Source organism: Hirundo rustica, chromosome 5 (assembly GCF_015227805.2).
Source record: "Hirundo rustica isolate bHirRus1 chromosome 5, bHirRus1.pri.v3, whole genome shotgun sequence".
Lineage (NCBI taxonomy): Eukaryota > Metazoa > Chordata > Aves > Passeriformes > Hirundinidae > Hirundo > Hirundo rustica.
In genome coordinates this window covers 59,857,441-59,929,529 of record NC_053454.1, presented here as the reverse complement: position 1 = coordinate 59,929,529, position 72,089 = coordinate 59,857,441, and the positions used below count along the sequence as shown (strand labels likewise).

At 42.4% G+C, this 72,089-nt stretch overlaps 1 long non-coding RNA gene across 2 annotated transcripts; it reads left to right on the top strand.

Moving 5' to 3' along the window:
* The first annotated feature begins 32,820 nt into the window (after positions 1-32,820).
* LOC120753057 (uncharacterized) lies at positions 32,821-54,913 on the top strand. 2 transcript variants are annotated; one of them, XR_009207866.1, is made up of 3 exons: positions 32,821-33,116; positions 54,540-54,657; positions 54,782-54,913. It is a non-coding gene; the product is annotated as an uncharacterized LOC120753057 (long non-coding RNA). The 2 variants fall into 2 exon arrangements; XR_005700939.2 differs by lacking the exons at positions 54,540-54,657; positions 54,782-54,913 and adding exons at positions 41,270-41,735; positions 43,308-43,748.
* Positions 54,914-72,089: the final 17,176 nt, after the last annotated feature.

Genomic DNA, 72,089 nt, shown 5'->3' with positions numbered 1-72,089 from the left:
TTTAAGTGGCTGAAATATTGTTCAGTCCTGGCCTTGTGTGTCTGAACGCTTCGTGCTTCTGTGCCAGACATCGCACCAGCACGGGAGGGATGTGAGGGAACTTCCATGAAGCTGCCTCTGCTTTTCTTTACCTGTTTCTCAGGAATGCTGTAAAATGTTGGTCTTTTTGACTGAGGAGTGTACAATTGAGCATTTCTTGGTGTGTAAAGAAGTAATTAATTTAAACCCGTAACCACCATCTATAAAGCCACAACCTGATTTCACTGAACTGTTGAAGCCTTATCCTTTGGGAAAGCTATGATCCCACATGGCATAGCATTGGCTCTAGCAGTGAGGTTACTAGGAGTAGGATTCTAAGTGATGCAATTTGTAGTGAAATTTAGCCTGCAGTTCAATTGTGCACTTAGTGGCAAGAAAAGTCTAAGGCATGTAATGGAAGTCCTGTGAAAAATAGCAGTTTCATTTATCCCTCATGCCATGAAAGTGGTTTGGTGTGGTGTTTATAATTTTTTTTTTAAATGTAGCAGACACATAAAGAGCTAACTCTGTGCTTGTGATGTTATTAGTAATGCTTCTCAAGCAATGATTTATAGTTGCCGCAGAGATTTTTCTGACTCAGACGTGATTGAAGTGGATTTTTTTGAGAAATGGTTTATGCTGTGAAGATGGTTGAGACCTTAGGACCTGGATGTAAATGGACTCTTTCAACTATTTATGCCATCTGAAGCTTCAGTCTCTCAATACCTGGTTGTTATGGTGAGGAGAGATTGGGTGAGAAAGAAGGGTGTGAGGTGCTGGGCTTCTCTGTGGAATGGTCCCCCAGGCTCTTTGGGAAGAGAACAGTGCACTGGAAGCATCTCTGCATTGCCACCAAAGCAAGCTCCTTCCCTCTGAGCTCTGCTTAAGCCCCTGCATTCTTTTGTGGAAAACAGGGATTTGACTGAGAAAGGTGGGAAGGACTCTTCCGGAGGAAGAGCTGCAGATGGCTCAGCTCTTTGAGGAGTTCCCTCTTTCCATGTACCTCAATTTTGAGTAGCCCAGCTGGAGACTTCTCCAAAGGAGATGGCTCTGGCTACTTTCTGGACTTCAGATTTCTGCAGGGCTCTTCATCGTGGGCTCCTATAAAAGAGGGGCACTGGAAGTGACTCCCTTCTTTATCTCTACAAAGGTATTTAGGCCACCCTTCCCCCAAGGCTGAGCAGAAGGCTCAGAGGAGACAGGGGTGTAGGAATCATTAAAGTGAAATGTGAGTCATGTTCATTAAAGGCAAGCTAGCAGAATGTCTAATATTAGTGGCTGTGTAATGATTAGAGCTTCCTGTAATAATGATGATGGCGATTCTACTATATGAATTGAACATTCATTCTAAGTTAATTCACATCCTTTTAACTAATAAGTTATTTAAGGGAACAAGAAAAAAAAAAAAAGGGACCCTTTTTAGCTGATAATTTGAATAGAAGAATGCTGAAATAGCAACTCTTCCTCTGTGCTGGGGAGAGTCAAACACTAAGCTTTATCTCAGTTTTGTAGTTTTATTTATTCGTAATTCATTGCTTCTCTGCTAAATACTAGGCCTCCCTCCCACTGGAGATTGTCTATGTCTTCGCTATGTTCCTAGTCAAAATGGTGATAAAGGACTTTATTTTGGTGTGAAATTATTTGAAGAAAACTTCATTTTTATTTTCGTTCTTCTGCGACGTGGCAGGGAGATGAATGATTTATGGTTTGCCTTTCAGAATCTCCATTTCTGAGCAAGAAATCATGGTCTATGAATATTTTTCATCAGGAAAAATTAAGAAAGGGAAAATCCCATTTATTTTTTATAGGACATAAAAAATCTGAATAACAAGATGAAAATGAGGCAAAAGGTTTAGTTTAAATATTGAAGGAAAACTGATGGTGGCAGCCATGGCTTTGCAGTGGTCTCTTGACAGGGAGGAAAAAACTCTGGTTAAAGCTCTTTAAAGGTAGCCTTGGTCATTCTGAGGAATTAATTTGGAATAATTTGTCACAACAATTCGTCACAACTCTTCAGGTTGTGCTCTTGTTGCTGGCAGCAGTCTGATCTGCAAAGCCCTCAAAGTTACCTTTTATTTGAGTCGTTGCAGGTGTCTGCTTCCTTGTAAACAGTTCTTAAGGAACATTTGGTTGTTTGAGATGTAAAATTGGTTTGCAGAATGCTTCTCTTTGGGTGCTGTAGCAGATTCTGGAGGAGAACAGCTGTGACTGGGGTCTGGCTGCTGCTGGCTCTGCCTGGGGGAGGGAGCTGTCCAGCTGTGTTTTCTGTGTGAATCTTGCAGGGGTGATTCTTAATATTTCTTTAGCTTTCCATCAGATGAGAGCTTTTCTGCTTTCTGCTCTAGGGCTACAAGAAAATCCTTACTGGAGTTAAAGTTGCTCTGGAATACCAGTGCTGAATTCCAGCCCAGACCAGGCTTAGATAATAGTTTAATAAACACCAGGTTCTAACTACCTTAGTTAAACTAGGCTGAAATGCCAGCACCTTAACCTCTGATGCTGCAGATGAACATTCTCAATTCAGGGTACAACTAATTTGAAATTATCCCCAAAATATGGCCCTCTTCTCATCCATATCTCTGAGAAAAAAAAGTCAGTTGAAATTTCTCATAGGCATCACTGAATCATTTAGGTTGGAAAGATCTCTTAAGTCATTGAGTTCAACTTTTGATCACTACTTTGTCAACTAAACCGTGGTACTGAGTGCCACATCCAGACTTCTCTTGAGCACCTCCAGGGATGGTGACTCTACCACCTCCCTGGGCAGTCCATTCTGATGTTTAATAAGCCCTTTCTGGGAAGAATTTCCTCTTGATGTCCAGTCTGAACCTCCCCTGGTTCAGACAGAGGCCATATCCTACTAGTTTCCCGGTAGGACGAAGGGGTTGACCTGCACCTTGCTACCACCTCTTTTCATGGAGTGGTAGAGAGTGATAAGGTTCCCCCTCAGACTCCTTTTCTCCAGGTCAAACCTCCCCACCTCTCTCAGGTTCTCCTCATAGGACTTGCGCTCCAGAACCTTGATTAAAGGTAGTAAGCAAAAAAAAAAGTTTTCTTTGGGGCTTGAAAATGCACTGCTAGTCACTCGTGGGTTCATCTGGAGACAGAGGCCTTTGAAAGAGAAATATTTCTTTTCCTCTTAAAATAACTTTTTTTTTCCCAGCTGCTTCCCAAAACTGGGTTGTCCTCAGGCTGTCTTCTCTTTAGTTCTCCGTGCACAGCATCTAACACACAGAACTAGTTCTGGTAAGGTGCTAACTTGGGAAGTTCCTGAATGTCTCTGATAATCTCAGTGGTTTGTGTATGCTTGGAAATGGGTCTGGAAGACATCAAACATCACACCAAGGGTTCAGTACGGTTAACAATATTGACCTGAAATCTGCCAGACTTTTATGAACCTATTGGTGAGCGGTGGAGTCTAAATTCTGCTGGGTGAAATACAGAGGGCAAGGGGCCTGGCAGCTCACTGTGCAGTTTTATACTCATTGGTAGGCCAGACTGTTCTGATTTCAAGCCTTATTTCCTCCCTCAGAAGAGTTTGTGTGCTTTCATCGCCTTCACCGGTGGCACTTGCCAAACAGAGTTGTGTACCATGCTATAAATATTGAAGGATTCTGGCTGTTCTAACCCAAAACATGGAGGAAGTATCATATATAGCAAGGCCCACTTGTGCTTGCAGGTTGCAATGGAATTCAGCTGGATGTTAGGAAGTGAATCAATAGTCGGAATGATAATGGTCAAAAAGGATGTTCGCAGACAATAATTACTGATCTTCTGGCTTTATTTTTTTTTTTTTTTTTTTTTTTTTGACAGCAAATGTAATGTTCTGATGAAGTTATAATTTAATTAACTTCATCTTAACAGTATCCGAAAGCCTGTACTTTGTGGGGATCAGTCATGCCCAGTCATCTCTCAACGCTGATGTTTCCATTGCTCTTGTTTGCTGTAATCTTCCCGTGCTGACTGTGAAAACTGCATCTGGCTTTAATATGAAATTCATGGAGATCTCTGCTTTAGAGCAACTGTCAAAGCAGCTTCTTATACTTTAACCTGAACATTCATGTATCTGCATTTAGCTTTGTGGAGGACCACTGGGAAATAAAGGGTGTTCTCCTCCCTTTCCTCTCACTTTCCTCCTTCAACTGCCTTTCCCAGTACTCTCCTTTACTTTCTCCTCCCTTTCATAACCTCATCCAGATACCTATTAGCTCTCAGTTACAATAACACTGCTCTGGCTTCCACGAAAGTGCTTTTTAATGTAGGAGATGTACTTCAGCCATAACACCAGGGTCACTTTCTGAGTAACATTTTATGGGATTGATTAAACTTTAACACCATAACTGTTGACTTTATAGGCCAAGGAAGAGACACTGAGTGCTAAGCTTTGGATAATTTGTGCTTCACAATTTTTTAAAATCAGATAGAGATAGGGTTTAATGTGTTTGATGAAGCAAGCCTTTATTTTTCTACAGCGTGTCCTATTTTACAAGACCCACAACATTTAACATAAAGCCTTTAACACTAATGAAGTAAAGTTATAGTAAATAACCATATACGTGTAGAAAAAGTTATTTAACTCCATGGGAGCTATGAAAAGATTTAATTTGCTCTTTCCTTGGCTCCAAATGTGAACATCCCGTGTTTTTTGTTATCGCTAGCAGGAGGATGAATGGTTGCTCTTGGCCGAGAGCTGACGTTGCAGAAACACCAAGTTGTTCCTTCTCACTGCAGGTTCTCCCCTTGCAGTGACTTTGGTAGGACAGAAAACAATGGTGGTTTGCTAAATAAACAGAAAACCCTCAGGTCTCCTCGAATCTCTTCTTTCACCACATGAAGTGGTTGGTGCTGAGAAATTGCTGGACAGTGGTGCCTCTCGATGCGTCCCACGAAGGAGGAGGGAGGAGTACGAAGGAGTGGCTGATGGATAAAGTGACTGCAGGTACAGTTCCCAGGCTGGTTTTAGTCTCACGTGACTTTAGGCAGGCCGTCTGCAGTCCCCTGATCGCCTCCCCTGCTCAGGGGCTGACTTATCTGCCGGGGTTTCCCTGTTCTTCTCTGCCTGTGGGGAGCTCCTCTGGCGGGAGCTGACGCACTGCTCCTAATCACTGTCCATAATTAGTGGTATGTTTGCCCATCCAAAGGGAAGAACGGTTGTCCTTTCTCCTGGAGCCTGAAGAGCTAAATCTAATGCATGATTGACCTCAGATGGGAGCACACAGAGTTTCAGTTTCACTCTGGCTGAGCAACTTGGATGCAGATTCCCTGGAGGCCCTGGGGACATACCCAGGCTGGGTTTATGGGACTGTGCCTTCTCTGCACATTTTTACTCTGTCAGAGCAAACTAGCGCAGGGATGTCGGATAATGCTCTGTCATGAGCATGAACTTCCACTGGGGTTTCTGATCCTCAGATAATAAATGATAGTTAAGAGCACATCACAAATCCCTGAAAGTATTCAGCCTGTGTTGTGGTGAAACCCAGCGGTTTTCAAGGTGACAGAGACATCCCCAGCCAGAAAGGACGGCTTGGTGTGGCCAGGGAGTGCAGCCATGGCCCAGCATCAGCAGATTGCCTGATGAAGTCACAGTAAGATTGCTATTTTAGAAAATCAATAGCATGGTTAATTGTCTTGTCCTAACACTTCTTGGGAAGGGTAACTGTGCAGGGTAAAAAAGAGCCAAAATTTAAAAGCCTTGTGGCTTGCTATTTCAGTGGAAACATTTTTAAATTGAAACCCAGGTCGCACTTGTAATGCTAACTTCCGTAGAAGGGTTCACATACTTGAGCACCTCTTGAGACTCAAAGGAGTCATGTGGTGGGTTCTGTCTCTCCCCTGAATGCAGAAGACATTTGGCCTCCTAAGAAGCCAAAGAGCCCTAGAGCTGCTGGGAAAAGCTGGAGAGCTCAAGGTGGGTGGGTTATTGCCAAGGAAGGAAGGCCAGTGTCCCCACGAGCCCGTCGCAGGAGGCTCCTCTGTCTGGGTTGTTGCCAGCAGCACTGTCCAGCCTCTCTCTCAGTGCCCCTCTTTGGAGATGGGTGTGCTGGGAAGGGGCAGGGGTAGCACCGAGGTAGGGGCAGCTCTCTAGAGCTGCTTGTAGCTGCTAGTTGATCGAAAGCACAATTGCACCGTTGAGGAGGATTGGATATTACAAGCGATGCGCAAAAGGAAGAGGTGGCCTCTGGCTCAGGAGATCCCTGAGACATTGATTGCTGGAAACTGGGAATGATACCCAGGAGAACAAATGCTTCGCCTTGATCTTAGCAGGCTCCTGGGGAGTCTGCCACTTGTGGCTGGCAAAGATAGGTCCAGTACTAAATGGTCCTCCAGTGTGTTCTTAGTGCTAATAAAACCCAATTCTTACCTTAAAAATAAAATATGGCTTGCCGTAAACTTTCAGGGAGCCCCATAGCGCACAAAACAAAGATTGTTGCTTTTTTCCCTGTGGCTAGGTTGAATCTAGGAAAAGTTCAGATTGCTTGTGGAAACTGAGAGGGGCCTTGGTCAGACGTCTTTTCCTTCCCACACTGATGAGCCAACCTGTATTTTCTCCTTAAGTCAAAAGTATTTCTTATATGATTTCTCACTAGCTGTTACCTTCTCTCTCTCAATCCGTACAAGGTTTGTTACTTGCAATTCCCCTTCAGTATTTTCTTTGCTCTTGAGTCTCGTGTCCTTCAGCGTGTGCCACTTTAGCTGATCGCTGAAGTCTCAAGAGGGTCTGGCAGGCACTGTGGCTGTTTTCCGATCTTGCCAACTGCAATATTTCTTCCAGGCGAGGTCCCTCATAATTCAAGAGAGGTCAGTCAGGACCCAGGAGCAGAACCTGTCCTTTACAATGAATCAGCTGTGGGATTGAAAGAATTTATGCAAACCATCAAAATTATTTTGTTGTTTCCCGTACTGGGGAGTGCTCTGACAGCATCGCTGAGCTTTTTCTATTCTGCAGCAAACAGTAAAAAATGTAGGATCCATTACAGATCAGCCAGGCCTCCTTCATCCTAGATGTGGGGCCGTGAGTCAGTCCCTCTACTGCCCAGGAAACAAAAGAGTGGCGCTAAATGAAAGCGTGTAACAATTTATCACAAACCTGTTTGTTCTTCATTGGAGTCTCTCACCACCACTGAGCTGCTGACAGCCCTGCCTCGCACTAAGGGAATTTAAGTTTTCTTTCAGACCATCTTTAATTCTGTTCTCAGACACAAACAATAGACTGGGGGACTTTGTGCCTCTTACTGTGTGTTTGGCATTTTTTTAGAGGCTTTCAGAAAAGAGAGGGAGGTATTTTTCTTATAGCTAGCTGTACTTTCAAAATTAGGGAGTGTAAAAAAAAAAAAAAATCCAACTCCCTTCTGCGGTGTTTTATTGAAATCCAAGCTGTTCTTGACTTGGTAGGTTATATGTTGGCATCAATTAACTTCTTGAAGGATTTGAGATCTGACTCCTGGTCCAAGCCCAAATTTTTGTTTTGGGCACTCATGTTGTAATGAGGTGCATCAAAAGAGAGAGAAACATGAAACAGAGAGGATTTGAAACCCTCAGGGAGAGCTTGTCTCCACAGAAACACTATGGGACAAAAACCCAATCGAGTGGTTAAAGGTACAATGCTAAAACTGATCAGTAAAGTCAGTCTGTAAACAAAAAGGTAAAAAAGGTAAAACTTGCAATGTGTGTGCTTCGGTCTGCCTGGAACCAAATCTGCTCTGGTGGAGAAGCTCTTCCTTCAGTGCCGTGTTTCATCTAGTATTTTACTGCCTATATGCCTCTGTAAGTCTATCCTTAAAGGCTAAGATATAGTCTAATTCTCTTTCCAAAACACTTTTGATGTGCAGATTGTTAAATTAATATGTTTTAGAAATGGAGTCAGCACAATTTTGCTGAGAATTTGAATGTAGACATATTTAGATTTGGCTCTCAGAGATTTTGAAAGGTTTTCTGTACATAATATCCTGCTCTAAACACAGTTTCTTTTACCCTAAAAGAGCAAGTGGTAGTAACTCAGAAATGGGAATTGGACCCACTGCAGCTTGCCACTGCCTTTGGGCTGTGGAGCCTGTGTAGTCCAGGTCCGAAAGGGGCAGATGTGGTTGGTTCTTTGTTTCAGTCATTTCTTTACCAAGGAAAAACGTCTTTTATCCATGTAAGCGTCTAAATAGTCTAAAATCTGGGATGTGTTATCTTTGCTCAGGTGAAAGGCGCCTCAGTTCCTGAGCAGTCCTTGACTTGTCAGCGCTTCCAGAGCGAGGCGCCACCTGAACAATCCAATGTAGTGGCTCATGAGCGATACAGAGTGAAGTGTTAAACTCACACAGTAAGTTTTTGCACACTTCTCTCCCTTGAGCTCGCTGCCAAAGCAGACATTAATCAGCTTCACTCTAGGAGTTAGAGTAGAAACTTGCTTGTAAATTACGACCATTACATTTCCGGCTTAAATTTCCCCACTCCTTTAAGCTAATGTTTTAAAAGACTAACCCTACCACTCTGGCAGGTGCCACGTCTTGCCTCTATATCCATTTGGCACACTCTCTCTCTCTCTCTTTTTTTTTTTTTTTTTTTTTTTTTTTTTTTTTTTTTTTTTAAGTTGAAGAATTACATTATCTCTGTGAAATAACTTTCCTTCTTTAGTTGTTCCGTTTGATTCAAGGATTTTTGATTAAGCGTTCAGGGGTTATGAATAAATAAGAACCAGCAGCCCAGTAATTGGTATATCATTACTCCCTAGCAGCACATTTAATCCTCAGCTTCGCTGCACCACATAACCTTTTCCTTCAGTCCTCCTCCTCCTCAATATTGCTTACAAAAAAAAAAAAGAGAGAGGGAGGGGGGGGAGAAAAAGCCGTGTCACTGCAAGCTTCGCAAGTTACCATTAAAATGAATACTTTTTAATTTCTCTGGATGAGATGGAGCCCTGTGCTCTGGGACAATGCTGATGGATGACATTTTAATGCAGCTGAAATGTTATTTTTACTGAACCAGGGAAAACTATAAATTTTGCTTCATTGCCACTGATGGCTCTATGCATAAAACTATGGTGGCGCCCATTGCCCATGAATAATCACCTCAGCATGGCAGATGTTACTTCGCAGGGAAAGCAATTCTTATGCTGAAGAATTGTGGAAAGATTAATTGTCTACAGCTGTTTCATGGCCCACAGCAATCTTGATACATTTATGATAAGTTTAAGAGCTCACTAGAGGCAGCTCCTATTCCCTGTTGTGAGAGAGGGAGGAGGGGGAGCTGAACGGCTTTATTTTGACACCTGGATCCATAGAATCTGTCAGCTCCATTACAGCCTTCATAGAAAGCCGGCTGTTGGCAGGTTTGGGATGATTGTGAGCGGGCTAAGATGCAGGAATTATCTAGACATAGATAAAGAAAAGGAGACTGAGAAGAATTATTCAAATTTGTGCAAATGAATTACTTCCATTTTTCCTCCCTCTGCCAAGTGGAAATTGAACGTAACCCGCTCTGACCTTTCTCTATTAAGTGCTGCAAATTGCAGTAAATGCATAGTTCTGAGTGCCCTAATGAGACAAAGCTCTAGCAATGCCTCATTAATAAGGAAAGTTTGACCTTGCTGGTCAGCCCTTCATTCGATATTGAAAAGAAATAGGAAAAAAGAAGAGGTGACCTGCTGTAAATTTTGAACAATACCTTTGATTTAGTTTGTATATACTCCCAAGAAGACACTTCACAACCTTTTTTTTCCCTTCCATTTTTGCTATACACGTCAAGAAGAGGTATTTACTTACTAGGTTCCTCTGCAAATTCATGAGGACGGCGGTGATTTGTGAGTGGAATGCACACAGGTGATCTGATGAAGCTTTTTCAAATGTGTTTTTAGTGTCCTTGTATCCATGAAAGAATGTTGAAACCCTCTGTTCTGCACAGGTTTGCTTTCCTTTTTCCCTCAACCCCCATCCATTACCTCTGTATCTGAGTGCCGGTGTGTATTCTGCCATTACTTGATGAGAATATGGCCAGGAAATTGTATTCCACCCTTAAATACAGCAGCTGGAGGAGGAAGTGCCACTGAGAAGGTGGTGGGAGATGTTTGCTCCCCACCCTGACAGAGTAGCTCTCTGATTCTGGTCACTGTTCTGTGCCAGCTGAGACAAAATCCAAAGGGCCCAACACTTTATTCACTGATAAATGCCAAAAATCCAGTCTAAAGAGGTTTATTAGAAAAACCCAAATCTGTAAATGCATGGATATTAAGGAGAAAAAATATTGAACAAAGCTAAAAATTGGGAGAAAAATATGGAAGTCAATACATTGATTTATGGGAGGTGAATGGTTATAATCTGTGGTGCTCTATGGTCAGTCTCGCTTTTAGAAATCATAAGGGGGCAAATATTGCAAGCATTGACAAAATATATTTCCCTTTTCAATGACTTGTGCATGATACACCTCTGTTTTTTTCATGGTCTAACTTGATTTTTGTTTATGTTCTTTGTTTGTATTTGGATATACCTGTGTTGTTATATATTGGCATAATTTTAGTTATACAGGCATTCTTTTTATTTGTTATTAGTTGTTATAATAATCATAATATGTAGCATTTGTTTAAACATTATTTTTGTAATTAATGTATTTATCCATATTTATGTTTTGTACTTGTTTCTTATGTTCTTTATTTGTGTTCACTACTTCAAGCATTTAAAGGCATGCATTCAAGAAATTTAAATAAGGAGTGAGGCTCAATGCTTTCTCTGATTGCTAAAACTTGCTACAAAGGGTAAAGGAATAGGTAAAATGTTGGAGCCTGCTCAGATATGGTCAATGAACTGAAATAATGTCACTCAATTTGCTTGAGTAAGTTAAAGAGTAAGCTGACCAGCTCTGTTAGACATTTATAGTTCCTTCAGAAATTACATCCCTTGGGAATTGTGGATGGCAGGGGAAGTGCAGGAGCATGCCTTTAGTGGTACTGTAAAAAAAGAGAGGTGGGTGGAGGCTCTGTGGGGGCCACAGTGCCATTCTTAGATCAGGTATTGGAAATTAACAAAGCATTGGAAACTGGGATCAGTTTTGTGCGTGGAGCAGCCTCTTGGAGTGAAATATGCTGCCACACAGGAAAGAGGATGAGCATGTGCTTTGCACATACATCAGACGTTGAAATGCCAACTAAGGAATCCAGTCTTGTCCGCCCAGTTTTGAATTGACAGATTTAGGGTTTGAGGGACGTCAGGTCCTTGTTCATAGTCGAGTTTTCTACAGGAGAGCAGCAGCTGCTCCTGCCATATCCCTGTTTGGGACATGCTGCTGGCATCCAGGGCAGCTCCTGAGGCAGTGTTCATCTGGCAGTGAACAATGGGGATACTGGGGTGTGTTTTCCAGCTTGATAGGATAATTGTTATTCCTGCCCACAGGTGTTTCCCAGTTACACATTCCAGTACAGTTGTGACTGTAGTGGATGGTAATGCCGCAGGTTTCAAACCAGGAGCAGCATCCAGAAAATTCTGCGGTCTGTAGGATCATTATAAGAGGTCTTCAGACCTAGAATAACATCTATATAATCACAGATTCTTAAGCAATAGTGCTAGTGGTGGAGAAAATTTAGTGGGGGGTGACAGCAGTCACCAATCTAAAATGTCTGGGAACCTTTCTGGTGAAGACACCTCAGTGTCTGGTGAAGCCCCATAAAGGGATTTCTGTAAAGGAATCCAGACAGCTGCTGCATTCAGTAAGATTCTGTGCAATGAAAGCTATGAGAACATGGAATAAGGACATTTTTAATAGATGGAAGGGTCACTTTTTGGCACGGTTTATATTTCTAACTTTGCCATTGCTCTCAGATTTTACTGTCAAACCCAGAATAAAAGCTTAGTAGCAAAACACAGATCTCTGAGAGAAGAATCATAAACAACAAGCATTAAAAATATCAGCATGAGAGAACCCCTGTCATCAGCAGGTATAATGTAAAGAGTGTAAGTCCTACATAGACAGCAGCACTCATCCCCAGCTTGCTGAGAGTAATGTGTTTTTTGGTTTTTGTTTTTTCCTTTTATTAAGTTATACCTGTGAACAGGTAAGATTTTCTCAATACATTCATAATTCAAAATAATTCACTAAAATTCTGCATTTGTATCTTAAAATCAGTATTTTTTGGCACTGGGCTCTGACAGACCCAATTGTACCTAAGTCAAGACATGCAGGGTAACTTATTTGGATATGTGAGTCTCACACCTCTGATTGGATGGCTGTGAAGCCTTGAATCAAATCCCCACCATGAATATTTATACTTAAGAACTAAAGTGTTCATTTTACGTCAATATTTTCCAACGTGAAATTAAAATGTATTGTTTCTGCAAACATTCCTCCAGAAGGAGCTAGTCATTTGAACACAGTGAAAGCATCTCATAGAAGGTTGCCCACATAGCTGGAACAATTTTGAATAAAAATTCTTATGTGTTTACATATAGATTGTATAATACTCACTTTCCTCTCATAAAAGGTGCTATTTGGGCCTGATGAATAAGGTTAATAATCTGTTGTCAAATTCTCCATTCTTCAGGATCAGGTTTTTCAGCACAGCTCAGGAATTGCAGATACTTAGTAAAACATTAATTATCTAAGGTTTTTTCTAAAGTGCCCAGTGAAGAGTAGATACAAGTATTTTTTCTTACTTGGGCGAGAAAATACAATAGTATTTATTCAGACAAGCAGAAAATATACAGAAGCAGTTAAAATGGTCTTTTGTGGGAGCTGTCACTAAACTAAAATATGACACGATTTCAACTAGATTTTTTTTTTCTGATATAATTAACTTTGTCTTTTGACAACTCCTTCTGAGGCATATATTAATTAAATATGGGATAATGAATAGAGACAACTAGATCACTAGGGTATAAATCAATTGAGGGGTTCTGATGATACCATAAACCACAAGAATGGAGTATGTGCAGTTAATAATAACATCAAAAGACTGTGATTGATTTGGAACTTAGCGATCCTTCCACATTCATTATTATTTTATATAAAGCATAAAAACGAGTGGTGTTTTATGCAAAGACAAGACGATTTTTCTCCCCCGGGTTCTTTGATAATGGAGAAATTGTCATTGTTCACAGATAAAGAAAAAGGCTGTGCTTGTTACGTGGAGAGGGATGGCAGAAGATCCTCGTGGGGTCTCAGAGAAGCCTTGGAACTGAGAACAGTTTTACTGTAATTATTTATACACCTTCTGTGGAGAATGTGGGGCCAAGTTTTCTGGTGGTTTAAAATGCTTCTGTTACTTGCAAGCCACTGAATTTTTACTAATTGATAATTTTTTACTTTTTTTTTTTTCCCCCTACCTTCAGGCTGTGCCTATTTGCCAGATTCCATTTTATGGAGTCTAAGACCTTTTCCATGTGAGTGAGCTGAGATATTTTTTTTCCCAGAAAAATAAAAGCACATGTTTAAATGTTAATAATCTGTATATATTAATGGTAACAGTAAGGTCAAATAAGTAGATTTTCCCAGCAGCTGTGCCTCTTTTGCACAGCAAATCTGGATCTAAGTGTGGTCTTTGTGGTATGACAATAGCTTTTTTAGAAAACTGTGTGGTGATAAATACGTGTGTGTCTATGCAAACACGCATGCACGTATATATAGAAATTAATTTTCGTAAAATCATATTTGATGAGCACACCAAAAACCCTCCGGGTTGTGCCACGTGCACTCCTTACATATTCAGTGTTTTCCATTTTAAATTTACTGGGTGTGGGGAGATGAGGTGAGGGAACAAGGGATATTTTGGTTCCTAGTTCTGCATGTTCAATGAGAGAAGCCTTCAGGCAGAAAGATGAGCTTATGCTCCTTTTAGTTGCGCTGTGATGCTGTCAGAAGTGCAGATGGAAAGGGTTGTTAGCAGACAAAGAGGGCGTTGGTCAAAGTCTTGCTACTGTCCCTTGATAAACCTTTCAAATGTGGTCAGGGGTCTCTGGGCCATGAGACACTTTGTAAAACAAATAAATGAGGGGATGGCTCTGTAGCTGCGTACCAGGTGCAGTGGGGGAATGTGACTTTGGCTTTTTGATCAGACACAGCATTTAAGAATGAAGAGTCTGGTCTGACTTTGGCAGCTGACCCAGCTATCACTGCCAGCTATCAATAAATGCATTAACTTAGTCTCCCACCCCCCCTGCCCAGCTCTGTCCCCAGGATCCTGCAGAGCTTTCTGGCACCTCTAGCAGTCCTTCCTTGCTGGTAGCTTTTGACGCCATAGATGCTGACTGAAATGAAGGGCCCTGTGATCCTGGAGGGCAAGTGAGCCCTGAAAATTGTTGGCTATGCAGTTTGGTGCCTACTGCTCCTCCAGACTCCTTTTGGTACTTGAGAACGTGCCGTGTTTTACGTGCGTGAGGTTAGAGCCGGGGTTTTGGGAAGAGGCTTGGGACACTGGGAGGAGGGCTGGCACGGTGAGGGTATGAGACAGCAGATCCAATGCCTCGTGGAAAGCCAGGCTCGGAGGCCAAGGGACAGACACTGCCTGCTCCAGCACCACCCCATCCGCACAGGCTGCCTGAGGAGGTGAATCCCAACACACGTGATAAGCTCCGAGAAAGGTGTTTCCAAGGCTGGAAATGCCCAGGAAGTAAAAGAGTGTCAAATATGTAGCACTGTTTATCCAGCAACATAAAAGGAACATCAGAGACTCCATGGTTTGTCTCGGCTGCCTCGCACTCCAGCTACATTTTAAAACCTAGTTCATTTATATTTCCATTGCAATTATAATTGCCTGCACACACAGAACAACAAAATTGGCTGCTTCAGGACCTTATCATTCTGTGTAATCTGCTCTGAGTCCTAAAAGAAATCTGCAGATAATTTGGGCTCAAAACCTTTTTGTTACAGCTCAAGCTGGCTTCCAAACACTTGGGCAATGACAACCATGCCTGATTTTTGAAAGTCTCTGTCTGTTCATCTAAAATGTAAATTCGCTGCTAAAGGCACTGTGCATAAGTAAATCACATTTTAAACACCAAATCCATTTTATTTGCTGAGGCCTTGGGCACATTTTAATACTGCAATGCTAGCATTTTAAGTGCATTTTTGTGAGGCCTCTAGAGCGTTGTCACGGATAGGCACCGTATAAATAACATTTATTGTTATTATCATTGTATGTCGTATTCACTCTGTTTTGCTACCATTAATAAACCATTCAGGCAATGTTGTTGTAATGTATAATATTAGCAGCAGCCTCCTTTGGGAGACATATAACCGGGTACTTAATATTCTAGCTGTTTCCTGGGCCATCTCTCCGCAGGCACAGACGCTACACTGTGCTCAAAGTTCAGCATTAAAAAAACGGGCTGGCTGTGCAAAGATCGCAGCATCTTACAGCACGCCTCGCAGTAACTCACGCCCTGGCCCTCGCTGTCAAAATTCTGCAGCACTAGATAATAGTAAATTAGGGAAATGGCCTGTGATTTGGGGAATGCTTTGTTGCCCCTTTTAAATTTGTCATTGCTCAATAAAAAAACAACAGCCAAAAGATGCGTTCGCTGGGTTCCTGTGCCTTCGCATCAGCCTTGCCGGTAGAGCTGTTGCCCTGCAGCCCTCTTGTGGGGCTGCCTGGATTACAGAAAGCACTGGTGCTAAGGAAAAGTGGATTGTGAAGCCCAGGGTTGTTTCAGGGCTGTATAAATTTGCACTGAGGATCGGAGACTTATGAACATCCTCCTTTAGTAGCTTGCAAAGCAAAATTGCTGTAACCTTTTCTCCTAAGAAACAGCAGGCAAAACCCAACCGTGCTTAAAATTGCATTCTTAAAAAACACAAAAACAAACAATGTTTTTGTGAAACGATGATGATGTGAATATGGAAGAGAAAAATGTGCATATTGTGAGAGCACTGGTGGATGAGCAGGTGGCTTTTCCAGCCAGGGTGGAAAGATGGAGGGGGGAAACCCTCCCTGCTGCAAGGCCTTCTCACCACTTAGCCACCCAAATGCTTCATCAGCTCTCAAGGCAAAAGACACCAGCTGGCAGATGCCCCTGAAGGGCACTGCTGCCCAGGTGAGACTTGGGCTGGCACGGTGTGACTGGGATACACAAAGCAATCACACAGAGTCAAGAAGATTTTCACAGGGCAGAAGGTTCCTCCGAGAGAGCCAAGGCTGAAAGCCCAAGGCGGAGAGCCCCTCTGCCTGTTTATTTCTTACTTTTTATACATTTGTGGGTCTGGCTGAAGATTGGCTTTTGGAGTTTTCACCTCTCAGCCAACTGGCCAGACCAGCCGTCAGTTACAATTGTTTTCAGGTTAGAAATATGCAAACAAAGGACAGAGAATGATAAACAAAGGATTTGTTTATGTTACATGTGTGGGAAAAAGGTAGAAACTGCTCCTAATATTGTACAGTAGCTAAAAGGTCTGACTCCATTTTTATGAACAATCAAAAAGCTTTAAAAAACTCAGAAAAACCAGGGTGATATCTCACCCTTTTAACTTTACAAAAAAAGAAAAACAGAAAAAGAAAAATGTACAAATTTACAAAGGGAATATATACAAATTCAGTCACTGTCCGTGGAGGAACCATCAGAGTGATCACTTGAGGATTCATCCACTTGGTGGCTTTCAAGTTGATCACGGCTTCCACCTTGCCCGTCAGATGAATTCTGCCTCTGTGGTCGCAGGTCAGGACGGACACACTTTGAAGGTAGCCAGCGTGTCCCAGTGTCCGTGGACACACACGCATACCCTCGCCCCACAGCGATTAGGTCATAGGGTCCTTCCCATTGCTTGGTGACTAAATATCAGACCCGTACCTTTGCTCGAGGCTGTTGCTCACCATCCGAAGCCTGCAACGAGAGGTGATGGTTCAGAATGACAGGATTATTTGAGTTCTGCGGCACCGTGAGATGATTGATGGTGTACAAAGCCTTTGACAACCGACTGTGCGGGGTTTCCTGCAGCACGGACCTTGTCTTTTAGCGCTCCTTCCTCTCTTTGTGATTTACTCACCTTTCCTTTCTCTCCGTGGACTTTCCTGCAGCTTTTCCTGGGCGCCCCGAGACATGGCACGTGGCTGGACACATCAGCACTGGCCCAGGGGCTGTGACGTGTTGGCTGCTCCCTCCAGGCAGCCTCAGCACCAGCACACACCCAGGCCAGGGCACAAGCCCACGGCTCCATCACTTTTAAGCTCTAGACACACTTTTCTCTCCTTGTTGCCTGTCTCGCTTGTGCATTTTCCCCCTCTGGGAAATAAAGCCTTTCTGCCATCAGTCACCAGTAAGACACGGAGGGCTCGGAAGGATTTTTGGGTTGGAGGGTCCCTGTGCTGCACAGCCCCCCGCCTGCCAGCTTGCAGGAGGCTTCCATGGGGTCCCCTGCCTGTGTGGGCACTTCACAGGATGCAGCTCATACTCTGTGACTGAGACACCCTGAAGGTAAGGGTGCCCTGCCACCTCCTTTCCTGTGCCGGCAACAGAGTCCTGAGGTCTTTCCAGCAGGCTCGTGCTTTTTCTCCGTTCTCCTTCCTCGCACATTCCGCACGGAGCTTTAGGTGTAATTTGCACATTTATGCGTTGCCTGTAGAGTGGTCTCTCTGGGACTGATTGTTTCATCTCTGAAGATGTTAACTTTTCTGTCTAATGATGTGATCATCATCGTCTTAGTCTATATTTTACCATGTAAAAACCCTTCCAGCCCTGCACAGCAGAGGAGAAAAATTTCCTCGTCTTTTTTTTAATGGGAAACTGCATTTCAGGGTCGAGTGATGTCCTGGTTCAGGGCAAATTTTGGGAGGATACTTCTGGAGTAGTCCCTCTAGAAGCAAATTCAAATGTCTCTCAATTCTGTCGAATTCAATTCTCTCACCAGTGTGGGAGACATAAATCTCCTTTGAGAAATTTAGAAAAAGCTGTTTATTTAACAAGCAAAGTGCTCACAAACATGGAAAAATGAATAACATTAAACAATGGAGCCTCTCGCTGTTCTGAAGAGATGGCAAATTCAGAAAGCCGTTGTCGTGGGGTGTAGCTCGGCTCGCTCAGTCTCTCATCAGCCCCTCCTGCTCTGGAAAATGCAGTGTCCCGGGCCCTGGTGGGACACAGGTGTGAGCTCCCGGTGTTTTTCTGGGTTTTCAGTCCAGAGCAGGATTGGTAAGTTCCAAGAAAAAGAAAAGCCACAGTCCGGGGGACTTCTCTGCCTCAGCTAGCTAAATAAAAAACCGAACTAAAAGCAAAGGAGAGCTCTCTCCCCCTGTCCGTGCTGCAGACAACGCAGTCCAGGAGAGAGAACACAGGGGAGCAAGTGCAGGTTCTGAAAACAAACTGCCTGCTTCCTCTCCCCACTTTGCTCTCAGAACTAGTCTTGAAGGCACAAAACTTATTTCTGGGCTAAACAGATGAATGTAGATACAATTCAGCACCATAAAGACACCCTAGGACAGGTGATTAACAGGTTTTCAACCTGCACACAGGACTGGAGGGTGGGGGGGGGGCGTGTTAGAAAATGTCATCCCCGAGGTAATTTCTTAAAAGGACGATGTAGAGGAATCTGAGTAAAGAGGATGTAGAAGAACGGCCATCTGGGGCTGAACAGATGAAGCATGGAGAAATTATGTAAAATATGCGTCATCATTTTCTTATGTTCATTTCATTGCGTGATGGTTTTTAGCGGGCACCTGCCTCTCGACGACAGAATTGTCTCCTGAGCTTCCTAGCTACTGAGACATGTGGTGTCATCTCTATTGCAAAGGAAGGCAGGGAATGTTACAATATTGGAATAAGACCCTTGGCTTGAAAGGTTAAGGTGCCTGGAATATCACATGCAGTCACGGTGACACTCTCTCCCCCTGAACTAAACACGGGAAGAGAGATCCCACATCACTCTTTGGTGTCTGTACACTGGCTCTGGCATCCTTTCAGAGCCTCGCTGACCCAGGCTGTCACTTGTAGAAATCCCAGGGTACTGTGGAGGCCTCACATTGTTCTTTGTGCTTATTACTTTATTTCGTCCCTTTCTTTGTCAATTTTAGGACTGACATGTGGCTCTGGTGGTGATGTGCTGTGTCATAAATAGACACCCTGTGTGCAGACAGTCAGTAGCCTGGGAAATCAGGGAGTGAGATGTCGCCCTTCTGCTCCTGTCTGCTTTGCCCTTGGCTGTAAAGCTCGGAGAAAATACTCTGAGGCTTAGTAACTACAATTACTATATATTTCAATGAAATTTCAATGAATTTAAGAATATTGTATATCATCTGGCTTTTTTTTTTTTCTTTAGAAATCTTTTGAAGACTAGCTAGAATGGTATCATTCCATCAATATCTGTTTTAGAGCATTAAGCAAAATGTTTGCAAGGTGGATTTGGCTCCCTGGAAAAAATACAGTGCTCCAGACTGTGATGGGCCCCTTGCTGGAAATCCTTCAAGGAACACTGGAACTATTTTGGCCTTTTTGGAAGCTGTGAGCCTTTACAGCAGCATTCCCCATGGTCATGCATTCACCCAGGAGTGGGGAAAACTGGATGCAGGGCTGGGAGGCAGCTAGGGGAGGACAGAAGGTGTGGAGGAAAGAACAGTGTGAAAGCAGCTCATCAAAGTCCACTCTTGGCTGCTACCTGTTGATAGTGAAGAGAAGACAAATCACCAGTTTAGGTCTGTGACAGGTTTCCTGAGATGAGAAAAAAGGGGCACAGTAAATGCATGCAGCCTTCTCCCATCATCCCTTTAATAACCTGTAATATCGCAGCAGGATATTTTTGTCACACCGAATCTGATTGATGGTCTCGCCTATAAGACATTACAAGTGTAGAGTAAATTGACCGAACACCTAAACATACAAATTATTAAAAGGAGGGGGGAGCGGGCCTGGGCCTCCTGGGGAAAGCAGGCAGCCTTTAGTTAAGATGATCCCATTTCCAAGCGCAATTTATAGTCTATTGACTTGCAGCAGTGTCTTTTCAGATGCGAGGAAATTGTCATACATTGCAAATGAGAAGCTGTTTTGACATCAGGATCGCAGAGAGTGCCAGGAAGAAATGATATCAATGCCTGGTCTGTTAAGGTTAAACGAAGTTGCATTGTTGCCAGCAGATAGGCATTCATTTCCTTTTCTTCCCTGCCTGTCCCTGTGTACAATTACTGTGATTAGGATGAGTAACAATGTGCTTCTGACACCCATTGTATTGACAGCTCGCCTAGTTTTTTCCACTCAAGTGGCACTAGTCATTACTTAAACACTTGGGTATTTTGACAGGGAAGATCCAAGCCTGCCAGTCAAGTGTATCAATGACAAGGTGGCCTTAGCCCCTGGACACGTACTGCTGAATTAAAGCAGTCAAAGCCATCGCTGCTGGAATACGATGGAACTCTTCAGGAACGGGGCTCTGGCAAACCCAGAGAGACACTGGTGCACTTGGTGTGTTCTTCCTGCCTTCTCCACACGTTACTGCCGGGGATGTGCCTGTTTTTGCTCCATCTACGCTGTGATCTCTTGGAAGAAGAGCACGATTGCAAAGTAAATTATTGCAAAGGGGAAAGAAGAGAAAATTATTTGGGGTCTTTACATTTATGTTGGGGGACAGTTTTAATTTGGACTGTTCTGGAAAAGAGCATCAGTTAGCAGTGGTGGGGCAGCCTGAGAGTTAAGTAGGTTAATTTAATTGAGAAGGTGCCTTGACTGGTTGCCACGTACCCCTATGGTAGCTTTCTACCTACATACTAACTTCCTCTACTCTGTGCACCAAGATCTCTTCAAATTACATCTTACATATATATCAAAAGTAAATTTATTGATTTTTATTTTGTTTTTTTTCCCTGCTCTTAGGATAGTTTGAGTTCAATGTAGAGAAAAACATGTGAGGACTGAAAAAAAATAGCTTTACGTAGAAGGGTTCTAAATATTGAAAAATATATTTCTGCTGAAGGTTAAAGGATGAAGGGTGAAAAATAACCTGCGTAGAACACACCAAAAAACCTACCAGCTGTGAGTTTTTGCCAGGGCCTCATTCCAAGAGCTGGGGCCCATCCAGTTGCTTAAATATTATTGTGCTTTCAAAGACCATTAGGGCTCTGCAGATGTCCTTGTATAAGTGAATATCCGAGTGTGTGCACACATACACAGAGAATTCAACAGGTTATTCTCGGAGCTACTAAACTGGTACTCCGCAATGCTGCTGGATTTCCATAATCTGCTCCCTCCTGCCCCACCCCAGCCCACACCCTCCCCTGGTGCTGGATGGTAGTAATAAAGAAAATGGTTTGCAGATTTCTACTGGAATCAGAATGGAGTCTTAAGCTTTACTGGAAAATCAATTATGTAGTAGGCGAAGTACCCCATAATGTTCAGCAAAAAAATATGCTAACATCCAGGTCAGTACATTGGAAAACACATTTATCATGATTTCCATGAGAGCCTCAGCCTAGTGTGTCCCAAGAGCAACCTCTGCACTTTCTTGAACCAAACAGTCAAATGGAAAACTCTGCCTACTTAGCATTTTAGAAATTCACTTCTCTTCTGAGCTTTGAACTGGAAGCTTCATAAAATGGGCCTTTCTGTCTCCTCAAAGAGGTTTTAGTAAACACTTCCTGTAGAGAAGAAATTTTTTGTTGTCTGACTTTTCTTTGACTCAGCTCTAAAAAGGGGCTTTATACAGATCCCCAAACTTTTTTTACCAGTGATTTGCCTCATAAAACATTGACTATTAAATGTAATTAAATGCACAGAACATTAAATGTGTGTACTATCAAATTACTGCTTCTGGCAGTCAATAGGTTTCATTTAAATATTTGCTTCTGTGTTGTTTGGTATTCCTCATTCCTATAACAGATTATTATGGAAAAAATAATTATATATTGGCAGCGTTGGTCTGGGTGTTGTACAAATGCGAGGCTGGAGACAGTCAGGGACTGTCCTTTCACTGAGCTATTTACAGCCCAGAAAACGTGTGTACAGCTGAGCGAGTGCTTGTGTGGCGCCTGAAAGGAAAAAGCCAAAAATGGCTGCATGTCACTCATAAAAGGTGTTTGATGTAGCTGTCCCATATCCCAGGGTATATCCAATCCTCCCGGTGTGTATCCATTCCCAGCTTCTGTTTTTCTGCACAGGATGTGAACAAAACCTCTTTTTGTTAAGTATCTATACAGCCTCCAATAGAATATTTGAAATAAACTAGGGGGAGCATTTGGCACCCAAGTTTGCATGGCTTGTTCTCTCAATGTTATTGAAGTATTAATGTTGTCAGGCCTCGCTGGACTTAATTCATAGTGTCCTTCATCTACACAAAGCAGCAGCAGTAGTGGGACACAAGTTCACCAGCAGATTCCATCCCTGAAGAAGGTGGAGGTTTTCCCCTCTTCACTACCATGATTTTTGCCCCGATACAGTCCTGAACTGACCTCAAAAAGCTGTAGAAAAACGTGTCTGGAGGGACCATTGGAAGCAGTTCTGTGGATTCCTCTGCCCCAAGAAAGCCCTGTAATCCTTCTGTCATTCCATAAAGATTTTGGTTCAGTTAGAGTTTAAAGATGTCCCTTTCTGGAAGCTTCACGGCCTATCCAGGTGGTCCTTCTTCACGTTGGAGATCTTCATCATCCTTCCTGTTAGAAAGGATGATTAAATATAATTTGTCCTCTCCCCTGAGTTTATGGATCTTCCCTCTTTACTTACCCACTGGGAATGTGGAAAACAACTCTTCCTTCAATGCTTGCAGCAGAATTTCAGTGCATTTATAACTATTATGTCTCACAATTGATTTATCCTCCTAAGGCTCAAGAATCTTAACTTTTTTGCAGTTCGTGGTCTTCTCTCTCTCATCTCCCTGTGTCTGTAGTGAGACTTACTGATTCATCCATGTGAGATCCTTTTCCGCATTGATAAAATTTGTTTGGTAGCTTTTTTCTGTCCACTTTTAATCATCCTTAAGCCTACAGAGGATACAGTGTATCTCTTTCCACAGTCAGAAACACCAGTCTCACCCTTTCCATAAAGAACAGAGTTTACTACAGACTCATCAATGCAATATTTTTGGCTACTGAAATCTTGTGACTTTGTAGTTGTTGATGGGCAAAGACAGTGTTTGCATAGATGAAAGGAAAATGCCTCAGATAATTTATTATGAACTGTGATCTTGAGAATATTCTGCAGCTGGTGGGGAGAAATGATTTGGTGGAAGTCTACCCATCTTTGTTATTTTCAGGATTGAGAATGGACAAGTCACTGACAAGCCAGTGAAAGGGAACAGCAACATTCCTAAGAAGGCAATCTACTTAAATTCAAATTGTAGTGAATTTCAGTGTATGGAGGAAACATTTTTATTAAAACAGTGCTACTGCTGCTGATTCTCTTGGGCAGGTGACATGGCAAACAGATGTACCCAAAAGTGGGCCTAAGGCTTACCGTGGCTGGGGAAAACGGGGACAGAAAAGTCCATATCCCACTGCTTTTTGCTTTCAGTAAAAATATGATCTCTCTTCAAAATTTAAGTGTTGAATGAAACAGAAACCTCGGGGTGAGAAGCACAGAGAAGCACAAAGATGTCTTGCTGAACTTAAGCTATGGAGGTGATGCTTCTAGGACTTATCATGTAAATAATTTTGTTTTAATCTTGCAGCTTCTCATAGGAAGCTAAAACTTTTTTTGATGTTATGCTGTAGTGCACTGCCCTTCAAGTCTGTCCAGACAGGCTACCAAAATGTGATAATCCTCACATTGATTTGGCTGCTGACATTCTAAGTCCTGTCTAAAACTAGTAATGAGCTGTGTTAATTACTCTCTTTTACATGATTGTATAAAATGTAATTTTTTTTTTTTTTTCAGTTTATATATTAAGCTTAAATCTTTTCCAGCTGGTCTGAAGAGAGAATGGATAAATAGGTTTTTTTATAGTCAGGTTAAGTACCAGCTTTGTCTTTAGATTCTGCAACCACCACTGACTGATGGAGTTATTTCCTGTACAGCCAGTAAACAAAGCTGCACGGCAACACCCAAGGGACAGGAGCACTTTTCAGCATTCTTTACATGCCTAGGAAAAAACTTGACAGTAGCAGTCAACAGTCTTGGGGGAAATGCTAAGCATGGAGATCTTCATTACTTTTCAATTAAGCAGCAAGCTTATGGATTCAGGAACCCTTGAGAGAGAAGCTGAGCTCTGGATGTAACTCTCAGAGGTCACACTGAGAGAGTTTATTCCCCAAACCGTGTATTTTTTGGGAAAGGATCCCAAAGATGTGATTTATTGTCTGGAAGACAGAATATGGTGAGAAGTACCTTGGGAATTATTCATATCTCATGAGCTGCATTTGATAGGAACAGGAGATGCAGAAAACCCAACCCTCAGATTTGCTCATTGTCATCACCTCTCATTTGCTGTGAAAAAGCCATTATTTCGTTGAGCTTGTGGCCCCATTAACTCATGTTCTGCTCCTGTCTCCAGGTTTTTCAGAACCCAATATGATTTCATGGTTTTTAGAAATCTTTCATCTTGAGTTGGTTCAGGAGAATTATCTGCACATTTGGGAGTTATTTAATGTGACACCATTGTGGAAGGACAGTGAGAATAATGCCTCTGAACCCCAGTGTGGCCATTGCAAGGTGTAGATAATGGGGTTTTTTGGGAGGCCCATCCACAGTGATTGGCTTTTGAGGATATCCTTCAGGTATTGGTGCAACCACAGCAAGGGTAAAGTGTCATCTCCTGGAAAGCACTGGCAGAGATTCAGGCTGTCTAACCACTACTAAGCTGTTGCCAAGACTTGATCATCTCCTGGAGGCCAACCTGACTCCTTTCCTGTAAGGCATTATTGGAGCAGTTTGGGAAAGAGGACTGGGGTGATGGACTGGCTGCCTGTGCCTGCCCAGGGCAAAATGGAACTTGGAATATCTGCTGGGTGTCAAAACAGGATGATCTGCCACAGATATAGGTATGTATGGATGCACCACAGAGGGACAAACAGGGAAAAGAAAGTAGACAAAGCGCTTCCTGTTCGGTTGCCTGATAAATAATATCTCATAAAATGTCCTGTATGTAATGAAAGGAAGCTCACGTTGACTTCATTGACCGCACAAAACTGAATGCCTTAAAGGTTAAGGAACAACTATTAAAAATGTGAGGTGTCTTCAATTTATATTTCAGAACTTTATACCCATTATAAAACTGAAGATATTTTATAATTATGCCAACAACAATTAATTAACTTAACATCAAGAATCCCAGAATGATTGAATTAACAGTAAAATGGTGATAAGGTTCCAGTTCGTCTTAGAGTTTTAGCAAATAATTTATTATCCAGTAAAGGCTTAGACTTAGTAACATGCTTCAAGAGTCACTATTTTCCTGTCTTCCTTTCCATGAGTTTCAGCCCCAGTCTCAAAGACCAGGCTGAAATGCCATCTCCTCTGCTGTCCTCTGCTGATTTCAGCAAAGCTCTGCTGGAAATTTGGAGTCAGTTTGGCTGTAGCCAGCCTCAAAACTAAAGTCTGTGACTTTAGTTAGTTTCTGGGGAAAAGAAACCCATTTGTTTCTACATCACAACTTCATGCAGTGCAATGCATACTTGAAATGATCCTGGGCTGAACTACCTTGGACAAAAGCAGTTTTGCAACAATCCTTACGGAGCGTCTGCTTCCCACCAAGGGTGTTGGCAATGAATGCTTAGATCAAGTGATTGGAATGTGGAATAAATGTGATTGTGCAGCCCTTGCCTGAATGTAGCCAGGAAAGCCAGAAAGCCCACGCTGAATTTCCTTTTGGACTATTCTTATTTTCATTTTCTCAGCCCCATGACATCCATGGCAGTGTAAAACTGAAATGGTGGAAATGGGCTCACCAGCAGCGCGGTGGAAACCACCCTCACATTGTCACCTCCGAGGGAAAAGCGGTTTGATCCCTCCACCTCCTCGCCTGTTTCGTGCAGCTACAGTTCTTTGGGTGTAGAAGTGCTTTTGGGTTACTCCTGCCAGAAGCACAGGGGTGGAACAAGCAGATCCTTCACCGGAGGAGCTGATAAAGTCTGACTCTGTGTGGATCTGTCTTGCAGGAATGTGCTTCTGTGTGGAGTCTCTGAAAGGGGTCCAAGAGCACTTGAGTCTGTCCCTGATGGTGAGATTATGCTGCAGCTTTGATCTCTACTGGGGCACTGACAGAGGCTTTCTGCTTGCTCTCTCTCTCTCTCTTCCCTCTGGCCGCACATTTGGTCGATGGCTGTGGGAATCCTGAATCGTGGAGTGCTCTATCTGCCATTGGAGTGGTCAGACTGAGTTCTGGGTTCGAAAAGCTACTGGAGACGGGCATTAAGTCAGCATGATTGCAAGTTTGTTTCTTCAGAAAATAAGCTAATTAACCCTCACTAACAAAAATAGTATTTCTACACACACACAAAAAATTCTTGTGTATGATGAAAACATTAATACAGGAAAAAAACAGGCTGAAAATTACTTGTGGGGTAGTCACACTTAAAAAACAAAACAAAAAAACCAAACCAACCAAACAAAAACCCCCCAAAACAAAAAAAAAACCCTTTAAAAATATTAATAATATATTTAAAATTTAAGTGCAGAACCATAAAGTTACAATATCATCTTAATGTCTCCTTTGTAGCTCTGGGATTTGTGCACTGGCTTCAGATATGATTTATGTATCCATAAATAAGGGCTAAGCTACTCCTTTAACTCTGCAAAAGGTTTTGTATTTCATCATCAAGATCCTGCCATTTTAGTCCCAGACAAAGCTCTTATTCACTAAATCAAATGTGAAGTTTAAATGATTTGGAGTAGGGAATGTAGAGCTTATTGCTCTTCAAACCAAGTATATGCTGGCTGGATAGTCATTTAATTCCCAGTTTGTTTCTTGCATTGGCTTTTACAGCTTTTATAGCTATGCAGGATAAAGGAAAATCAGGGGTTACATTACTTTCTTAGGCAACTTTTCATAAAACTACTAAAGATGAAATCTGAAATTCTCACCACCACAAGATGTCTTTGGTACTTCCAAGTCAGTTTGATGAATTCCTTTTCCTAGGGTCAAACTCTGCTCTCTTCATTCATGTCGTTCCCATTTCCCTTCATTTTCTGTAGTCCTTCTCAAAATAAATATGCTGAACTTGAACTTCTGCCTGCACAGCCAACACAAATTTTCACAGACAATGAAAAACTTCTGTCAAGTTCACAGGACGTCTTCTGCTGACTAGTCTTGTTAACCAAGACTTAGTGCTCTTGTTTTCTCAGTTTTGGAGAAGCGGAATGATCCTCATTCTAAAACAGACCACAAGATAAAAATAAGTAGCAGAAGCACTGTGTTATTGTTGTCTTTCCTTTTAGTTTTTTCTTATTCCAGGTTTTTTGTAAGAGTTGCTTAGTTCTGTCTCCTGATTAATCTTCAGAACATTAGCACATTCCCAGTGATTCTTAAACAAATTAGGTTGTTGTTTCATGGCTATCTGGGCTGGCTCAGACAGGAAAATAAACATGAATAAAGTAGGCCTTCCACTGTTTCCTTTTGCAAGCAACCAAGTTCTTACAGGCCCTGAGAAACCAGGCTATATAGAAATAAATACATTACATAGTATATATTTAAGTACAACTTCTCCACACCTTGTTCACACATTTTCATCTATTTTTTATTATGTTTGTCCCTTCCAGAAGAGAAATATAGCCACAGAAATTGAACCAAATAGCTCAGACTGCAACATCTGAAGTTTAAATTACTTCATTGAGAAAAGCAGTGGCACAAAAAGACACACAAAAGATATGGGCTCTTTATTTGTTTACCAGTTTTTTCTCAGTTAAAGCAGTAAAAATTGAAATCTAGAAGCAGAAAGAGTAGCTTAGCTCTTTGCACTTGGAAACTTTATGTGCTGCAGTCTATTTACACCGAATTTAGACTGCCTGTTCCCCTTTGATAGCACTGCGAGTGGCTCTCTGATATTAAATCAAATGTACCACATTTAGTTCAAGGCCTTATTTCAGAAGAGACTGGGTGATTATTGAATGGTTATTCACTGACAGCAGGAGATATAGATAACTGGAGATGAATACATGTCTTGTTGAGGAAATAATCAATATTGCTAAGGAGAGATTTCTGAATGGACTGCACAGAAGCACATCCTAGAAAGCTGGTAAACTTCTAGCTTCCTCTGCTCAGGAACCAGTTGTAATTTTGGAATTGGCTTCAGACTGGAGTCCATAACAGCATCTTCTGCTGTTACCATCTAGGTGAAGCTCATCTAGGTGAAAAGAACAAACCACCAAAGAGTCTTGTCTGTTCCAGAATTAAGAGACAAAGGAAGAGAGACAGGATGTTACCGAACCAAGAAACCATATTTATGGTTACGATTCCTGAGCAAGAAGCATTTAAAACATCTTGGGGCCTAGGATGTGCCCCTTCATGGGGCTGCATCCTCAAAGTGTGACATGGCTGCTGGTGGATCCAGTAGCTTAGGTGTAGAGAAGGCAAAGTGTCAGGTCCATGTGCTCAACAGACGAGTGACATCTACCTTTCAGGCAGTACCAGTCAGCTGAGGTCATGCTGTGTATTTCAAAATAGTTGAAACGTGTTCTGATGTTCCAATCTCTCCATTTCCCAGGGGTCTGGAATTGTCAGCTTCCGAATGACTGGAAACAAGGGAGGTTGCAGTTCCATGGACACAGGTGTGCAGGCTGGAACCCCTCAGATAAGCGTGCAGCTTAGTACTCTGGGCAAGAGTTATCCTCATTCAGCTGCTTAAAACAAACTTAGGTGCCCAGTAAGAGCTGGATGGTGCAGCTGTTGGAACAAGCAATATGTGACACCGGTGATTATTTTAATTTCAGGAAAAGAATGACTGTGCTGCCCTCGAAAGTTTTGTTTTGCCTTTCAAAGGGGTGTGTGCTGTGGGAGGTGGGGAGAAAGGCTGCCTGTTGAAACCCAGAAGGAAGCGGCTGTTTTTCTCTAGGTGTTTGATCTGACTGACAGCCCTTGTCTGAACTTACTAGTGATTTGCCGTTTCATTAGCTGCTGGGTTTTCAATTTCTGCCTCTTGGAAGTTACACCGCTTTGAACAAGTCCCCACAGTAATTGAATTTGCCACAGAAATAGAACACTGGAAAATTTCATTTTCTTCCCCTGCCAAAGGCAAGAAGGAGGACTCATATTCCTGCTGGACTGCTTCTCTTGCTACCCCTCTGCCTCCTCCTGCCCCATTCCTCCTGCCCAGCACTGCAGTGCACTTGCTGGTGGCCCCCACCATCCATCCACAGAGCCACAAAAAAGATCTCCTTTTGAATCGGCTCCGAGTGCATCAGCCTGTCGCTTTGTAATTTTCTCCTAAATGCCTTCCACAAATAATGGTTTTCAAAATGAGCATTAACAGGCTTGATTACATGAAATTGTCCTTTTAATTTACACCAGGATTCTATTGATCACACAAGTGCAGATTAAAGTGTTCAATGAAGCCCATGATGAGGTATTAACCAGCTAAGGGTCCTCCAGGGGCCGCCAGGGACGGCCAGGAATATGCTAGAAGTGTACAGTTATTTCCCCATAATGAAGTGGCACTATGCGAAGGCATGAATCGCTGGCAGGAAGAATAGATCGGAGATGATGAGCTCTTCAAAGTCATTTCTCGCTCACTCATTCAGCCTCATGCCCAGATCCTCTTGCGATTCTTCTGCATTACTTGTCATGAAATGCCAGGATTTACTTAGCCAGCTGATGCAATTTTTATGACCTTATTGCTTTTTCACCATGGTAATAGTTTTGAATCAATTTATCAATCCAGCAGTGCCATCAGACATATTGCCCTGAAGATCAAGTCCGGGTCATTCCATCAATTCACTGCGGTTTACGAAGATAGAGAAAAAAGCCAGGCCGTGTGGGCTATCAACTTCAAATGGCTTAGTAAACATGCTGCTGCTGCTTTAACTGCTTCACTTCTGACTCCAGACCTTTCTGCTTATAAAATCAACCATCACGCTCTCCTCCTCGCCCTGCGTTTTAATTTTAGATGTATTAGCCATGCTGCAGACAATCTAGGGGAGAACCGGTGGAGGACTCTTTCAGGGTTTCAAGCCCGCCAAGAGAGCCTGGAAAAAAAACAAGGAGGTTTTTTAAATACGTCTTTCAATGTTGTATTTCCAGCTTCGTTCGTTTGCTTCTTTTTGTGCTTTATCAAGGAACGGCAGCACAGTGTTGTGTCAACAATGCAGAAACGAAGGAAGCACGAGCAAGCAGCAGGAAAACATAGGTTCAGGGGCAGCCAGCTGGACACTAAGCTTTACCATACTAAAATCTTGGTCACAGCATCCAGAAGTCTTTTCCATTTGGTGGAAGTTTGATAGGCAAATCCCCAATTCACACAGCAGAAATCGATGCGAGTTGTATTGGCAGGCAAAGAGGTAGGCTCTGGATGAAATTACACAGCAAGAATGCCTAAATCATGGCAGAGAAAATCTGGCAAAGAGCTAGCAGGGAACTATGTCAGGTTAGAGCCAAACCTGGTACTTCACCAAGATTTAGGATTAGGGAAATGTTTTTCCCAGTGTACACTTCCTCTAAGATTTTGTAAAACCAACGCTCAGTTTCACCCAGTCTGTTCTCTGAACCAATGCTGTCCTTCCCATTTTTTGGATGCATAATTATTTAACTTCATTTTATTTCTTATAGATCTACAGAGAATTGTTATAATTATTTTGGAGGAATTCTACATTTTGTCCCACGATGTGAGAAGTATTCTCTGTGTGCTAGGAAGCAACTATGCCCCTCCCTTTACCATAGTAAGCAGGTCCTGGGGTACAAATCCCATTTTCCAGTGTCCACAGGCACAGACTCATGAGGACAGTCACTGAAAGTCTTCCCCTGCCTCACTGCAGCTGTCTAAACTCTGCAAACACGTGCGCCCGGGCACAATCAAAGCCTTCATAGGGGAGTGGTGAAACCAGCCAGAAATCATTCACACAGCACCCACGCATGGTCTCCATATGTCCAGTGACACGTGGTGTGATCCCTACCTCGCTTTCGCAAATCTAAGCAGTGCCCTGCAGTAGGAATGGTATTTGTGGAAACAGGCTATTGCAGCTTGAGACACAGGAGTACATACAACAAATGAAATCAAACACGTGTGATCTGAGCTGCTTTGAAGCCTGAAAAATCCTTGGGGTCAGAGAACCTGGAGAATGTCTTGAAGTCCCATCTCCCTTCTCCCCATTTATACCTGTGCATCTGTTAGTAGCTGTGGCTCCTCCTACACGCCTTGCTCCATTAGAACAACACAGTTGCAATAATATTATTTACCAATAAACCATATAAACAATAAAATGATAAACAATATACACCAGTTGTCATCCAGGTCTATGAAAAGAACTAGACAGAACGCGTGAAGACACGGGCTTGGGACTGATGTGGATATGAGATAGTTAAGGCACAAATATGTAAATAAATAGGGTAAACACAGCTGAGCACTTCAGTGGCTGTGGTGGAATGATTTGAAATACAATGCAGCGGTGACAACTTTCTTTTGAATGGTTGCAGGAAAATCAGGGCCAAAAAGAAACTGGAGAGCGTGACTTCAGCTGGGTAAGGACTTTCAAACTCAGATGGCCAGTGTCAGGGCCAGCTACTGTATATCATTATCCTATTTATAATTTTTAGAATGATCTTGCTTTACAGCCATCGATTTTTGGTCTCTGTGTCAAACTTCCAGCATAAGGCTGCTGGGAGCCCTGCCTTAGCTGCATAAGCCTAACAGCTGTTCACATTAGTAAAGCAGGTTCAGATTTATACTTGAAAAAAAGTAGTGGCTCATAAAGAAAAATATGGAACAATGACAACCATGGGGAAAAGGTAATAATTTAAGTCATGAAAAATTAATCAGGGATAGATAAATTATTTTTTTAAGCAAAATGTGTTGCACTAAGGAAAAAAAAAAGGCTGTAGCTTTAATTAATTCTGCTTAACTTTAATAGAATAAGGTCAGGCACACCAAAAACTGTTGAATAAAGCAAAAACGTGTGAAAGATATATAATCTGATGTTATTCATAATGAAGAAGGGTTATCTTGTGGTCAATACAGCACCATTATTTTTAAGTTAGAGGTACGACTGCTGAAAATATACAGTGGCCATAACAACTTACCTGACTAGATTGTGAAAAAAGGTTCACATAAAAAGCGTTTTATGAAATGATACTCCCATTTCCATGACCAAAATTTATGGCTGTTTCTATCTTTTAAACAGCCCCATGTTTTATTCCACCCAAAATAGGGAACCTTCCTAGAATGAAAGGAGGCTGAACCAGATGACCCACTATAGTCCCTTCCAGCCTCACCCATTACATGATTCTGTGCATTTAAAGTTGTGGCAAAATGACAAGAACGTATATTTGGGGAAAATTTCCTGCTAAAACCCATGTGCCAGGGAACGGTTCTCAGACCAGCTGCTTTGTGGATCTGCAGAAGAAGCTTTTGGGCAACAACTGTAAACATATTTATAGTCAGAAGTAGCAAAACCAACCCACGTGTTTTCCTTGTGGCACTGTAGAGAACCTATGGAAACTGCAGCTCTCTGTAAAAGGAAAATGCTTTTAAAAGCATACAGAAACAAACACATAAGAAACAGGTGGGCTCAGAGGTGGTTCAAGTTCCAAATATCTGTCTTCATTGTTTCTTCCTGAGCCTGGGAATGCCTCTCTGTAGCATTGGGAGGGATTCATCTCTGCAAATTTTAGGCACCTGTGCATCTCCTGGCTGGCCAGGTGCCTTTCGGTGTCAATGAAGAGACTCTGCCAGACAGTGATTTGTCTCAGGTGTGTTAAGTGAGTCACTCAGTTCCCACAGCCAATCCCGTAGCAGAGACTCCATCAAAGGCCAGCTGAGCACAATTGGCTCATTTGTGTCCCAGCAGACCCCAGGACAAGTGGAACCTGAACTCCCTGAGCTAGCCCCACCACCCTGACTTCATGCTCTCTGCCTGCAGATTTTGGACTCTTCTTTAAGCTCAAAACGAGAGGTAAGGCTCTTTCCTGGTGTGTTCTGTACTGGACTGCTTCATTGGCGAAGACTTTTAAAGACCCCCCCAGTGGCTGAGCCAATTTGCCACCACCAGCCTACCCCACTCTTTCTGCGTGCTGTGGCCATCCCTGCCTCCCGGATTGCCTGGTCCCAGGACGTGTGTGCAGCCTTCCTCCAGCTCCTCGAACAGGTACTGCCGAATAGATGTCGCTAAGATAATTTGCTGCTGAGTTAATAAGAGCTCAAAATATTTAGAGTGCCACAGACAGTATCTGGTGTTGCTGAAATGCTGTTATTATTGTTTTGGCTTGACAAAGGAGACAAATGTAAATAACGTTCAAAAACTTCTGTTTGGGGAATAGTTACAGGAAGACTGTGCAAGCACGGGTTTAGTTCAAGTATCTCTGTTTGTTAATATGTAATTATAGTGAGCTTTTTCTGTCGTGAAGAGCAATGCTGGAACAATCGTGCTGTTGTGAAGTTGTTGTGGGTTCCCTACTGAAAGTGCCTATAGGTTTCCAGGTTGTGACACAGATGCCATTTATTTATCCCCAAAGCAGATTTTTTTGTTGTTGTTCAGCTAATATTTTTGAATGGTTTCTAAATGGTACTATCATGTCATTTGTGGAAGTATAGCCTTCCTGTTTAATTTCCAGAAGCTGTGTCCTTGCATGTGTTGCTTTGTCCAAGTTTGTGCTGCATGTGATAAGGCCTTCCTCACAGTCTATTACTGTGAGGTTATTTCTGTGCCACAACTTCCAAACAAAAGTACAGGCACCAGTATGTCTGTAGGGATAGGAAGAAGGGAATACAGCTGGTGTCCTGCATCTTCACTGGTCCTTAATCAAAGGGGCATCACCAGTGAAGTGGGGGAAAGAACAGGAAGTGTAAAAAAGTGAGAAAAATGGTATGTTGAGATAAAGACTGTTTGATAGGTAAAGCAAAAACTCTGTGTGAAAGCGAAGCAAAACAAGGAATGCATTCACCACACTCCATTGGCAGACAGCTGCTCAGCCATCTCCAAGAAAACAGGTTGCTATCACACCTAGTAGTTTCTTTGGAAGAAAAATGACATCACTGTGAATGTCCCTCCTGTCTTTCTTCCCCTGATTTGTGCGCTGAGCAACTTCTGATAAAAGGCTGTGTGCTAATGAACTGCACTCATCCTTAAGGTATTTTTTTCCTTTCGTGGATTGCTTGTCTATTTCCTAAAGTAAACATTTTCAGTGCTTTCTTATGATCTTACCTGCTTGATTTGGTCATAGAGATCCCGCCCTATAGACACTGACACAAGGAACAGAAAGCAAAACTATGTGTGTAACTGTGCTCTTCTTCTCAAAGCAATGGTAAAACAACTTGTCCCAATGGTAGAATTAATTTTCATGGGCTCTATGTAAAGTGAAGTCCTTAACTGATTCCATAGTAAATAGGTTGCCATTGGCTATGGGAGTAGGAGCTCTCTCAGTGATATTTAGTGTAATCCCCCCATTTAATTCATTCACTGAAGCCACAATTCAGTATTTCTGACGTCAGACTTAATTCCCATAGAGGCCATCGTGGCCTCAAAAGCATTGAACTGTGGCCTTGCTGAATGAATCAGGCAGAAGAAATAGGGATAATCATCAAGGAGGAAAGTGTATATTTATATGTGGATTGTTGTCATTGATAACAGCTGAAAGGAAAACGCAGAAGAAATACATAAGGGTTTTAATGAGGATTTTGAGTAGCAGTTCTCTAGCTACACTGCAGGAGTAATTACTCATCAGAGGTATAACTCGGGGATTATCCTAATGCAGTTTTGTGAAAGTGAACAAGACCTCTTTAAGCAAACACCCATCCCTTTAATCAGTGTTTCCCTTTGACAGCAGGTGCTTTAGCTCTGCCAAGACATTTTTACTATGAAGTCAGTTCAGCATCAAAGTTCTAAATGATGCATAGGATTTCACGGCTAGCTCTGTGGTTTAAATGTTATGACTGATCGGGGCAGAAGAAATGCCTTTTCATTTCTCTGATACTACAGGAAAGTCTCACGTTGTGTGCAAAGAAACTACCATTTTTTTTTCCCCTCTACCTTTTCCTCTTCTCCACACATCAGAAGCTTTTCCCCCTACTGTTAAAGCAGCTCAGTCTAAACAATGAAGCGCCGTAGGCAGACTGTACAAAGATCAGGCCGGTTCCCATGTTTATTAGCCTGAGGGTTCTGGGGTTTAATAATGGCCAAAAGGCAGGCTGTCCTTGCAGAGAAAGGAGGGGGTACCAGCAGCCTTCAACCTTCAGGGGTCTGCCTTCTCTAACAAATATCCCAGTGGTGGTATCGAGCTGTGTGGTTCAAAACTTTGTCTTTCTTCTTGGATCAGCTGGAAGGAGCAGATGTCAGAAGTGCTTCTTTTCACACGGCCTGGGTCTCAAACCAGGCTAAGGCTTGGGCTGCAGGCTGTGGGGCACTGTGTCCTCTGGGCATGCAGCAGGGATGTGGCCAGACCTTCTGGTACCCAGGGAATGTTACGAGCACCAAGGACAAGAGAGAATTGCTCTAGGCATGCTCGAGAAATAATGAATGTAAATAGAGCAAGGGAAACTCTGAGTGGCACAGAACATTCCTGTACGGTATTGTAGAGGGAAAGCTGCCTCCTTCCTGCTGTAACTCATCCCTTGCCTGGCTCTGGAGTTATGTTAAGCTGGCTGGTATGGGGTTTGCCCATGCTAGAGGACAGTAGAGCAATTGGATTACCCTGGGGATTGGTTTTTCCTTTCGTCTTTCACTTCTGTAACTTCTAATAGGAATGCATGGGGTAGAATGTTGTTTATGTGCGAGGCCTGAAGTAAGAGGGATGTTTGTTTGAATTAGTCAAAGAGGAAAGATTCATGCTTAAAATAGAACATCTGGGTATGGCTGAGATGACATTTCCTAACAGAAGTTTCAGTGTTAAAGGGATATATTTATGAATACTGGGGAGAATGACACGCACGTAGCTCTATCTCTATTGGATATTTATGAAGTGTCATAGTTTTATTTGGGCAGAAGTTTGGCAATTATCAACACCAGCCCTGTTTATTAGGTTTGAAAGTAAATCAATAGCAAATTGGAATTCCATTTATTTTTGTGACTGCTTTGCTGCTGCCTAACAAGGAGTAGCAGGACACACCTACTGGGCGGTCACACATGGCAGGTATGAGGAGGGACATGTACACAAGCACCACTGTTAATTGCTTCTGTGAAATGAACTGTGCTGTTGTAGGCAATTCAGAGGAGAATCAGGACAAAATGCCCAAGGTAAAGGAGAATCCAGTGAAATGTGCAGGGTTCAGCTGACAGATGCCAGGGATAAGGGAAGCCCTATGGTAAGATGTTGAGTGTTGTGTGGTCTGCTTTTAGCAGCTCAATTTGAACTGCCTTGGAGCTTTTGCAAGTGCCGGGAAAAGGATTTGCTTCTTATTTCTGAAAGCTGCTAAATAGGCAGAGCACTACCCCAAACCTTGAAAAGCATTCTACTCTTGAATTGTTGTCAGTGATGATGAGAGAGAGCAATAAAAAATACGCCATAACAAAAAAAGACACCAAATCCTGTGTGTTTTTACTGGCATCACTGCCTAAATTTCTGGTGATACAGGTGGAAGAAAAAATTACTGGAGACGATCCTCTAATGGGCAGGTCTTGGTTAGGCACATAATGCTTCTCTGGGGATGGCTTGGCCCTTGGCAATGTGTAAGTTTTGTTGGAAATTACTACTATTATGCTCAGGATAGATATATCTTCCTGTTCCTTTCATTTTGCACTTTATAACCGGGCTGCTGTGGTGGGCAAAGGTTGACACTGTAGTTCCCATGGAGGTAGGAGCGTGATCTTGCCCCATCCTATGGACTTGGCTTCAGCTGAGCTTATGGAATGGGTGCTGTGCTTGTGAATGCATGAGAATTAACACTCCTCATTACATACCAAAAAAGAGAGCAAAAACAAAGCCACAATACACGTAGATTGCAAACTGCTTTGGGTTTTGTGGAAACAGCATGGATGAAGGTCTTTTTGCAGTGGAAGGATGCAGGATTCAACAATTGAAAGCTACCGTTGGGTGGCTGCCTGAAGAGATTGAGCCAAAATCAAAGATTCTGACCTTTACTGATACCAGCCTAGCATCCAAACCCAAATCCCTTGGCACAGCTTCATCTCTGCATGAACATGGCACTAAGAAAGAGTAATATTAGCAAGTCTGTGAAGTATTTCATACCTAATTAAAAACAAAACTGAGGGAAAGTGTCCAGACACAGAGAGAAGACTAATTGCCTGGAAGCTGTTAAGAAAGCATAATGATCCCGATGCAATTAATCCACAGGAGTTACTGGTTTTTAGGTTCTCCCAAAGGTCCTTCTGCCTTTGATTTTGCCTGTTGCTGATCAGCAGATGGAACATGGTGTGCTGTGTTTGTGAGTCTTCTGTTCTGACTCTGTCCTTGTGAACTTGGAGCTGCCCAGATGAACTGTGATTTGTTGCACTGAAGGGGAGGTCTGGAATTCTGCATGTAGACGACTTCTTAGGTGACAATTCAGCCTGAGGAGATGTGGTCCTGCCTTCTGCTTTGAGGATTTATTTCTCAGGAAGCAGAAGCTGTGGCTGGTGACATCAGTGTTGCCAGGAAAGCAAATGAGCAACCTGTTACCGGTGGGTTTGTCTTTCGAAGCAGAGGCACTGGCAAACTCTCGTGCCCAAGAGTTGATCTGATGGTTCTGTGAACGTTATTTGACAGAGGATACTGTCAGCCACGTAGGCAATGTGCTTGGGTAACCTTGGTCTTGCCTGGTGAGGATTCTGTAGTTAGGTGTTGTTTTAAAGCATCCTCCCATCTGTAAATGCACGGCCTGGTGGGCAGGAGGATGTCAGGCTCTAGCCTCACCTGAGGAATAAGCCAAAATTTCTCAGATTCCAAAGGCTCTTTTCAAAATCAGAGTAGTTTTTGTTAGAGGAGGAATGGGAAAGATTTCCCTTCTCTGGCAAAGTTGCTGTGTCAGAGGAGTGAAGCAGATAGTGAAATATGAAAATACAAATAGCATGGAGCCAACAAACCATTTAGCTGAAAGTGAATGAAAAATAAATATTCTCCTCTAGAGCAAGCAGGATATGTTCAGGACCTGTCTTTCCTGTGACCTACAGGATTTTAAGAGAAAAGCTTCAGAATTTTATTGGCATTGCCACTATTAGACGAACTTTTCTTTCCCTTCTCCCCAGACTGGGGTCAGCTTTAAAGAGAGCATTAAGTGAATGGCTAATGGAATTAAGGGTATAATAATAGAAGGATATAGTGAGACAATTGTATTAACAAGAAATAAATCATGTTGAGTGTAAGGTAAGTGTTTTTTAATTGATTGATGGGAAGGATGCTCCATAGGTTTTTTTGAGGACTAACAGCCACTTGCCTTCCCATCTACAGTAAAAAGCCAAAAGGGAAAAAGAGATAAGAAAATTATGCAGCGGGGAGATAAATTATTCAGAGAAGATGGCCATTTTGTGCTGACATCACTAATGTGAAAAAGCATTAAATCTTTGATACTAGATGCATTCCTCAGAGGTTGTGGTGGCTGCACAAGGTTTTAGAGATTACAGCTAGAACACTACTTCAGCTTTCCTGGATGCCTTAAGTGGCTTCCCAAGGTGATCCACTAAGGGAAGACTCAGCAATGCCTGTGGGTACCAGGCTGCTCTGACTCTTTCAAAATTTACATTATTCTAGTGACTTCATCACCTCCTGTGTTTTGTGTAACGTGGCCTGGAGATACAGGCATTGTGTGTAGAGATCAATGAAAGCTGGTGGCTATTTTTAGTGTGGAGCTTATGCCTTGCACTTGTGTAACTCCACTGAAAAGGAGGCGATAAGAATGTTAGATATGAAGTGAAGCTTTTAAAGCCAGATCTTCCTGCTCTGTAAATAATCTGATTTTACAGGCAGAAACACAGTGTTAAGCTTGCACCTTTTCAGGACCTGGTTTTCTTCAGTCAGAGAGTGGAAAAATTAGGTCCCAGCTAACATGCAACTGAAATGGAAACTTTGGCAAAAGGCAATTAAGAGTAACTACTAAAGGTCTATAGAGTACGTGAGTAAAATCAAAGCAATGTGAAGGAAGAGAGGTCATTTCATGGACTTTTTTTTTTTTTCAGTTGAGAGCTTCTAAGCAGTGCAATTAAAGTGCCTTTCATCGTCAGTAATTCAGCAGGACCCTCTGTGTGATGCAAGACCTTAAATCTAACCTCATTTTATTTCTCAAGGCTTTAATCAACTCTTCCCCCAACAACTCCCCCACCTGTTCAGTGCCCATGTGTGTCGCTTTTGCTGAGATCAGAGCTGCAGTTGGCAGCCTGCACTGGAGGAGGTGCCTGTGTGGAGGCTCACCTCTGCTGCTGGGAAGCACCAGGAGACCACTTCAGCAGCCTCACTGCTGCACTTGCGTGGTGTGCTCCCACAGTTTTCCATCGGAGAGGCTGGGCTGTCTGGGAAGGCTGTTACATAGAGCAGGACTCACTCCACTAGAAAGAAAAAAAATTATAGGATCTGAGAAAGATTTGGGACTTTTAGAGGTGTGGACACCGTAGGAAACTGATGTGAGTGTATGAGTCACTGAATTTAGGCTCACTGTATTGTCACAGAGGCAGGCGTGCTGACCCCACTGAACCTTTCAGGGGTGGTCAGCCTGAGAGGCTTTTTACTCCAAATAGGGTAACCTCTGGCTTCTTGCACCACTTAGGCAACAGATTTCACATACAACCCTTTAGTGAGTGTTAACAACTGGGTTAATGGGTCTCTTAGAGTTCAAAAATCTGAATCAATCTCACCAGGCAACGTGAACATAACTGTGGCTTTGCTGTTTGCACCCAGCTTGAGTTATGTATGAACACGCACTGTTTTTTCAAATGGAACAGAAACCTGTGTAATTTTTTGATATGCCTGTGTAGCTGTCAAATGAAGTAAACCAAATTGTTTTCAGTCAGATTAGTAAAGTATGTTAAAAACAAAACTGAGATCTCTAATTAATGTATTTTTGAAAGACAGTCTCACAAGTCTTGCTAAATAAACAGCTTTGGATATTGCTGTTGTCCCCGAGGAGGAATTGGCAGTGGTGCTGCTGTCCTGTAGCTTCAGAACTCTCTAAATGCCTGTCTTTGCATTAGTGGTGTCCTGTGGTCAGCCTGTCATTGACTTGTCAGTAGCCAATCATACCAATTTTTGACCAAATGGTGTCATTTGCTGTAAATTAATTTACTTTTGCCATTAAGTGCAGACAGTATGTGGTCAATTCAATTTTGTCCATTAGAGACGATAACCCTAGCCAAGCTCTTTGATGCTATTCTTAGTTCACCCCTTGGGACTACTCTACTTACATCTTCAGAGGTACTGGTAAATTTATATTATCATTCCTTGTCTAATATTCGTGATTTGTTGGCTTTGCTTTAATACATGGACAGTTAAGTCTAAATGCAAAGACTCTTGCTCAGTGTAATCTCAGGGATGTGAAAGTTCTGGGAGGAGTAGAAAGCAGAGTGATTGTGTAGAAAATCCAATACTTACCTAGTTCAGAAAGTGGTTATTTGTGTCCTTACTCCCAGGCTGGCAGAGGTGATAGATTTTGCCACAAAACACAGTGGGGGCTCCTGGATTTCTCAATATTTGCAGCACGATATATATATGAATTTTGATATTCTACTGATGGGCGTCCTACTGCAGGTAACTTTGTAAATCCCTGACTTAAAGAATATTTATTATTTTAGTAAAAGAGGGAGATTGAGATGCTTGTGGTTAGTGACTCTTCCATGGTTTTGTCATATGTGAGTGAATTTTCAAAACTGTTTACTTTGGCTGCTTTTAAATGCAAAGATTACTGGAGAACAAGGAGGAAGCAATGAAGGAAAGAAAATGTCTTTGCAATCTGTCCATCTTTACTCATTTACATTCTTATATAAACCCTCACATCCAGGTTCTCCAAAAGCTGTTGTTTTCTTGATCTCCTGTGACGTGGTGAAAAGTTGTGCTGCTGCTGGTGCGGATCTGGAGATGATGAGCGCTGCACACAGCCAACACTGCATTTGTTCCTGACTTAACACAAACAGCCAAGAGCTTGGTTTTGTTCTGCAAAGCAGTGTCTGTGCTTGTTGTATATTATCTGTTGATAGTGTGTGTAGCAGGTGCTCACAGAAGTCATGTTTTCCACCACTGATTTAAAAAGACTCGAAGCCGTATTGAATAGCACGTAACTTCTCCTGGTCATGTTCTCGCTTTTTCTCCTGCTTGTCCAGTTAATGAAGAAATGGCTTTGCTTCAGCTCTCTCAGTAACAATGGTAGTTATGTTTTTCTTTATAGGACCTTGTTGTCTAAAAACTGGATCAGGCACTGGCTTGACAGAACCTTATTAAGTGGAAGGCAGCTGTGACTTTACAGTTGGGCCTCTAAAAGGGAGGAAAGTGCACAGAGCATGACCTGGAAACAGCACTTGTATGGGACACAGAGAAACACTCTTCCTCCAAGAGCACGTGGTCTGCTCTCTCCGTGGAACCTTCCTGTGATACTTAATTGCCGTATTTTTGGCTGTTTGTGTAGAATTAAAAGGTGGTGTAAGGTGTTATGCATTGGTAGTGCTGCACAGTTTTGGGCAGACTGAGCAGAAAGATCTTGGCTTCCAGCTGTGAGCCTGCAGAAGGATGGAGGAAATGCTGGGGAACATGGAAAACTACCAAGCTCTGAAAAATAAGAAAGCAAACCTGATTTAATGAGACCTTGGCCAATATGAGGAACAGAGGTTGCATGTTAATCAGAGAAACTTGAAGAGGTAAGAGACTACGGGAAAAACATCTCCATTTCATTGGGTTAATGCAGCATGCTAGCCTTTTATCCCTTGAGACAGTAGGATCAATGCAGGTTTGGGTCACAAGAGGAAAGGAGGTTTGCAGTTTCATGCTAATTGCTGGTGGACATTTGCTTACGTTGTGGAGTCACTGTGTGATAGGGTAGGAATGGCCAGCAGTATTTTCAGGGAGACTGGAGAAACTGGGTCTGCCTCAGCAGTTGTACCTGTAAAAAAACCCCAAAAACCCTAATCTTTGTTCTGCTTCAACCTGATTCCCAGATATTTGTCTTTTTGCTGTCAAAACCCGCCACGAACAAACACTTGACCCTGCAGCAAAGCCTACTGTAGTGCTGTCCAAAATAAAGGAGGTCTATAAATCTGAAATCTGGCTTTTAATATATGCCCTCTGCTAAGTGCTTAAGCCGGTGCTGGTGGAAGGCAATTCTGGCTCTCGAATTATTCTGACTTTTACCACTAATAGTATCTTCAATGCAGATGCAGGAGGTCATCTGAGTTGTTGATACTTCTCAGTGAGTAGGATGGTCAAAAAAAGGAACTGTAGGAAATAAGAAAACTAATAATAACTTTGAATTTTAAGGAAAGGAAGAATAATAGTAAATGCTGCTAAAATGGGGAAGGGATGTATCAGGAGATGTACAGGTGACAATCTTCATAAGATGGGTTTCCAAGGGGGTTGTTATTGATCCTGAAGGGCCTGGGACGGAAAACAAACTCAGCTTTGGATTCTGGTGAGTGCTAATTCACAGGATGGAATTTGCAGGGAGCTAAAGTAAGCTTATGAGTTAGTAGCTTGCTCAGTCTCCCGGTGTGTATTCTTCTTAAAACGTTAAGACAAAATTATGTCAGTGTTGTGGGGTCTCTTGCTCTTGGTTTGAAAGTGAGCAAGTGTAAAGCCAAAAATAAAAGGGAAAGGAAAGAAAAAATAATGTTGTGCAGAGCTGAAGCTGTTTAAATATCTGTCTGTAATCTGCTTGATTTTTAAGCTTTCAATTCACCCATTCCTTAATTTAGCTACAGGAATTGCTTTTTATACCTCGCCTCACAACCCACCTGCTCCTGTTGTGTTTTTCCTGGGGTCTTTTTCTTTAACTGCTTTGCAAAACGCTAGAAATAAGTTGTCCTCTCTGGACTAAAAACTCAGGGTGCCTTGAAAATGTGTCTGCTGCTGTGTTAAGAGGCGTAGGTCCTGCACTTTTGATTTCTTCATCCTGGGGGCTGAAGTGGGAGCCCAGTGGGCAGCCTTAGCAGCAGGAGGGGGTTGGACAGTGTGTGTTGGCTTTCCTGGTCCTGTGCTAATGGCCTCAGGATTTTCAATTCCCCCAGCTGGCCCGTGATGGGATCTTGCAGCCCTCTCCCCGTGGGCTGACTCTGTAGGTACAATTGCCATTTGCCAGCATCTGTGTGGGCCCTAGATGGGAGGTCAAAATGAGGCTCAAAGTCGCTTCCCTGCAGAGTTTTGCTCACTATTAATTCACAACAGGTGGAGGGTTTTTTCCTTCTTCCTTAATCTGAGAAACTTCCATTTCCTTTCAGACTGATAACAGTGGTTACCTCTGAGTGTAGAGCGAAGACTGGATCCCTTGTGTTAAACACTTGAGTGCCTGGAGCTGATGTGAGGAGTAGCACCAAGTGGGAGCCTGAGTCTCCTCTTGCTGGCTGGAGCCGTGTGTTTGGCCAGTGTTTCTCAACCCTGGCTTTGCCCCTTGGCAGTGTTTGGGGTTCTTAGCTCAGTTGATAATAACTGGGTATATCAGGACCTATTTGTTGGATATCTGTGCATCCTGATGAGGAAGAGAGGCAGATGGCAGGTTTAGGAGTTTGAGCTGCAATTCATCACCCTCCTTTCAGATGGTGAGTGGGGTAGAAGGAACCGAGTTCTTGGAACCAGGATATACCCTGGGCAGCACAAGGGCATGCTGTTGGAGGCTCAAGGCCCCTCCATGCTGGCAAAATGTGGAAAACAATTACTTTCTTCCTCTACTCTGTGTTCTTTCTGCTTTGCTATCAGCAGGTATTCAAGCTGCTGACACCTCACTCCAGGCCTTAGTGAGAAAGGCAATTGCCCATAAACACTGGTTTAAGAATACTTGTAGAGATTCTCTTAGTTTAATCCAGTACAGGGGATGGGTGGCAATGACAGGCCTCATACCCCTAAACTGGTGAGGCTCTCCAAGAGAAAACTGTTAATCAAAGGGATTCTTAGAATTTTATAAATAATTATTACTGATGTGCATCTGCAGGTTTTTGAGTGGACCAAATGGGATAAATCCCCCTGATTTTTCATCCTAGGTAGAAAAGTCATCTTCTCAAGACTTAGCTCCTAGATATAATTTTCAAAATTCTAAGTCACAAGGATCATGAAAATCGTTGGTTGGCAAATCACTTCATTAAAAGGCTGGAGTTTGTGTATTACAGCCATTGAGTTGGCTGGTAATGGTCTAATGGTCTTTCTGGTTTTCTCAGGGAAAACGGAATTTGCACTGGAAATGTGCAGAGCTATTAATTGCATGGTTTGCTGCTCAAATTCAGAGCAAGCTTTCATCTAGACAAGTGAGAGAGATATGAGTCCACATCTATCTTCTCCCTACACATTTATTTCTTTTTCGCATCTGTAGAGCCAAGAGCAAGACAAAATATTCTTTTAAAAGCTGTGAAGTGCCATATTATGAATGAAGCATATGTTACAAAGAAAAAATATGGATTGCAAAGTAACATCACCGAGCTGAAAGGAAAGGGCACCCTGCTGAGAGGCAGCTAGCAAGGACATACCAGGACATATTGCAGAAGCAATAACCAAATTGAGACATTAAAATATGTCTTATCTCTCAAGCTGTCAGCAGAACTCTGTCCTTGCTGCCTTCTCCTTAACTCACGTGTTGCTGTGGATATTCCTGTGGAGGTACTGCTCTCTCTCTAAGGAGTTTTGGGTGCCATTTCCAGTAGTGGGAGGTGGGCTGTGCATGGCAGGCTGCCCTCTGAGTGATGGCTGCAGTTAAACACTCTGGAGTGCGCAGCTGGGTGCCAGTGAGTGCTGCCACACCCTTGGGACCCGTGGGCAGGGTTGGGGCTGGGTGTGTCAGTTCTGACGTGCAGGACTTGTCTGCGTGTGCTGCAGCTCCTGCATGCTCTTGGAGGAGTCAATTTACTGCTTGGTTTCTGTTCTCTGCCATTCAAGAAGAAGTGGTAGCACGCATTTGATCCTGTTCTCCTATGCTTTCAGAATCCACTTGTGTAGGTGAGGGCCAAGTAATGAAAAGATGAGATGAAATGAGGATCCCTTCCCTAAAAATTACAAAACTGCCAAGAAAAACTCCTGAAGGGAATTTTTGTCTTTACGCTCGGATGCTGACCCAAAGTGAAACTTTACAATTACGGATCTGTAATTAATGAAAGTTCAGTTTAGACCTTGTCCCAGTAGTACTTGGATACCAGAGAGAAAAGCAGAAACTCTTAGTCCAGTAGTGCAAATATTGAAGCCTGGATTCAGCTGATACTCTTTTATAACTTGGCAATGTTTTATGTGAAATACTAGGATGCTGGTCACAGACTCCCTGGTAATACAAAATTCCTACCTGCTGTTCCTTGGAGGCCAGCAGATAAAATTTCAGGGACCAAGATTTCAGTGTATTGAGGGAGATTCTGACAGTCTTTGAGCAAAATCGATAGACTGCAAAAAGTGGGAAGAACATTTTTGTATTTTCCTGAATTTTTACAGGTCCCTGTTGAGCTCTCTGGCCTCCTTGAATCAAAACAAATAACAATCAGTCTGCTGAGACTCTAGAGGTAAAATGACAACAAATTTCGTTGCTGTGAGGGCTGCCAACATGCAGCTTTAAAATATTGCTGAGAAAACTAGATAATCAAATCTTGTTGAAAGAATTATCCAAACACAAGGTGAATGGGTTGACCAGATCTGCTGAAAGTCAACAGCTGTTTCCATTGCACTGCTGAATTAAGCTCATGTATCGGCCCCTTCCTAAACCTTTGATTTGTGGAAGTGCTGGGGAGGAGCTTGTGTTCCTCTGCCCTGCTTAGGTTGATCTGCTTTTGGACAAATGGGATACGCTCAGCCCCCTGCAGTTGCCACTGAAAGCTGCTTTTTTGGAAAAGGCTGGGGTTTTTTGGCTGTCTGATCTTCCCTCAGGAGCAGCTACTGCACGATGCCAAGGATCTGATGTCTGGTTCAGCAGAGGGGTGGATCGTGAATTGCTTTCCCAAAATGAACATATCAGGCCCTACTGTTTCTCTTTCACAAGCACCTGTTTGGCTTGACTTGAGTAAGTTCATACCCTAAAAAGCAGCTGCTTACTTTCCACCTGCCTGTATGTCACTGCCTCAAGCATCTGTTTGTTGGGTATGTAAATCAGCTTTTTCTGATAATTATTGTAAGAATACTTGAAGGGCAGAGGTGTTGCTGATGTGATGTGGTCTTGGATGATCGAGAGAGGGGTTGTCCCTGATGCTGTTTATCAAGTTCCTCTGTGGACCAGAGAACTGTGAGGGAGTAGTTGTCCTGAACTGAAACAGCAGGAGAAGAGATCTGTGTGTTGAGATGCAGCATCTGAATTCACTGCATCCCGGGTGAATTTTTTTTGGTGAGTGCCTCTCCCCAGCTGGATCCCTTCCTCCCCTCACACAGCCTCTTGCACCCATGATAATCATCCACCCCTGCCTATTATAAGCAGTACAAACAAATGACAAATCTGTGTGTGCAGGAAGTTAACAAGAGGCTGATCAGTAGCTTTAGTTATCTTTTCTTCATGTTTATTGCAGTCTGCTGCAGTTATTTCAAAGGCACTGACATTGATCGACAACTTCTATTAAGGCCCATCCAAGGCAGCTGGATTGAACAGATACATTAAATAAAGCAGTTATTGCTTTTCATTGCCTTTCCGTAAAATATCACTGCTAAATAGCTTCTGCCATCAGATGCAGTTAGGTACATGGTTTTAATTTGAGGGACTGCTTTATAACACTGCACAATTGACATTGGTCTTTGTTTCCCCTACAATAATGATTGTGTACATCCTGGAGAATTGATGAGCTGTCTTGGGAGCCGGGGAGGGGGCAGCCGCCTTTGTTGCTCCTGCTCTTTTTTTTTTATACTTGCCATGCTTGTCAGTTGTTTGCAGCACAGACAGAAATAATGTCAAGCAGGGCCCCTTATCTCAGGATGTTGTAATGTAGCTGCTGTAAGCCCTCGCCTGGAGACGAGATAAGAGCAACCTTACAAGCTTGTGGGGGAGCGAGGAGGGGGGGCCAGCAGTGCCATCCTTGGGACAACAATGGCAGAGCTGTCACTCGCGCGTTATGGCTCTTTCTGGTGCCAGGGAAAGATATGTGCGCTGAGCGGTGAATAACAAGCACAGAAATAAAAGTCCCGAATGTTCATCTAATAATGATGTATTTGTAACAGGATTATACTGCCCAATGATATTCTTTCTTTATCTCCTCACTAAATGGTGGGGCAGCTGTGTGCTTTGGCAAGGCATGATGTCCTTTCTTTTGTGCGCTGCATATTAATCCTTTATTGAAGTAATTAAATGTGTGCTTAATGGCAATGAGCTGGCAGAATGAAGGTACAATTGAATTAGCAGTTATGATGGGGACCACGCTACAAGATGAACTAAATGCAATTACTGTAGGCATTTTTCTCCAAGTCGAATCTGGCTACATGACATGACTTAATTACAGGTTGTTAGACACACTCTGGTCCCGTAGCGGTGCATGTGGAGGCACAGCCTCGGCTCTGTGGTGTACCTGTAACACACACATGAGCATTTCGTGGGGAATTCAGCCTGGTGTCAATGCAGATTCCTGAAGGCAGCTCTTGACTGTGCTGGAAAAACACAGATTAAAAAGCAAGTAAACAACAGAGGAATGCCAGTGCTCTGCTACCGGGAGCGTCTGGTCCGGTCTTGGACCAGATCCCTGTAGTCTGGTGATCATCCCACTTTTTAGGAATACTTGAGTATTGTCAAGGTCTTCCTTGAGGACAAAGTGGGCAAAGAACAGGTAGTAGTCTTCTGTGTAGCCCCCTTCTCAAAAAGGGTGCCCCTGGTCAAACTCAGCTCTCGGCAGGAGTACAGACTGACTCGTCTGACCCCAGCTGGACATCTCCAGCCTAGCAGGAACAAGGTTTGGGAGCTGGTGATGGGAAACGTTTTAGAAACAAAAAGGAAAAAGGCAAAGCCATTAGAAGCTTTTAATTTTAGATGCTGCCCAAGTTCTACAACAAGACCCAGAGCTTCACCGGGACAAAGGTAGTGCTGTAATTTAGGATGTGGTAAATTGCTGAGATTTCTGACACTAGGGGGACTGTAACTACAGTATTGCAAGTACGAGTTTTACAGCCCTTGAATGAGTTAATATGTTAAACCCTGGCTTCCCAGAGGAGTTTTGCCACTGGTTCAAAACTGGGCTAAACTTCAGCTGTCACAAAGTGAAGATTTGGTCTGTTTGGATAACTATAGAGCCTGGCTCACTGTTAGCAGCACAGAAACATCTCCAGTGTCAGGGTCTGCTGCCTGTTACTGGCACACAGAAGGCAAGAAGTCCCTCCTGTCCCATACTTCTCTGTACTCTTAGTGCTCTGTGCCAGCTCTAGCAGCATTGCATTCCTTTGGGGGAGGCAGACTGAGGTATGGACTCTGTCAGGGAGGGTCCTGAGTGGGGAATGTGCTGTGGCCACCCTCACCTCAGTCTGGAGGCAGTGCAAACCTTTCCTTAAACCAGCAAGAGCTCTGCTGCCAAGCAAGCTCATCCCAGAGCTTAGCAAGTCCCAAAATGCCAATCTCCTGCCACCCTTCCAGGTGACTGCAAATGTTCCTGGGTGTCTCTGAGCTCCTGTGCAAAGATCAGTGTCGCATTTGGGTGCCTGACTCTCTTGTATTGTCTGCAATGGAATTTCCAGATCTGAGGAGAAGATGTTGGCAGAAGTAGTGACGAAAGCTGCTGGTGTAATATGTAGCAGTGTATGATACAAAACCCAATGTTTTCTGTTCTAGCAAAGTGAGTCAAGCCTTCTGGTCACCAGGACTCTTGAGGTTTATTTTAGAGCCTTCATTCTCTTTGGTGCCATAAACGAAACCCTTTCATCCCTAATGACCACAATGACTTTCCTCGATCATGTTATTGCTACTTTGGCACATTTATTGCTTTCACATGCACTAATGGATGAGTTTGGATATGTTAACAATTTATATATCATTTGATCCTAAAAAGAGACACCTCCCACCAACCAAACTAACTTAGCCTTGAGGATTGAGTAGCTTTTAAGGAGTATAAATGAATTTAATGCTTTAGAAAGAGCTTCTGTAAATTATGAACATGACACCTATTACATTAAGCTGCATTAAGCATTAATACATCTTCATTACTGGCAGGTTGCCCAAACCTCCAAGGTTGAAAAAGCTGCCTGAAATGCCCAACGTGGTAGACACCTAAGCTGAGATTTACAACCTCTTTTTGGGCAGATGGGACACCCTGACTCTCAACGTGCTGCATTTGCCCATGAAGAAATGTCCTCGGAATACCTGTTGCACGATGGCTTTTTTCCTAGAGTTTTGCTAGCCTGTCTAATCCATGTGTCAGGCTCTAGGTAAAAAGGTGCGATAAATCTCGTGGAAGCTGCTGCAGAAAGAGAAACTGGCTTCACTAACCTTTTTAAGCCACTGGCAGTGGCAGATTTCTTGGCAGATTTTTCTAGCCACTGGCCAAAAATTATCTCACTGAGCATGTAATAGTCATTTCTTATTGTAAATCCTTTCTGCACTGTAGGCACCAAAGACTGGAATTGCTGAATTGGTGTTTCCATTGGTTTTGGAGGAAGAAAGTCTAAAAAATAATCACAGTACATTAATGAGAGCCTGCTCTACACAGTCAGGGAAAGAAATAAGTGATTTTAGTGTCTTAAAAAGCAATATCCATTAGACTCAGATTTGGCTAAAAGTGGACTGAAAGGCTCTTATTTCAACAAGATGTACAGGCTCAGGGGAAAAAAACAAGTTAAATGCTTCTGACATTGTAATTGATTTTATGTGGTACATTTATGAGACTTTCAATTCATGTTCCATATGGGATTTAGCACTGAGATGTTATTGCTACTTCTGAGATGGTTATGTTGTCATTTCGAAGGGACAATTTGGTGGTTCCTCTGCTCCCAGGACAAGCACTGACTAGGGTTTGATGTTTACGTCTTACCACAAAGAAATACTTTAAACTGGAGACTGTTTTCTTACAGATGGGAGAATACGTAGAGCATCTTGGGAATTTGGGTGCCACAGGATGCTGTAGTGAGCCTCTTGTTGGCAGGGAGAGAGTAATCCACTGTCTGGGAAAGGCTGTAAAATTGGGGCTGCAATCCAAGCATAAAGCAACGTGGTCACTATATGAGATGGAGATTTAATGGATATTGTTCATGGTGTTGGAATATATGAAGCAATAAATTGCTTTTCTGGATGATTTAATGCTGAAGCAAGGCTGAAGACTTAGGTAACTGCACATGGTTTACTGCAAATACTAACTTTACAGAGGTAAATGTATAACCTAATAGACAGCACAGGAGGGAAGGAAAAACAAGCAAACCCCAAAGCCTTTTAATCAAAGCAATATTCCAAAGTTCAAAGTCAAGCTCTCAGAAGTGGAGAAATACCGTATTTAAGGTAACCTATTTAAACTACATGCTCTGGGAATGTGTGTGTATTTGTGTGAGGATATTTTTATATGGGTTTCAATTATATAAACACGTGTTTATTTCTTCCAGCTATTACCAGTGCACAGCATGAACCATGCACCAAGTGTGAAACAACTCCACAATATTTCTTCCTGTAGTGATGGCTCAGTGCCAAGGGTTATGTAAACCTTGCAATGAATATGCATTTAATAATTTCCTGATGCTGTTCTTTGTGGCAACTGTCACGGCTGTGGACAAATATTAATGAATTTATCTTTATTGCTTTCCTGTGAAACAGCCAACTAACATACTTACATCATTGGGCATAATTCACCAGAAGTCAGTGAGAAAGTTGGAGCGCTTTAAGTTAAGCACATGCTTAAATCTCTGTGGGATCAGGGCCCCGAATGCCTTCACTGGATTAGTGGCAATGTGAAAATGAAAATAAATTGTAAATTACATTAGTGTGCCTTATTTGAAACTGTGAAGCTTACCAGTGTGCCCTGAAAAAGCACATTAAGAGGAAATACTTACACATGCAGGATTTAGACACCTGCTCATGCCTAACTGGAGCTGTATTTGCTGTTCCTTGGCTTGTTTGCAAGCAAACACAAGTGGTGGCATTGTTGTTTGCTCTCTTAAGTGAAACCTAGCTTGAAAGGACCTCAGGTTTTAGGAAGATTATCCTGTTTCTCTTGGTGTCCATGGCAAAATTCCTACATTGAGAATTGTATCCAGGATGGTGTCCCTAAAGGTGATACGCCATAAAATCTTTTCTCCTGCTGTAACATGCCTTCAGGAAAGCTCTGTGCATTCCCCCCGCCAAAGAAGTTTGGTGTTTCTGAAGAACATACTTGTTTACTTCATTAACTAATCCTGTGTAGATTGTCCAGCCTACTGTGTGTTTCTCAACAGAAAAATAAGATTTGCTTGTTTAATGTCTTTCCAATTTTTAACAGAGGCTTTTCATAATCGGTCATGTTAATTATTTGCCCAGGCCTTGTCATAAATTAAATGTTTGCCAGAAGAATTAACTTTACGTTTGCTTTATCATCGCTCGTTATTTCTTACATGTTTCAGGTTGTAAAAGGGAATATGATCTTGAGCCTTTTTGACTATTGTAGAATCCTGTTCATAAGCTGGCAGAAATTATAGGTCACTATTGTGCAAAAAAAAAAAAAAAAAGTCTACTAGCTTCAAAGGAATTGAGAAAATATCCTTAGGTATTGAATAGAATAACTGAATCAACTCTAATATTAGAAGCTAAAAATTCAGATATATTTATACATGGGAGGATCAAGTTCTTGGGGTTTCTTTGGAAGTTGGAAAAGGCTGTATTTAAGGTTAGGATTGCTTTTAATTGCAAGTTTGCATGATAATTTCATCCAAAGCCAAAAGTACACCAGTTTGGGGAGTGAGGGGGGTTGTACTAAGTGCTGTCCTGACTCTAAAAGATATCATAGTTCGGTACAAGAATTTGTTCTTCCTTTTAGGCATATGAAGAGAAAATACAGATGCATTTAAAGCATGTGAACAGCTTCCTTCTCAGTATAAGCTTTGTGTTTCTAGATGGTTGATGCTACAGTAAAGAGCTTAGCGAATTATTCACTACTCTGCTTCACAAGGAAACTTGGTGAATGTACAACACATTCCCTGGCTTAGTAAGTACACAGAGGGTTTTGCAGGTTTCAAGGCCTGAAATTCTTTCTTAGGAACAGGAATGAGATGGATAGCTATTTATAATTCTGGAAACTTGTATAGTAAGTTCTGTGTATATGTATGCATAATATATAATTATAATTATTTTTGTATATATAAACACACGTACACTCTGAAAGAGTGGCATGCATTAGGTGCTAAACTGAGTCTTAATGTGGCACTGTACCTTGTGTATAAGTATCCAAGTGGTGTTGTCAGTCTAATTTTCCATACCTGTTAGTGATTCACAGTGATGTTATGTGGAAGCATTTAATATAAACAAGTAAAATTTCACAAAATAAACATTTTAGAAACTGTGATTACCAAATGTTAAACAAAATATTGTACTTCACAGACGTGAAGTTGGGAATTCTAAACTCAGAAAGTTAACCTTGTTTAAGTTTTCTCTCATTGCTAAGTAGAGGAAAAGCTAAGGTTAGACAGCTGTCTTTAAGCCAAGCATCTGAATGTGTTTTGCTGTGCCTAGAACAAGCACAGGGTGACCTTGGGCCCTTTGGGTGAGCTCACTCTCACACTCAGTGAAGTAGAGATGAAGACATCTGAAGTGATGGCTTGTGTTGTTGCAGCTTCAGTCCTGATCAGTGGGATGCCAGAAGCACTGAAACTGTGTCACAGTTAAAACTGTATTGCTTGATTATTTTAATGCTGCTTGAGCACATGTTTGCTGGGGCAGGCACCAGCTTGATGTCTCTTTCACAGCTTGAAGTGAGTATTGTTTCTCTGCTGAGTGAGTTAAGTAAGAAAATGCTGTTATGATAAGTAAGGACTGCTTTGTCCCTACATAGCCCCCATTTGTTGTACCTGATTGCCTCTAAATATCAGGGGTGAGTTCATTTTAATGCAACAAGCTGCTCGTAGGGCACATGGGACTCTGTTGGTTGTAGTGAAACCCTGAATGACTTTCTTGGTGTCTGTCTACCACCCAAAGAGCAGGGCAGCAAACTGATCTGGTGACCCATTTCAGCACTGTTTGGTTGAAGATTGGAAGGCAGGTACAGGAATGAAGTTTTTGCATACAAATGGTTTTGTTGCTAGCAATGTCCAAGCCACTTCAGTTTCAAGGCAATGTTTGCCCAAGATGAACTAGCAGAGAAAGGAATACCTTTTAGCTTTCTAGTTCAAGAACAGTTGGCTTTAGACTTTTACATGTTATAAATGTCCTTACAACGTTGCTCTGTGCGTGCGTTTACCTGTGGTCAGCTAGAGAAGTACAGATGTTCTGCTGGTGAACGTGCTTCAAGTAAAACCTCTGCATTTGAGGGCATGACTTCAGTCAGTTCCCTTTCCAGGTTCTGGGAGGAAGAGGAGTCTGGCACAGAGCTGTGTGTGGGATGCCTCTGCGGGCATGGGCTCAGGGGTGAGGTATTAGGGAACATGAAATGGTTGTAGGCGGTGCTGCCCCATGCTATGTTGATATGTTTTTACAAAGCTCGTTGTGTTTGACCATTTCCAGTGCTTCCCTACAGGAAGGAAGATTTGAAGTCAGGAATGTTCTGCAGAGTCAGCTCCTAGATTTGTAGCTGTGTTTTAATGGTTCTTCTGACTCCAGGGTCAGAGACATTTGTTCTTTCAAATCCCAGTAGATGCAGGGTCTTTTGTCTTTGTCCCTGACTGATTTTAGCCAGAATCCATCCAGCTCAGGTACGAAGGATCCTCTTGCTCTTCCTATTAGACAATTTGTTGTCATGATTGCGGCGAGCTTTCTGGATGATATAACTGCTGAAAGCTTTAATGAGACTAAGATTGCTTCTACAAATGAGCACTCAACGTGCCATTAAAATTGTTCTCTCACTGAAAGACTTCATACTTGAGAGGCTGCTCTAGCCACGGGGAAAAAATGGCTCAGGCACCAGCCAATGAAGTCAGTAAATCAAAATAAATAAATGAAAATGCCAGGGGCTATGAGCATGTACTTGATGCAGTTCAGAGCAATTACTGTTACCTGAAGGGTGGGAATCCATCATGCAGAAGCAGCCCTACCTGTGGGTGGAAAACCTGCTCAGATCAAGGTGGTTCCAGCTCCAGCGGTGGCCTCTCAGCAGGAGACATTACCTCTGAGGGCACAGCTTGAAAGTCAAGCTTGACTATTTTCAAGGACTCCAGTTATTTCTTGACTTGCTATTTTTTGTGCAGGCAGCCCTCTCCCACTGCAAAGTGATGATCCCGACTCCTGTCCAGGAGAGATGTCGTTCTCTTTGGACCATTGAGCAAAAATATCTTGTAATGCTGCTCATTTGTAATGCTGCTCATTTGCACTGGCCAAATATGTTCTGCACATAAAAATGATCAGTGAAAGCATATGTGCTGGTGGAGTGATTTTTAAACGCTGCTGTTGAGTTAAAGTAGGATTCCTCCATGTATTTCCTTGTTAGGAACAAATGGTGGTATGAAATTCAGCCTAATTTCACCAGAAAGAAAATCAGTTGACCCTCACATTCTTAAAGGCTGAACTAAAAATTTGGAGCCTCACATCAAAGCACTGTAAATAAAGTGAGTAACGCTTTGGACACTTCTGGTGGGGAGCGGGGGAGGGGGAAATTCCCTCCATAAAGAACACCCAAGTATTTAAAAAGAAACGGCTAGGCTTAAATATCTCACTGTTTTTCTTCTCCAGGGCTCCATGCTGAGGATTTTATTTTCCTTTGCAATGCCTGTGCTGCTGAGCCCTTTTTTCAGAGGTAGGCTGACGTTAGCACACTGAAGCCACTAGCAGGTTCACCAGAGCAAGTTTATTTGTAGTGTGGACTGAGTTGTGTTTGAGGGTGCCATTAGGATTCAGAAGGCTCCCCAAGGCCTGAATATCAATGGCACTTCAAAGGACTAGAGCTGTGAACGAGCAGACGTATTCCCTCACAGGCTCTGGGATGAGGAGTGGGAAAGACAGGTTCAAAGGTAGGAAACGGGGGAGCATTTTTCCGAGGGCACTGGTAGTGAAATAGGCACCCCAGGTCCTTGTAAATCTGGTGGAGTCTGGGATCTGCAGAACGTGAGAACTCTACAGGCACTACTGAGTGCAGCCAGGCAGCTCTCCCTGCCTTGCTACCTGGTGTAGTTCTCTGACCTAGTCAGGAGTTGAGGAGAAAGAAATACGATCACTTTTCGTCTGTGAATTTTTTTTTTCTTCCTGAGAGATCCAAGAGAAATTAAACAGTTTCCATTTATATTTCCTCGAGTATAATTTTAGATTTTGGGATTCTTTCCTAAGCCACCCAAAGTTCCTTCATTTGACCAGTCTAAGTAAACCTTAAACTCAGGGTTGTTCCTTTTTCTTAATCTTGTAGTTTAGCTAAGATGAGTGACTAGGTTTATTGAGGATGAAACCAGTGGTAATATTGTTCTTAACTGCTCGAGGCACTATTAAAAATTGTGTTAGAGACTAGCACAAAGCCGAGCAAAACTTAGGACTTCTTGCAAACATGATCAGAGGTACCAGCTTTTCTAAGGAGATTGGATCCTTAATAAGTCTGGTGGATATGGAAGAGGGCCTATATCCTTAATTTAAGGATAGGAAGCTTGTGAACAAGTATTAAGTGACTTGACCAAGGTCATTGAAGCAGATAATGTCAGAAACAGGAAACCGATGGCCAAACAGCATGCTCTCATGCTGTAGTAATGAGCTGCAGCTAATAGTGTGGCCTTGATACCTTTTAACTAAATTAACTCAGCCCAGGCAGCTTGTTTCATTGGGTTTTCTGTCCATTTTAATTTTTTTTCCACACGATTTTGCCTCCCCATCTTTCTCTCTGGAGATTTCTTTCTATATCAGAACTCATATTGCAAACTTTATGAGGCAGGAGAAACAACTGTGTGTCCATATGGCACAAGACGTTGGCAAAATCTCTTTTGGACTGGATCCAGATCAGGACAGGCTTTGTCATGAGGTAGGCAAAATCCTTTAACATCCACTGATACGACCTCTTAAGGAATGGTCGTGTTTCTCATGAGTGTTTAAAAAGCCAATCGCCTCTTTTTCTGGTGGTGATGTAGTTGTTTCCTGTGTGGAAGTAGCTGTCTCCTGACTGTGACGGCTGCTCTGGAGATGTTTTGTGTTACAAACCCCCGAAGATGAGAGGACATTCCTTCTCTTTGCCTTCTGAGTACAGTAGAAAAGGAGGGAAGGACACCTGTCCAAAGGTACTTACAGGCTGCATCTAGATCCTTGTTATGTTGTCTTGTGAACTCTTCTGAAGTGAAGATGGCTGTGTGCTTTCATCTGAGCCTCTGGGGAGAGGCTGAAACCCAGTTTGATCTCTGCAGGCTTTCTTTTGCAGCCAGGAACGACCTCTTAGCTGGCCACATAAGCTAGGAGGGAAAGTATTTAACTTTCAGTTAAATAAAGGTGTTCTAATTTTAGGCTTTTGTATGCTAGCAGAAGGCTGCTTAGTGTGTGTATTTCTCTACATAACTATTTTTTTAACTTTTGGAACTTCTATTTCTATTCATCCATGTCTGGCTTGAGACATATTTTCCCTTTTAAACCAATGAGCTGCACTTGTTTTATACACAAAGAAGTAGTTCTTCTTCCAGAGTAAAGGCTGTATTTTATATTGATATTCCTAATGAGTTTACCTTCAAAATTGCTGGAGCATACTTTCGTGTTCTACCCTTTTGGTATGTAATCTGACCTCATTTTTTTTGGCGGCAATATCTCTGTTAGCCATTGTTTGCTCAGGACTCTGATAATACAGGCACTTTGCTAGTGTTAATTATTTGTTTTGCTGGTATTTGGGTTTTTATTACAGCAGACTAAGGCCTGAAGCACATTACTCCTGGAGAGCAGCCCATGTTGTACGCAGGCATAGCTGTGCTATTGCTTTGGCTCCAGTCATAGATCCTCTGTGGGAATTATGGCTTAATTTTGGCAGCTCAGGAACAATTGCCTATCTTGGTAGTGTTTATGATGCACAGCAGCGTTCAGAAGAGACTGGGAACACGTGCAGCACTTGGGGCTTGGACTTGCTCTGTACTGGGATCTTAGGAGCAGACAGAAGAAGCTCTTCTCGTGTCTCAAAGTTGGCAGGGCAAATATATATTCAGATGACAGAGAAAGGGATCCCAGGATGGGTGGAAGAAACCCAGGGGTAAAAGCAACAATCATAATTGCTGTGGAGAGGTTACAGAGGACAGATTTCCTGACCTTTCCTCCAAGCACTCAAGGAATTGCCGAGAATCTGGGCAGCGCCAAGATGTGAAAATGGAAGAGTTTCTGTCTTTGGTAAATAGGGAGTTAATTTTTTTCCCCCATTCTGAAGACATCTCCTCCTAAATTTGTGCAGCATTACTCACTTCGTTATGGCAGAGGTGCAGAGGAGCTCTGAATGAAATGGACCCCTGCAGCCCATTTGGGGACTCTGAGCCACACGAGCCCACTTCTTGTGTCAGTCCAGTAGTCCATGGCCATCCCTGCCCTGTGCTAGGGCCAAGACCCCTCCAGCATGCCCCAGCACAAAGCAGCAGCCCGTGACTCCAGAGCGGGTCCTGCCTGTGCTCCGCTGTGGTGTATTAGGGATTCAGCTGCCGTGCCAGCCTAATGACACAGTATTGCCATTTCGTGAACTCCACTGCGCAGACGGGAGCTTATTAGTTCCTGAAAGGATTTACTTTTTCCCCAGCCCCATCACTTGTTTTATAAAGCTATCACGTACCATTTAAATACTTACCACTGTTGTACAGTCTTCTTACGCTACTTTTTGCTCTGATATATTGCGAAATGACCTTTGTTAAATCCAGGGTGATAATGATTCAATATCAATCATTATTATAATTTTTTGGTTCAATGATATCTGGTGAGGTTTGACTGAAATAAAAGGAATACAGTCATTATTTTTCATTATTTACTTTATTCTTAGAATGTTCCCATTGATTTTTTTTTCCAGATCATTTGCAGTATTGGAATGAGTAAATAGGGTAAGAATGAAAGCATAGTGCAGGAGAGCTCAAAGCCAGGAAAGCAAAGTGAGTCTGATAAAATTTTTCTCTGTTAGTGTATTTTCTATGGCATGTTTTCACGTCTCTTAGGTGGTAGTTTTCTACTTTGCTTCATATATACTTTTTGTTCACATGCATTATGAGAGTGCATCCTAGACTTGCTTGTATTTTCTAAAGAGACAAGTGATTTTTTTTTTTTTTTACATTGTTTGGGGTTTTTTGAAGTCCATGCGCATTCTCAACTTGGACCTCCTTTTACAGAAGTCTTAATTCTTTTTATTAAAATGCTCAGCACCTGTTCTCTAAGTGATATGTTGCCCTGCTTTGGATGGATGAGCTTTAATAAACATGATTCTATCTGTGCTACAACTCACTATTCTGTGAGTACATGGCTGCATGCAGTTATTTTTCAATACTCGGCCATTACTCTTGACAGCATAACAGAGCATTTTCTGCAGCGGGTTCTTAGGCATTCCAAGTGACTGCACAGATTGTATCTCATCAGTGACAGGACACAACAAGGAAAACATTGGACACTTTGAATTTAACCCATAGCTCCAACGTATTAGGCTATTAATCTGAAAAAATGCCAATGAAAATTGATGTGGGATTTTCCTGCCTGCAAAACAGACCAGAAAGCATTGTGAGTTCAGGATCTTGAGCCACATATCCCACCTGTAAGCTGTGCAGTTTCCCATTCAAGAGGAGGGAGCACATCATGCCAGGCCATGGGTGTATCTCTCTGAAGTAGTAGTTTTGGCATCCAGGTATAGCAGGGAATAGGAAACAGCTGACAAAAGCACGTGGGCAATGGATGATTTTCCACATTATACGAAATCTTCATTGAAGAACAGAAGTTCTTTTGGGGTCAGCTAAAATCACATGGTCCCCACTCTTAAGACAGTGCTAAAAGAGAGCAGCCTTCATTTATGGTCTTTGGATTTTTGATGCCTCATCTCTGTATGTTTCTGAACGGAGAGTAAGGAAGCATTAGAAAAATTAAATTGCCTGCTAAACACAAGGGTAAATCACAGAGCTGACCAGCTGATAGGAACTGCTCCACGTGATGGAGTCACCAGGACACAAATAGGGTTGGAGTGGCAGGGAGGGGATATCTGGCACTGTCTGCATCAGAAAGGGCCTGTAGGATGGTACTTGTATATGTGTCTAAAACAAGCATTCAGTGAAACTCAAAGCTCTTCTGGAGTTCATATTTTATTTTGGCAGACTGATTTTTATTTTAATTTTTTTTCTTGCCTGGCGGGGTGGAGGGGAATTTTCAGAATTCACTGTGCTGCAGGTTCCCCTTGCCTTGAAATAGTGCTGTGTGGGCACCATTGGAAGGAGGCTCAGGTGTGTGGCACAAAGGATGACCTCCTCCCCTTCCTTCGCGCCAATCCCACCCAGCTGCTTGGGCTGGGCTGGGCAGCAGGAGCAGCCCCGGGCTCTCAGTGTCAGCCCAGAAGCTGTTGCTTGGTGGGACTGACAGGGTGAGGGAACAGCAGGCAGGCTGTGAGCTTGGAGGAGCTCCCTGGACTGAGTGTGAGGCTCAGTGAACAGCTCACTGCAGCCTTTTGGTTTGGACGTGCAGTTTGTGTAGCCTTATGTCTCAGAGAAACAAGCCCAGCAGAAAACAGGGATTGTGTTCTGGCTTTGTGAATATCAGATGGGGCAAGACACATTTTGTGCCAGACACCAAGTAGGCACTTCAGCTTTTTGTGCCAGGCGTGACTAGAAAGGGCTTTATCTCAAGCCATGTCAGCAGAAAGGCTGTGTGGTGTACACAACATGTGTACCAGGGCCGGGGGAAAAGGAGAATGCTGCAAATTATTCATTATTCAACACTATCAAAGAATCTCTTTACCTTAGCTTACTTATGGCTTTCACATAATTAAGTCCCCATGAATGAAATGAAATATCTTTTCTTTTTTTTTCCAATAGAGACACATTTACAGATTCAACAGATTTTTTTTTTTTTTTTTGGCCAGGACAACAATTAAAGTGGGAAATCTTCCAAGCCAGGAAAAGGTATTCTGTAAAGGTGTGCAAAAAAGGACAGTGCCTCATGGTGTGAGGAGCTCATTGCTGCCATAGAGGGGTATAAGTGAGTAGGTGTAGAATAGAAAATCAATTTTATGAGGACTTGCTTGCATTTTATAATTAGGTGACAAATAACACAACTATGTGACCTGCCAGCTGATGAAGCCAGCTGATGAAGTTCAGCTGGAGATCATCTGAGTGTTTTGAAAGCTTTGCTTTCTTTTTAATGAGTTCCGTGATGTATAGAAGCAAAATCCCCTTTTAAGGGATGTTGGTAATTTTTCATTTGAATAAAATCAGGATTTAGCTCTGGGAGGTGAATATACAATAGAGCTGAAAGTAGGAAAGGAGTCCTGTTGTAAAATACTTGAGGTAGTCTTCTTGAATCTTTTATTCTAAAAGGTCTCTGAGAATTCTTCCACAAGCCACACCAGTTGATCAGGTGTTTTACTTATCCTAACCTTTCTGGTTGACAAAAAGTTTCTGAACCTTCTCTGTGGGTTCAATGCCAAGAATAGTAATGGGGGAAAAAACCCCTTAAAGTGTATTTATACGCTCACGTCATTCATTTGCGTAAATAGTTGTAGGAGCTTCTTTGATTTATATGGTCAGCAGATGTTGGAGCTTAAAGCACCTGCTAAGAAAAGCAGATTCTTTACAGCCATGGCTCAGCCCCATCTCCATTGGTTTTTTATTTTTCCCCTGGCCTCCTTGCTGTGGCCCAGCAGTATTTGTGCTATGAGTTCATCTGTGCAGGCAGCGTCTGTGGTGGGTCTTGGATGCTCTGCTCTGTGTATCTGCCAGCCCTGCTTTGATAATGCAGCCAAGCCACTGCTGGTTGAAATGTGAAAAATGCCAGAAGCTGCTTCTTCTGTGTGTACAAAATCAGCCCAGGAGGCCTGTGACATGAAGAAAGCATAACTCGTTCTACTATGCTGCTTAAAAAAACCCAGCAAACCCCAAAATAAACAAAAGAGGCTTGCTAGCAACACCTAGGCAGCACTGCAGCTCAAAGCAAGAGCTTGTATTATGAGCTTAATAGCAGACAAAAGTTGTATAAAGAAACAATGAAGGAACTAAATTAATCCTAAACAGACCAACTGTTTGCTCCACTGTTTTCCTTGTACCTATCAGTGTGTCTGGGAACATCTTGCCTGCTGTTTCTAGGAGCTGCCCATATTTTCAGTCAAATCACTTTGGTTTTAGCCCCCGTGTGTTTGGTTACACAGTAATAAAAACAATCTGATGTTCATAGCTGCTCTCCTCCCATCATAACCTCTGTTGATCTTGCTTGTGCCATCTCTGGCTTTCAAAATAGATGCACAGCAGATGTGGAGCAAGTAGGCCAGAACTGCAAGTTTGACACTGGGCATCAGCAAGCTGATGGAAAAGCAGAGGATGGAAAGTCTGTCTTTAGCAGCTTTTGTCTGTTTTTAGTGTAACTGCTCTATATGAAACTCAGAGCAAGTAATGTGTGCCTCATCAATAGATGACCTGTTGTTGGGGGATTCCCAGGAAGCTGACATGAAAAATAACCTGTGGTGCTGGAAAGAGTTGAAAAACCTCGGATATGTGCACCAAGACACACACAGAAGGATGATGTCCTCTTCTTTAAAAGCAATCTATACTCCTTGGAGGGAAAATGCAAACGCTAGGCATGGCACTCACCAGGCTGGTGGAGCCAGCCCTTACCCACTGTGAGGTGAGATTAATTGGTTTGGGTGCACTGGGGTAGCTGAGTAACAGATGACTCTTGGAAGAATGGTGAAATGTATGCAGCAACTGTGTTCCAACCCCTTCCCTGGACAACTCCCATGCAGAAATGTGTGCTTGCCAATCTTCAGCGTGCAATAAGGAGCTCTGCCCCACTGGGGTCCTGAGTTTGTATAATGTACTATAATAACTTCAGTGTGTGTGGATGATGTAACTGAAATGTGAAAATAAGGTTAGCCTACCTTAAAAAAAAAATCACATCACAGTTTGCAAATCTACCACTAATAAGGTTTTTAACTCAGTTATAAATCTCTAAATTATATTTAGATCCAGGTTGCTGCGGTTATAAGTGTCTGTAATACTATGAATACTCTGCCAAGCACAGAAGCTGGAGAGTTAAAGGAATACATCATACCAATTAGCTGATGATGTACTTTTGTCTGGCCAAGTATTGTTAAAAAAAGAGAGAGCTGGAGAGCACTAAAGGAAGTGACATAGTTTGGCATCTTGACTGATACTGTATGATCCTTGACCTCATTTAATTGGAGTAGTAGCTGATCTTAAACACAGTATTTCTTTCATCTCAGAATGACATTTGCAATACCTCCTCGTAGAGCCAGTCCTCTGCTGTGGCTGTTCATCACTTGCTTTTAGCTCGCGATGAGCCTTGGCTTCTGCCTTACCCTGTGCTGCTGAAGTCCATGCCTTGGCATTTGTCTTGAGAGACACGGGGTTAGTGCCTAGCACTGGGGGCACTCTCTGTAGGTGTTACGCTGCCCTGCTGTTAGGAGAGGTAGGATGGGTCTAAGTCTCCCCACAATGAAGATGATGGATGGGGACAGTTAACTCTCAAGTAGCTAACACAGCCCTCCTGCTGCTTGTGCCAACAGGAGTTGTTTTACTTACACTGAAACCGAGTCCCTTCCAGTTGGGAGAGTGATTTCTCTTCACCTTCACCTCAATCTGACATGCTATACAACCGTTCCCTCTCATCTTTTCCAGACAGCTGGCAAGTTAGAACTGAGGATTGCTGAGGTTTGTTTGTCAGAACACAACTATGTGGGTTTTCCTGCCGTCTGGCCTGCCAGATAGGGAGAGGTAGTAAAAACAGATGGTGTGTTACAGGGTGGAAATGAGAGCAGGGCATTTGTATTGTTCAGCAAACTGGCATGCTGTCCTGGCAGAAGCCAGCTCTTGGGAAGGTGTTTCTGGCTTTGCTGCATCTCATTCACTAAAGCACTCTCCTTTCAACTCTGACTGAATCTGATTCTTTGAGCAGAACATTTAATCTTGTGCTTGGCATTAAGTTGTGGCTTTATTCTGAGACACGTCAGAGAACAGCCTGATGTGTTATAATGGACTCCACTGGTGAGCTGGGATGGACTGTGTGCAGAGAGTTTCCAGGGCATTGAATGACTGGAAAGAAAATAGGAGAAGAGTTCAGATCTGTGGTGTGTAAATTAAGTTAGATGAAACCTCTGCTTAATCAGATGTGACAGTCATACTGCTGTAGTTTATTAGTGATAAACTAATATAGGCTATCCATAGCGGGTGGGATTGGCATATCATTCCTCGTTGAAGTCATTCCTAATATAAGGCAGAGGCCTCTGTCCCTTGACTGAGTGAAAGCGTTGCGGACACAAAGAGGGAGGCTTTCTTGGATTTAGGGTTGCACACAGGAACAGTCCTGCTTGTGAGTGACAAACTCAGCTTCAAAAGGCAGCCTCAGGAATGTGGGAAAAGCAGAAATGACTTGGGCATCAGCACAGCTCAGAACTGGCGTTCCGTATCACCAAAAACTCCTTAACAGTAGAAAGAGTGAGTGCATATTATTGGCACGAAGGTGTGTGAGAAGCCAGTGCATCTCATGCTAATCACCACGCTGAAGTGGAGAAATAGATCCACTGGCTCAGCTGACATAGAGCAGGCATCTCTGAGGCACCTGGACCAGGGGAGAATTCCTTCCCCTGGCTGGGGACACGGGATGCAGGTGAGTGAGGCACACAGAGTCCAGGGAAGACAGCTGGATCCCCTCTGTGGAGAGATGATTCTATTGAGAGGCAGGGTTTTGTTTTGCCCAGATGGCTACTGGAGCAGAACACAAAAGTAACCAGGGAAACTTAGTGTGGAGAGGCTCTGGCATCCATCCTGGTGGAGTCTCTAAGATATTTCTGCTTGTGAAAGGAAGGGAAGACATGGGGCTTGATGAATAGAGGATGACTGATCTCTAGAAGAAATTATTAGTTACACTTAAAATTATAAGGTTGGAAATTCAAATCTTTTCCCCTTTAAAAAAATGAGGAGAGGTGAGGGGTGACCAGACTTGAAACAGTAAGATGAATTTAATCACGTATATACAATACAGCTCTGAGGCACAAAATGCTGAGGAAGAAGGTTTAAGATATTATTTAACTTCTTTAATGATCTTGAAAGGTAGTAGGCAGTACATTAATGAACTGATAATAAATTAGGAGGATCTTTGGATAGATAAATGATAAAAAAGGGGCATTGATTTCTTAATACAGAAAGAATAGCAAAATGATTTTCAAGCAATTGCTACTGAAGACAGCTGTGAATGCCAGAAATATCTAATATTAAAGGAGTACTTGTATAAAATAGTGGGTGTTCTGGCTGCATGGTGTTTGAAGCTAAAAATTTGTGCTTAAGCTTCTTCTAGTAAGTGACAGAAATAACTGTCCTATAGTTTCTAAATATTTAAATTTTGGTAATTTATCCTTGATTATAGCTTTTCCAAAGATGTTTAACTGGGAAGCAACAATACATTGCTAGTATGATATTGTGAGGTTGTTTCCAAAATGTTCTTGAAATATTAGCTGTTCTTTTCCCACTCACATTTCTATGTTCCCTTGCAGCTGATTGTCAAGCTAAGGGAAAAATTATCCATGACTGCTCAGAATTTTGCCCGATATTTGACTGCAGCTGAAAAGTGGGAAAGCACTGCACAAGATAATCTATAACTCCCCCTCTACCTCTACACAATAACAATAGAAAAAACCAAAAAATAGTAGTGCCCTGAGTTAAATATTGAATATACCTTAAAGTTGGATGGCTAGCAGCAAAACCCTCTTTGGCCAGGCCAGTTGGAAGAGAAGGTCCCTGAACTAAGGCAGTTTAGATAAAGTCGAATCACAGGAAAGGAATGTGAGCATTCCAGCTTCTGTGTGCATGCTGTGCCATAGAGTAAAAGCGTGGCTCTTTCAGGCTGCTCAGGGTGAGGGTGCTGTGGAGTGTTCCTTTTGCTCAAAGACAGGATGTTTTGATCACAAGCTTGGGAAAAAAGACAGTTGTCTGTTGATATTGCAAGCATTCTTCTTATATCCTTAAACTTCTGTAATGGAATGCTTGCAATTATTTTGGTTCAGTGATGAAGCAGTAAATATTTGCTGAAGCTCAAGAAAAAGTAAAACCGAAAGACAAACTGTCTTTTTATTATGTGTTGATGGAAAACTATAATACTTTTATTAAGTGCCTCAGAAACAAGGTCGATAATCAATTGTAATAAGAAATGTAATTAGTTTCCAGTTTCTCTGTTTAGGTAAGGCCCAAAAAACCTTGTGTTATGGATTGGGTTTGTTGTGTATGTACCATCCAGCGGCACAAAGCAGGGCCTGGAGGGAGTTTTGTGTCAAGAACCTGATTCTCTCAAACTGCTAGAAACAGCAGCCCATAGCTCAGGCAGTATGTCTTACATGCATTCCCCTCTCTGAATTTTGCATGTGACTGTAATTTGGCATTCATTTACTCATTGTGCTCTTTTGAACCTACTTTTTTATTAGACTAAAACTATCCAAGCAGTGTAAGCAGGAGAGTTTCCAGGAGGAAGCCCTTTGAGGATCATGGAGAGCTGGGTATTGCACAGTGCAGATCCTTCTCCCTCGCCCTGCACGCTGCAGCTTTCTACTTGCTGACATGCCAGGTACAAATCCAAACTGCTGGCACATCACCCTGGCAAATACTCTGATGTTCTCACTGAAGCATGGGAAAGGGCTCCTGGGAGAAGCCGTGTTTCTTAGAGGCCTCAGCTGCAGCTGTGGTTTCTGGAGATAACGTTTGATTAAATGAAAGCTGCTGCTCAGCACAGCCTGTGGAGCCACAGTACCATCCCCTGCTCTTTGTGCTCACAGCTCCCTTGGGCTGGGCTGGGGAGCCTCTTGCAGCAGGGTGCAGCTGTGATTTGTTGACTTGTGTGGGACCAAGCCTTGCCCACCCTGAGCAGCATCCAGGGGCTCCCAGCTCCTGCCTTGTCCCCTCATGCTGTTCAGGGGTAGACTGAGGGTGCTCGCTTTTGCCCCAACAGCTCCCTGGAAGTGCTCGTAGTAGTGCAGAAACCCTGGGGTGCTGCAGTTAAAGATGTGTGCAGGGAAGTTTTTCAGGAAACCCAACTATTGCTGGTAACAAGGCTTCATTGGAAGCTCCCAGCTATCAAAATTCTGGAGCATCTTCTTGGAGTTGTGCTGGAAAGCTCATGGTCAGCTCCTTCTACTTTAACCAAGGGCACTTTTTTGCTGTAGACCACAGAGAGCTGTCGTGTTTAATTCTGGAAAAATGCGTACAAATTAAACGAAGATGACTGGATGAGCCTGGTCTCAGGGGAAGAGGCAGAAAAACCTGCTCTAGGTGCCAAGTGCTAGGCATAGGCCCTAAACCCAGTAAGAAAAACACATGGGACCTTTCTGGGTGAGAAGTATTGATACTACTGTGGTCTGTTTTACAAGTTAAGTATTTTATTTTCGTATGTTTGGGGGGTTTTGCCTGAAGCTGTGTGCAAGTTTGGGTTCTTTAGATTCAATAACTTCGGTTTTATGAAACTTCTGATGAACTCAGAAGGGACCTTTTTTTTTTTTAAACTGGCACTAAACTGTGCCCTTTATTTTACTGGTAGCTCTAAGTATGAGTGATCTGGCGTTTTCCTACTGTGCAATCAAAAAGACTTTTTTTCCCAAGCTGTCCTGCAGTGAAAGGAGGGTGGATCTCACTGCACCTTGTTAATTGGTCCCAGGAATGTTCTAGCAATGAATTACTTTGCAAATTTTTTGAGGTGGAGACTTCTAATTTTGTACCCTGTCCTGTTGGTATCTCTTGTGCATAGACGCTGGTTAACGACATACCTGTAATGCACAGTACATAGTCCATAGATATTGAGAGCTGTAAATGTCAAGAGAAAACATGGCTCAGGACTGCTGTTACCAGGATCTAATTAGATAGCTCTGCCACCCTCACCTACTAGGTCAGGCCTTCAGTGAAAGATTTGGTTCTGAGTGCTAATACCTTATGAAACTGTAATTTTTTTAAATCCAGGCTTAATACTCTTCCTTCTGAATAAATAGGTTAAATGTGCCATGTTAATTTGAGAGAGAATGTAGCAGTAAGAGGCAATCATGTACAATTGGAAAGAAATATTTACGGTCAGTTTAGCAGGATCAGCTATCAGATGACCTCTGACATCTACCATCATCTACTGAAGAGCTAATTAGCTGTAAAAGTAGATGACAAGTCAATTGCATCAGCACAAAGGACGAATTTGTCTTTTTGGGTTTTACTGATAATAAAGTCTGCTAGATAAAGGTAGGCAGAGAGCCACCTGTGTGTGAAAAGCAAACTTTCCTGAAGGAAGGTTAAAAGAAGATGCAGCTGTAAAGAGCTGAGCACAAATCCTTGACAAAACTGAGGGGCAGTTATTTGATTGTTCCAAAAAAATGGATCTGTTTGTAAACTGTAGCTGTATGGAAGTCTCAAAACCCCTGAAAACCTTTAACTAGAATTTTTTAGCTCACTGAACTTGGCAACTTCTGTACCCCTGTGGACTACCTTTAAAGATGCTTCATGAGTTAAGCCACTGGGAGCTTCTTGCCTCTGCTCTTTTATAGCTGAGCCACTTAGATTTTGAGATACCTATGGGTTTTTTCCTCCATCATGTGTCCTAATGATCCAAGTGATAATTTCAAGCAACTCAAAAGGGAAAGGATAAGTCTCCTGTCTAGGCAGATGCTGGACAAACAGCATCCCTGACACATTCAGCCAGGGACTCACAGGGAAAGAGTGGTGTGCAGAAAGTAGCACTCTACTACTATGCTCTGTGCTTCAACTTTTTTGTAGAAATGCTTCAACAATAAAAAGAGACCCATAAAAATTCAAACTACAGTCAAGAGCAGATTTAATTTATATATATGTATGAATAATGCAGGTTTAGTTAGAATATCTATTTGTTTTAGTTTGAAGTATTTTGAGGATGTGGGGCACAGTAAAATTGTTTATCAAAGTTTGCAATGCTCAACTGTTTGTGTTGCTTTTCATATTTTTAATTAAAAATCCTTTAAAAAATCTTTTCAAATGATTTATTAAAAAGGAGAACGTTTTCTTCTCCTGTTGTCCCCTTGTATTTTATTCAGATTCTTCTATCATGCTCACTTTTGTGGTACATGAGCACTTAGCTTCCAGTGCTCTACAGCAGACCAGTATGAAATGGTATAAGACACTATCCCATCAGTGAGAAAGCATGATGGGAGATTTTAAGGGGCTGTACAGGTCAGGGAGAGCACCTTGAAGCTGATGTGAAGTCTGACTGGTGTGATGGAGACAGGTAGAACACACTTACTACAGCTGGTGCCAATCAGAATCCCAGCAACAACATTTACCAGCTGCAGCCTGTTAGTTGTGTGTTGAGGGAGACTGGCAAAAAGGGAATTGCAGTGGTCTGGACTGAGTGAAATAAAAAGAAAGCAAGAGCAAATACCTTGGCTTCTGAAAGGGCAACTTGCTGGCGCAGCCAGCTGATGTTCCTGAGGTAAAAGGTGGTGCATTGCCCATCACAGACCTTCAGCTGCATGTGTTGAATCCCAGGTGCAAGGAAAAGTCTGTCTCCTAAATTGCTTGCTAAGGGAATAAATTGCAGTGATGCTTTCAAAATAGAAAAGTGAAAGCAAGAGATTGAAGGCAGGGTATGCAGATGACTTTTGCAGTGCTTACTTTTAGTTTTACTTAACAAAGGCTTCAGATAGTTGCTCCAGGCTTTGGTATGGCAAGAAGGCAGCCTCGCTAGAACAGAGGGTGTCATTTTATAATTTGTCTGTGGTATGAACACTGGTATGAACAAGTTCAGTTTGACTTGGGAATTGATGTAAAAACAGGTACCTAGGAAAAGTAAGAGTTTATGGATCTACATCTCAATACTGGCCAAATGGAGAAGGAACAGAAACGGAGGAAACTTGGTCCTTTGTTACACGGGGCAATGTGTCAGAAGAGAGATGTGCAGAAGGGCCCAATTCAGCTTCCTTTTGTGCCTTACCCTCTCATGTAAGTGACACACTCATGCACCAGGAACATGGGGTTCAAGTCTTTAGTTTCTAAAATAAATAATTTTCAGGGAGCAGTGCATGATGAAGGCATGCAAATCTTAGATACCTGAGGCACAGCATGTAAATATCAAGATACCAGGAGCGCAATAGGAGAGGAGTTTTAGCCACACATTTAGCTGCCATTAGCTGTTCATCACAAAGGCTGTGAGGTACTTGAGTGCTCTCTATATTGTAGAGTGATGAAGCCCGTGCACTTGGCTGAACACTCGGTGTGCCTTCCTGGAATGCTTTTGCCTTTCAAATCTGCAAGCAAACAGCTGACTCTGCATTGCAGTGTTTGTTCTACCTGTCCTCGTCAGGTCTGTACGAGCTGGAGGAAAGATGTTGACGGAAGTAATCGATAGAGTAAAGAATGATGAACCAATGAAAAGAATCTGACTGAAAGGCCACGGCGGAGACCACGACAGTCATGACAGTATCATAATTGTCATTTTGGGGATGCTAAATCAAAGTGCTAGCACTGAAATTACAGAATCGATAAACCTTGGCAAGTGTAAGGTTTTAGGAGAAAAGGCCAAGAGCAAAAACGGTTGTACACAGAGGAACGCTTTCCCTACTCTTTAGTTTACCAGCACAATCATCACTCATGATGGGATTCCAGGCCTGTTTGCAGACTCTTTCAAGCAGCAGTAGTACGTCAAAGAACTGGAGGGTGTGGAGGAAAGGGTGTTTTTGTATGTGGATATTACTGAAGTCAGATTTCTCCTGTGTTGTATTGCTATCAGCTGCTTGTGTGACTCTGAGCACAAAACAGACGACTTCCTGATGACTCCATTTTTTTCAACAGAGAAAGGATTATGCCTTTTAAATTCGTGTTTTGAGGGTTCTTTGCTGTACTTTGCATGGGTGGCAACTGTAAAAGTTCATGTGCAGCTTTCAGCTTTGCATTGCAATGGTGTGAGTTAGTGTCAGCTGTAGTAAAAATATGGCTTCAGATCTTGATTAACAAACTCTCCTGTTAATATTTGCCGTACTTGGAGTTTAGGGCAAGAAAATGACTGAAGGTTTATAAGACTTGTGGAACCATGCAGGACAGTGTCATGATGGATGGGAAGATAAGTTGGTTCTAAATCTGTGACAACAATCCCATGCAAAGAAACTGAGTTTTAATTTCATGAGTTGAAAGACGTGTTTCCGTTTTGTAAGAAATTCAAAAGCTTAAAAAAAAGGAGGGATGAAAAAGACCTAAACTGGACAGGAGGAAAAGGAAGTGAAATACCAGAGGTGAAAGAAAAGTGTGAAGAGAAAATGGGAAAGGATATGTAAAAGCCTTGCTAGATGTCTTGAGGGGCCCTATCCGTAAAGGCAAAATCAGAGTTGAGGCTGGCAGGCCTCTAGAAACAGGGTGAGCTCCTCTCACAGAGACTGCATCAAGGGGACATCTCTCTTGACCTGCTGGCAACTCCCTTCCTGATTCAGCAGTTTTTGGGGAATTAATCTTTGCAGAAGATCAGCTCTTAAAAAAAATTACAAGCCAACAGAGATTCTCAAGAGCCCTGTGTAATTTTGAAAATGTGTTCACTGGTATGTGATTCCTTAGTGCATGCAAGTCTGTAGTGCTCTGAAGATGGAAAGAAATGCTATTTAATCTTAAACCTAAAACTTTGGTTGCAAGGCAGGTTTTGGCTGCAGCCTTTATTTGTTGTTGTGCATAAAAAGGGAAAATAATTTTTAAAGTAGGAAAATTCATTATGATTACCAAAAAACACCTTAACTTGTTCCAAGGAGTTAGGTTTTGTTAGTAAGTCTGCATTTGCTGTAAAAGAATCAAACCTGAGTTCTTAATTCTTACTGTTTTCTGACTCTATACTGCAACTGCACCTCATCAGGATCTCCTATAACTCAGTTTTTTCTGTACTCTTCTATTTTGCCGGAGTTCCACTCACCTTATTCAAGGCTGACAAACACCATGTGATGTGCACCAATAGCTCTTTTTCAGATGCATTCTGCTTTAATTACCATGTGTCATGTATTTCCAACCAGCTTGTGCTCTTGCAAAAAAATTTAAACATCTCCATAAAGCAGTTAAAAAAATATCCAAAACTAGGCTGAGCTTGAACCATGAATATATTAATGAAAATCTCAATCTGTTCATGAGCATTTTGTGAGCCACAAAAAGCAGCATTAATCAAGTCTATTACCCAATTTGTGTTTTTCACCTGATGGTGGGAAATGTAACAGCATTTGGCCCTCAAAGTTCTGGTAGTAACACAGGCAAGGGAACTTGATTTTCAGCTTTCTCTTCAATGTGTCTATTCTTTACAACTTTTGTTTGAGAATAGGATTTTCCCCTTCTGAGGGCTATAAGGCAAAAGTGTGTTTGTTAGCTCCACACAGTGTCCATGTATTTCCCTGTACCTTCAGATGAAAACAAAACCTGGCACTTGGAGTGTGTGTACTGCCCATAATTCATGCTGGAGGTGTCAGTCAGCAAGCTAAAATGTCTACAGGTATCTGTGTCGCTGTCCATAGGGTAATGTTGCCTCTCATTTTCTAGTGAAGGGTGTTATTCCAGTAATGGCATCATTCCCAGCGTGTCTGCGAGCTTGCCTTAGGAGTAAAGCATAGCTCCTGAATATAGGTCAGGAAAGGACGTTGTTATAACTTGTGTCCTTGATGGAAAACTGGTATGTGCTGAATTTGCAAAAAGTCTGAGTTCGGTGTCATCCGTTTTCAGTATTTCCCGAACAATTGATTTATTTCACATTATTAATGAACTTTGCAGCAGTTCCACTTGTCAGGCCTACTCTGCAGGGGTCAATAATGAGAGGAAACCTGATGTTAGTGGATCCAGCTTAAGTGATTCTGTCATGCTAACGATTCAATATATCAGGACAAATGTCAGCTCCTTCCAATATGTTAATT